The sequence below is a fragment of the Alosa alosa genome, chromosome 2 (genome assembly GCF_017589495.1).
Source record: "Alosa alosa isolate M-15738 ecotype Scorff River chromosome 2, AALO_Geno_1.1, whole genome shotgun sequence".
NCBI lineage: Eukaryota > Metazoa > Chordata > Actinopteri > Clupeiformes > Clupeidae > Alosa > Alosa alosa.
The window spans coordinates 21,060,942-21,123,528 of record NC_063190.1 but is presented as its reverse complement, the minus strand read 5'-3'; the positions used below and the strand labels follow the sequence as shown (position 1 = coordinate 21,123,528).

At 40.4% G+C, this 62,587-nt stretch overlaps 5 protein-coding genes across 12 annotated transcripts; 4 read left to right on the top strand and 1 right to left on the bottom strand.

Annotated features, from left to right (window-relative positions):
* Positions 1 to 3,421: 3,421 nt before the first annotated feature.
* sox19a (SRY-box transcription factor 19a) lies at positions 3,422 to 6,112 on the top strand. The gene is made up of 2 exons (XM_048238190.1): positions 3,422 to 4,348; positions 4,935 to 6,112. Exons 1-2 carry the CDS (start codon positions 3,702 to 3,704, stop codon positions 5,179 to 5,181), a joined length of 894 nt encoding a protein of 297 aa, XP_048094147.1. The 5' UTR covers positions 3,422 to 3,701; the 3' UTR covers positions 5,182 to 6,112.
* A 2,621-nt stretch (positions 6,113 to 8,733) lies between these two features.
* LOC125291427 (mannose-P-dolichol utilization defect 1 protein-like) lies at positions 8,734 to 16,896 on the bottom strand. Of its 4 annotated transcripts, XR_007192983.1 has the most exons (10): positions 16,766 to 16,896; positions 16,350 to 16,507; positions 15,872 to 15,937; positions 15,638 to 15,770; positions 15,413 to 15,498; positions 14,543 to 14,661; positions 14,039 to 14,149; positions 13,337 to 13,468; positions 9,114 to 9,178; positions 8,734 to 8,887 (listed from the first exon to the last, which is right to left on the bottom strand). XR_007192983.1 is itself a non-coding variant. In XM_048238180.1 (9 exons), exons 2-8 carry the CDS (start codon positions 16,453 to 16,455, stop codon positions 13,346 to 13,348), a joined length of 744 nt encoding a protein of 247 aa, XP_048094137.1. In that variant the 5' UTR covers positions 16,456 to 16,507; positions 16,766 to 16,896; the 3' UTR covers positions 8,734 to 9,178; positions 13,337 to 13,345. The 4 variants fall into 4 exon arrangements, 3 of the variants coding, with proteins under 3 accessions (XP_048094137.1, XP_048094135.1, XP_048094136.1); XM_048238180.1 differs by having other exon boundaries at positions 8,734 to 9,178; XM_048238178.1 differs by lacking the exons at positions 8,734 to 8,887; positions 9,114 to 9,178 and having other exon boundaries at positions 12,739 to 13,468.
* Positions 16,897 to 37,473: 20,577 nt separating this feature from the next.
* On the top strand, positions 37,474 to 44,804 carry tm4sf21a (transmembrane 4 L six family member 21a). The gene is made up of 5 exons (XM_048266237.1): positions 37,474 to 37,904; positions 39,139 to 39,204; positions 39,887 to 40,020; positions 40,769 to 40,955; positions 44,514 to 44,804. The coding sequence occupies exons 1-5, from the start codon at positions 37,728 to 37,730 to the stop codon at positions 44,520 to 44,522; spliced, it is 573 nt and encodes a 190-aa protein (XP_048122194.1). The 5' UTR covers positions 37,474 to 37,727; the 3' UTR covers positions 44,523 to 44,804.
* Positions 44,805 to 45,564: 760 nt separating this feature from the next.
* On the top strand, positions 45,565 to 51,194 carry si:dkey-183i3.6 (LAT2 domain-containing protein). 4 transcript variants are annotated; one of them, XM_048237483.1, is made up of 12 exons: positions 45,565 to 45,638; positions 46,823 to 46,928; positions 47,055 to 47,106; positions 47,296 to 47,339; positions 47,825 to 47,867; positions 48,009 to 48,040; positions 48,215 to 48,244; positions 48,611 to 48,635; positions 48,876 to 48,919; positions 50,098 to 50,151; positions 50,705 to 50,758; positions 50,879 to 51,194. In XM_048237483.1, the coding sequence occupies exons 2-12, from the start codon at positions 46,826 to 46,828 to the stop codon at positions 50,920 to 50,922; spliced, it is 525 nt and encodes a 174-aa protein (XP_048093440.1). In that variant the 5' UTR covers positions 45,565 to 45,638; positions 46,823 to 46,825; the 3' UTR covers positions 50,923 to 51,194. The 4 variants fall into 4 exon arrangements, with proteins under 4 accessions (XP_048093440.1, XP_048093439.1, XP_048093438.1 ...); XM_048237482.1 differs by lacking the exon at positions 45,565 to 45,638 and adding an exon at positions 46,105 to 46,141; XM_048237481.1 differs by lacking the exon at positions 45,565 to 45,638 and having other exon boundaries at positions 46,659 to 46,928.
* Positions 51,195 to 52,510: 1,316 nt separating this feature from the next.
* On the top strand, positions 52,511 to 61,163 carry zgc:171740 (uncharacterized protein LOC795694 homolog). Of its 2 annotated transcripts, none has more exons than XM_048238167.1 (6): positions 52,511 to 52,672; positions 54,461 to 54,639; positions 55,673 to 56,245; positions 56,543 to 56,753; positions 57,565 to 57,594; positions 58,242 to 61,163. In XM_048238167.1, the coding sequence occupies exons 2-6, from the start codon at positions 54,469 to 54,471 to the stop codon at positions 58,421 to 58,423; spliced, it is 1,167 nt and encodes a 388-aa protein (XP_048094124.1). In that variant the 5' UTR covers positions 52,511 to 52,672; positions 54,461 to 54,468; the 3' UTR covers positions 58,424 to 61,163. The 2 variants fall into 2 exon arrangements, with proteins under 2 accessions (XP_048094124.1, XP_048094123.1); XM_048238166.1 differs by having other exon boundaries at positions 58,239 to 61,163.
* The last annotated feature ends 1,424 nt before the right edge of the window (positions 61,164 to 62,587 follow it).

The following is a 62,587-nucleotide window of genomic DNA, read 5'->3' as shown; positions in this document are numbered from 1 at the left end:
TATTTGCACACAAAATAATGATTAGTGTCATGTGGATACAAAAAAATGAGTTTAGAAGACCGTCAATGTCACCAGTTTTGCATTTTGCTCCATATCTAGGGCCTTATATAAAACGAATGACCATGCAGTGCAAACTCTTAACAGTCCAATCATACTGAGAACATGTCTGTCTTCTACCCTACAAAGTTTAGGCAGGCTGGGAATAATAATTTTCAAGATATGAATGCTCAAACATGGCCTCCAAAATAAGGCCTTTCTGAGGGTGTAAAAATGATACAAAATCAAGGGTGAAAAAATGTATGAAAGCATTGGAATTTATCAAAAATATCTTACAGGTCTTATCTTATAGGTAGGCAACCATTTTCCTGGATTTGGTCTGATTTGACACGGAATGACCCAATTGAAAAAATAAAAAACAAGCATGTGCACAGTTAAGTACACACTGAAAAACATGCTTTAAGGTAAACTATAACCCTCACCAATGGTTCAAAACTAGTGCCAAAAAAGCGGTGACGACACCCTGAAACAAAACAACATTGAACATCGTTTAACTGCCACAAACAAGGCAGCGATGTATTGTAAGTCTTTGTGTACCAAAGTAAGTTTGACAGAACTTTTGAGTTGAACTTTTTGTGTAAAAGATAGGCTTCAGTAAAGATGACATAATTGTTACTTTAAGTGCTACAGTTTAGACCTGAATGCAAGTAGGGAAGTGTCTATCTTCTATCTTCTTGCCATCTTGCAGAGAATTTTGTTATCCTCTTTGTATAACCAACACAGGTGAAGTTTTATATGTGTGGTCACATTTTGGGACTGGGACTCATTTCCAGTAAGCATCCTGCCTGTCATTCCCTGTTCTCTCTCCATCCTTTGGCTTCGCTACAGAAATCAACCGTTCTAATCTGGCTGGAACCGATTCTCCTTTCACATTTGTGGCGTGTTCTCAATGCCCGGTTTTTCTCGCACCATGTAGGTGGCCCCAAACTTTGCTCGCTTCCTCATCCGAGCCGCTCCAACCCCCCCCCCCCCCTAGTTCCATAGCCCCTGCCCCCAGCTCTTCTGCAGCAGTTCAGTTTTTGCGGGGCAGGGTGATTGTGCTACTGGGGGGGGGGATCGTAAAGGGCCTGCCTGCAACGCTGCGGCCAGTGATGGATGGCTGGGAGAGCCCAGGACCCATTTACATGAGAAGAGCGGCCAGAGTGGGACTGAATAGAGGGGCTTTCAATCTACTTGTCATTGAAAAGCTTAAGAACTTTCTCCTCCAACCAACAACCCCCCACCTCTCTCTCTGTTTCTCTCTCGCTTGCTCGCTCATTCTCCCTGTGTTTTTCGCTGTCCCCCAACTCTCCTCCATCTCTTCCCCTCCCTCTGTTCCTCGTGCTTTATATTCCTCCAACCTCCTCACTTCATTTTCCTTTTCTTTTATTCCCCACCATCCAATCTGTCATTCTCAATCCGCTTGTCTCTTATGGGTATGATGTTTGGCTCTTTCATACTCACTCCTCTTTCTCCTTTTCCCCCAGCGGCCCCACTTAAATTTTGATTTGATTGTCGACACAACGCCAGGAGACATCAATGTGTTTCCTCTCTTTATTCCTTTGCTTTTGCTCATAATGAGACTGATCCCATACATGAGAATGACCCATGCACAATAGCAATGGCACACTCCATATTCAGGTCCTATACGAACTAAGGTTAATTGCATAATAAGTGAGGAACAATGAGTCACAAGGTGGAATGAGCCAATATTGACACAGTACAGTCGAATTGTAATGTTATTCTTACAATTAATGCATGACCTTTAGATGGATCTTGTAGACTTGAGCTGAAGGCTTCATCCACTCTTTTGTAATACGGCCTTTGTGATATAGACATATCATTTTATTTCCATCCATTTGTCTTGCACATTGTAGTATCAAAATATTTCTAGATTTGGGCATATTTAAACTTCAATCATGTAAGTGGAAAAGGGGGGGGGGGGTATGACATCCCCACGATCCTCTATTTCATTTAGCCTTGTTTGATTTAATAATTTTGAGTGATATTTCATTTGTGTGGCTGAATTCAGAAGGATGTCTTTAGCCTACTCAAAACACCATCCTGGAAAATGTCACCCCTAACAACTTTCTTAAAGACCAACTGCCGACCCTTATTTTGGGTGCTATTTAGTTCAAACCAAGCCTAATCCTCAGAGACTATAGCCCCAGTGTTAGTGAAGGACTTATTTAATGTTTCACTATGTCATGCTATTTAAAGACTCTAAATATGCCTTAGTCTTTCACCCTGACAGCCTCACTTCTAATGAGCCGAGGTGTACTTAAGACTCATTCAGACAGTATAGTTTAATATGGGCGTGCTGCGAAAAGTATTGTGTAAAAGAGACGCTTTAAAATATGCAGATGCTGGCCCGGCTCACCGGGAGGGCCAGGCTCACGGATGGGCGGCCGTTGTCTCTGCTGTGCATGCAGACACCTTTACCACAATGAACGTGTGAAGTGACGACCATAGATACTAATGGGTCTCACTCGACTGGGCGCTAAGGAGAAGCGGTTCACACCTGCGCTCATTACAGTAGCAGGACACAGGGGGAGGGAAAGCATGCCACTCTCACAACGTGCTGAGTATTTGCAGCTTATGTGTTTTTCTTCTTTAACCTGCCGTCACCCCTACTCTGTCAAGTCATGGACAAAAGTGGACAATATTGCAGTGTGGTGGACCAGATTGTTCCAATAGCACAAATAAAAGCTAATAAGCATAACAAACAACATACTTCCATAACTGTGATTTGACCTCTGTTCTTTACAAGCAACACACACTCACACACACAAAAAAATCTGAGGTATCAACATGACTTGTTTGTCATGGTGGCTTGGTGGCATGGTTATCATTAGAGAAAGATGTATCTACCATAAAATAAAAAGTTATTCTTGACTAACATTAAAACCTATTATTTTTATGTACTTTGATTTGTTTAGCCAATGTTTAAGTACACATGTGTTTTTATATCACATTCCTGTGCATACTACAATTCAGTTTGCAACTTGTTGATTAATTTTGAACTTTATTGGTTAGAATGTCTCTTGTTCCAAAGGACATCTTTGTGTAAGATCTTTGTGTTGGACCTAAGGATATTTTTATTTTGCGAAACTTCGTAGGCCTCGGTTTTGCTGTAAAATCTGTGTTTTGGTATTAAATATGTTTAGGTAATATGAAGAGTTAACAATTTTATAGTGTCAGGTTTGTTAATTGTATTTTTGACCTAAAAACTTGCTTATTTACAAGGGACGGAAACTTTCTAACCCCCACCCCTCTACCCCCCTACACTGGTCCCTCCGATTCGCTGAAGGGCTTTCTAATTCACCGCACCCCTTCTTTAGTCATGCAAATGACCTTGCTGGCAAGGAGGCAGTTAGGAGCGGACGGGACTGTGATGACACACTAGAATCTGAGCACCTTTTGAGCAAGAAGTTGGCAGCGACAGTCTGAGAGCTCCTGAGGCATTGCGTTAATTTAGAGCAAACAGGATCTGAGGATTAACTTCAACTCATCCCTAGACACAGGATGTGTGGTAGATGATAAAAAGTTTCTTCTGGGTAGTCAGTGCACAGGTCTAGAGGTACATAGGTCTGCCGTGCTTGTAGTTTAAACACTTTTTAATACATTTTTTTGGAGTGACATTGCCTTCTCTTTGAGGTGTAGCCATGTACAGCATGATGGAGCATGACCTGAAGTCTTCTGTGCAGTCCCACCAGACTGGCCCAGGGATGCCACCTGTGAACGGGCCCATGCATGGGGTCAGCAACGGGGGGAACAAACAAGGAGTGGCCAACCAGGCCAATGTGGACCCCATGGACAAGATCAAGCGGCCCATGAATGCTTTCATGGTCTGGTCCCGGGGCCAGCGGCGTAAAATGGCCCAGGAGAACCCTAAGATGCACAACTCGGAGATCAGCAAGCGCCTGGGCGCCGAGTGGAAGCTGCTGACCGACGCCGAGAAGCGGCCGTTCATCGACGAGGCCAAGCGGCTGCGTGCACTCCACATGAAGGAGTACCCCGACTACAAGTACAAACCCCGCCGCAAGACCAAGGCTGTGCTCAAAAAGGACAACCCGGCCGCCAAGTACCCGCTGTCGGCCGGCAACCTGTTAGCTGCAGCAGCTGTCCAGGGACCCGGGGGAAGTCCAAGGATGGACAGCTATGGCTGGGGTCACACAGGAGGGTATGCGGGCATGCAGAGTGACGCACTTGGGTATGGCCAGCAGCCGTATCGCTATGACCTCTCAGCCCTGCAGTATCCGTCAGCAATGACCACTGCTCAGACGTACATGAACGGTGCCAACTCCTACAGGTAATTTTCCATCAAACCTTCTTGCCTTACCCTCTCCAGGAGATCATTTTAAAATTTAAGATTTAAAAATTTGTTAGGATCAAATATGATTTAAAAGATTAGGCACTATTATTTGACAGAATCATTCCCCATAATTCCATAATAGACATCTAAAGGAATAATATTGACATTGTAACTATGCTGCTGTTCCTGTTCTTTGTGTTAATGATACAACAGTTGTCCTGGTTGTGAGTGTTTACATTACAAGTAAATTGAGTTTACTTTGATGCAACAATTATCTCTGATGATATAAGGCTGTTGATCAACTTCATTACCAAGTTGATTTCCCCTGAACAGTCAAGTGGGAAAATTACATCATAGCTTGCAGTATATATTTCAGTGTACGGTTATGGTTAGATAACACACTTGGCAAAATTTAACACGTAAGCATAGTAAGATGTATTTAAATTCATTGCATCCAGACATGCATATGGTCTCACCACAAAGCCCCAACTAATCCAACTTTCTTAATTGTAAGATTCCTGAGCTAGTGTATGAACTTGTGTGAGCATGTGAATAACTGTTCTCCCTCCCTTTTCTCCCTCAGCTCCATGTCCTATGGCAGCAGTCCCCAGCAGCCCAGCCCAGTGATGTCTATGGTGAAGCCTGAACCCATGTCACATTCCCCAACTGGCGCCCCAAACCACCAGCGGGGGCCCCTTCAGGGGGACTTGAGGGACATGATCAGCATGTATATCCCAAACGGGGACACCAGCGACACGGCCGTCCAGAGGGGCTACCCCAACCTCCAGCAACACTACGTGGGGGGAACGCCACCCCTCACTCACATCTGACCAGCGCAGCGCAGGTATCCTCTCCCGATAACGAGAGGCCTCCAGCACAGACCGGTCATGTGACTGTGTGACTTGTCATGTGGTTTCGGACGAGGTGCATCGCTCTCCCGCTTGTGGTCTGGGGAAACCGGCGGTTGGTTTCTGGCCTCAGGCTGCTTTGGGGTGCACGCCTTTGTTGTCACTATAAGACAAAAGAGACGTGTTTGCTGCAAGGCTATGATGCTTTGTTTGGCCAAATGCTGTGGATTTTATATCCAAGTGTGTATGATAGTTTTATGTCATTGTGACAGTGTTACCGTTAGTCCTGACAGGTGACTTGTCCTGATAACGTTATATTGGATGGCAAAGCTAAGAAAGTTGACATTCTTAGTTGCCGAAAAGAATCTGTGTTCACTCACCATCACATTCCCAAATAGTTTTTTTTTAATCAATGTTTTGAGTAATGTGAATTGTGACAGAGGAGAGTTCCTTATCTTTTTCTATCTAAGATAAAGAGATAGTCAGGAACTCCCTGCCCTCCTCAATAGTGAGGAACTTTGAAAGAGGAACTTTGTTCATCAGAGGGCATTATTGTTGATATGTAGACTGTTATTATAGGTGGCAATTCAACGAGATTGAGAATGTTGAATCCTATCAGTGTCTTCCCATGTTAGGGTCTACAAACTGCTGTACATAAAAACTTAAATCCAGTGTAATATGAGATTTGCAATTTGCAAGATGTTGGCAATATAGTGCAAGCTTTTCAATTATGTAAATATTTTTTTCATAGCGTGTTCAAATGTGTTGGTGAAAACCCCGTGTGAATGAGATTGTACTGTGTATAATTTTGTTTTACTCACCCTTATACTAAGGGTACCTATTGCATTGTGTAACTTGAAAGTGTTAAATGGGGAAAACAACAAAGTAATAAAGAATTTTATTATTTTTGTAATACTTGTGCACAAAGTTTTTTTTTAAATTATTTTTTAAAGAAGACAACTCTTTCAAATAAATGATAACACTGTAACTTCCTACCACAAAGGATGTTAATTAAATGTGGTAGTGTGGAGATAAAGCTAACAGAGCCTAAAAGACAGAATAACTCTGTTAAAAGTAGATAAACAATCTGGAAACAACCTCTATGCCTAATGGATCATCATGATAGGCTATGTTTACATTTTCAATAACGTGAACAGAATTAGTGGGTCTATTTGCGCTCAGCTGGTCTCTCCCTCTCCTGTCTGTCAATCTTTACGAATAGTCGTATTCAATATTGACTGTAATTGGTCTTTAAATAAGAATAGTCCGTTTCCCTCACTCTACTTTTCCGCTGCTTTAGCGAGGGAGACGTAGGCTGAAGATTTGCGATTGTGGCTTGGACATGCGACCCCTTCTCCTCACCTCGCGAGAAAGCCCGATTAAAAGCTGATAGAAAGTTAGGAAGATCAAAACACAGAAGTCGTATACTTCTCTGTTTTGTCTACCCAGTTTTTTTCCCTTGAAGAGAGAGCGAGTGCCTGTCCAGATAGTAATTGGCCGTTTCGAAGACGCATTGTCCTGCGCTTTTGAGCACGCAGGTGCACATAGTAAAACCGCGTAGTTCTCAGCGCCTCTTATGGTCGCCTTTGTTCTCCTTTCTTTCGGAGTCCCGCTGGGCAGAAAATTAGCGTTGCATAGAGTGCTTCGTCTCCCCACTCTCTTCGGCTTAACCCTTTCTCTGCCCCCCGCTATTCTCATGGAAATTGTCCAGTGAGGACCGGCTAATCGAGGGGCAAGAGGAGGGGAGGGGATGGGAAGAAAGTAAGAAGCTTTGAAAGGGGGGAGGGAGTTATAAACACAAGCATTCATATAAGGTAGGCTATATGACCATAAATATAGCCTACAGAGCTAATCCGTTAATTATAGCCCTACTGCAGGAAACTACTGTCTTAATAAAGATGTGGGTTAGCCCATAATTAAAGTTATAGAGTTGATATGTGGTTATTTGATCATCAAGGCACATTATTGGCATACAGTCATTTTCTCTAGTAATGAGAGAAAATAGACTTGATAAAAAATAACTCACTACAATCAGGTTAACATGGCTTTTAAGCCTAATTGTGAAATAGTCATGCAAAGCCTTTTATTGCAGATTAAAAGTCACATAGCTGTTTGTTATAGGCTATTATTTCAAATTATGTTGTTTAAGCATTAACCATGAGTGACTATCTAATGTGTGACTACCTAACATTATCCAGGTTTTTTTCTTCAGCCCCCACCCCCCCTTCTGCAGGGGGGTGTCTATGTGGGGAGGAGGGGGTCAGATTTTTTCGCTGAAAGTATCAACTCTCTTAGCAACAAGCCTAGGCCTCCACAGGTTGTTACCTTGGAAACAAACCCCCAGCTAACTCAAAACTGAGATTTTGCACTGCTGAAGGTCTTTTTTTAAGATTATCAAAATCAGGATAAACTCCACATTTCAGATGTAACAAAATTATTCCAATCATTATAATCTGAGATGTAGCCTAATTATTTAATGGACACCAACCATTCATAATTTTAAAGAGCATTGACTAAATATAAAAAAATGACCAAAAAAAAAAAAAAAAAACAACATTTATAGCCTACCTGGGACCTTGTTCATATTTAGTGTAGGCCTATAAACCCAGAAGAATATTCTATTAAATACCTAACCATGGGTTCTATTGAGTATTGTCTCAATTTATGTCAATACTGTCTGTTGTCGTAGACCTTCTTTCCATCATTTGCTGAAGCAAGAAGTTCAAATATGATAGCAGTACCATGCATAGACAGTCCCATTCTCAGCTCTGTGTATGCACAAGTGTCTGTATGTGCATGTGTGTGAATGTGCCTGTGTGTGTTTGTGTGTGTGGGAGGGGGGGGGGGCGGGGGTGTTGTCTACAGCAGCAAACTGAGTGATGTATGGGAAGGAGTGGGCGGCCTGTGCTTCTAGAAAGGGTGCCACGCTCCAGTGCAATGTCACAACTGGGGGCTCCATACCTCAGCACAGCTGTCCAGCAGACCAGGACAAAAGAGCTGGGCTGTGCAGCCCATCAGGGCTGACAGACAGGCTTCCATTTACATTGTGTGTGTGTGTGTGTGTGAGAGAGAGAGAGAGATATGTGGAACTTTAGAAAAGAAACATTTAGTTCAAGTAGTTTTGTAGGGTAAAAGAAGGTAGAAAGGGCAAACACGTGAAGTGTTTTAGAACAAGAACACCGCATATGAATGCAGATATGACATCATCTTTTAAAAAACCTTTTGGTATTTGTGCCTTTAACATATTGGATTTTATCAAATGCCATACTTGGTGTTATTTTAGTCTTTTTTGGAATAGGGATGTCAGCATTTTGGGGTATTTGAGTGTTGTTAAATATTTAAGACTGCAGATACATTTCAACTGTAATGTTTTGAGTAAACATTTTTAAAATTAGAATCAGCTTTATTGGCCAGGTTTGCGTAAACAAACAAGTAATTTGACTCTGATTAATCTTTGCTCTCAAAGTACAACACTCACTTAACATATAAGAATAAATAAAAAATAAAAAAAATAAATTAAAAGAATGAAAACAGAACAGTAAGAATAGAATGAAGGGCAGTAGAATAGAATATGGCTATGTAAAATAATAAATACAGTATATTTGCAAATAAATAGACACTAAGGTGGTATAGGGTAATTCAATTGTCCATAAGAGTACGGCTGGGGATGACCGCCTCCTTGTAGTCCCTGTCAAGGTTGCAAAGTCATGGACAACTCAGCAGGCACAAGCAAGATGCAATATACATTGAAAAGAGGGTGGGAATAGTGCAATATCAGTATAGACTGATTAAGTATAAATATAGTATTAAGTATATTAATTTTGTCAGTGCTTTGCCATTAGATGTCTCTTGACGTCTACCTAGCAGGTTCAGTCACATCACACTTGCTCACAAACAATCACTAGCAAACTCACCACACAATTTGTCCCCAATCCCTGAACAGGTTCATCAACTCCACACCTACTCTGCTCCCAAAACCCTGTGGTCTCGTAGGGAATAAAAAAAAAAAGCTACATTAACATCATTAAAAATATAAAATTGTACTTAATGTACTTAAAGCCAAATAATTCAGTGAAGGAAAATTACACAGGGACAAAAAATCATTCCTACCCATGTGCCTACTTAACTTATTAGCTCTGTGAGGAACTGTATGAGTGACCATGTGCATGTGTATAGGACAGTATCCTCACAGCAGGTCGGTGGCAGGACTTAGGACCAGGCTGGGATTATGTTATTGATTGCCAGCAGATGTTGCCCTAAGATCAGAGGGCCCCTGACTGCTCCCGTGAAGCCCTGCTGTCTGTCTCTTCTCTGCCTCAGCAGCAGCGCAGCAGCGGAGGAGAGAGCAAGTCATGTGCACAGGCACACATAGACGGATGAGAACCTCTTTAACATTTACATGCTTCAGTGTTTACTTAAGTAATGGACTAGTTTTATTGACCTATCTCTGACTCAATGTTCCATCTGTTCCAAACCATTCATACACCCTTTGCAAAAACTTTGTCATGAAACCGTACATGGCAAAGTCTTTGCAAGTGTGTATGAACGGTTTGGAATCATGTGAAAATGTATTACAGTTTTTCTCAGTCGCTTTGGTGCTTTTCTCAGATCAGAATTAAAATTCTCATAACTATTAGTTCAACCTCCACAACATTTAGTCATCATAGTCGCTATTTCTCCTTCCTCTGAACAAATTGCAAATGCTTTTGAACATGTATCAGTTGCTTTGTCATGTCAGTCAAAATGAACTATACTTATGGATGCTGAATAGTCGTTCCCAATAAAACGAATAGTCTTCATTTCATTGTTTCAGCCATTACATACAAAAATTGGTGAACTAGTTATCAAATTCTGTCACAATGCTGTAGAATTGCATAGAGCATACAGTAAAACTGTGAAACGTACATACTGTATTCAGTGTTGTACTCACTTCCTCCCCTAACTACAGCAATTTGTAACTTTACTGTAGTTTTCAAATGGCTGTACAAGTACTGTCTTGAGCATTTCCAGGTAGTGTCACCGAGTTCTGACCTTTTTTGCATGGGAAAACACTGAGAGCATAAACTGTCGTAATGAAAACATTACAAAGCCATTTGACTATCTTGTTCATAAACGATGGTGTCAAGACTTGCACTAAGAAATGCACTAACTGCTGTGCAAATGTTAATAGTGATGTGAGAAAAGCTGTAAAGTAAAATAGTTGAGGACAGATGGGTCGCTGTGTAAGGGTGCATGATGAGACGTGAGAGAGTGGAAAGAGTGAGGCAGACATCAGATAAGGCTGGGCAAGGTAGATAAGGACACACACACACACACACACACATGCACGCATTGCGGTTCAAGCATTTCAGCTAATCTACCCAGCTGCGGATATACAGCTCGACATCAAGGTGAGACCTCCCAGGAGGAGGTTGTAGCAACGCAGAGGTAAAGACTATAAACATCCTCTTGTTTTTTCCATTCAGTACATAACGTCAGAGCTATCAGGTCAAAGGATAGTGGGCAGTACTAGACTACTTGCCATATTACGAACCTAGTGTTCTTAACTAATCAAGCAACAATTAACCATGAGGTCATTATGATAGATAGATAGATAGATAGATACTTTATTGATCCCCAAGGGGAAATTCAACTATTAACAGGAAGTTAAGAAAACAACCATTAATGCATATTTGATCAATTTCATTTATTTATATTTTTCTGTAGAACAGCCTAAGGTGACAACATTGTGTTCAATTTTGTGAACTGGATGTCACACAAATGTTCAGGAATGATAAAATAGAACTAGATGTACCGCAAAGTGGTAAAAAATATGACTGCTGCTCAGTCTTGCACACTCTCTCCGCAAAAATAAATCACGCTTGTATCCTAGCACTTATCACCCGTCTTGAACTGACACTCAACTGTTTAAAAACAGCACTCACTGATGCACTTATTCTTACTGTACTCTACCGTTTTTGAATTGTCTTAAAATTGTGAGAGAATTGCTTTAAACCTTAAACTGTTACCATGTTGTAAGTCGCTTTGGTTAAAAATGTGTCAGCCAAATGTAATGTAATGTAATGCTTGTAAATGTTTCTGTATTTACTGTACTTGAAGTAGGATATGGATTCACTTAAATTAAGACAAAATGGGACAGAAACCCCAGTGTGCATTGTTCACTGAATTGCTGGTACATAAGAGAAAATGCCACATGGAAGCAAAGCACCACTGTCAAAGGCAAACCTGTCGAGTACTTTGAAAGGTGACATCAGGAGTTGAAGACTTCACAAATGTAATACCAAACACCAGCATGTTCCAAACAAGTAGGCCTACAGGCACATTGCGAGTCTTAACATGTAGCTCACCGTATCCGTTGGCTTGATCGTTAAAAAAATATATGGGTCGCGACTTCATGAACATGGGAAATTGTGGGTCCCAAAGCCAGACCAGTTAAGAACCACTGTCCTACTTTTACCCTACTAGTACCCTACTTTTGCTACTTTTCTGTATGTAAATGAGAGTGTGCATGTGTGTGTTTGCTTTTATGTGTGCTTCTCTGTGTTTTCGCTTGTGAGTGTGTGTGGGGGGGTAATGGGATGTGTGTGTGTGTGTGTGTGTGTGTGTGTTTTGCTTGCCTGCATGTGTGTGTGTGTATGTTCGCTTGTGAATGTGTGTGTGGGGGTAATGGTGTGTGTGTGTCTGCTTGCCTGCATGTGTGTGTGCCTGCTTGCGTGTGATATGGATGGGCTGACATGGCCCCAGGAGGCCAACATACAAAAACAAATTGGTCACCCTAGGCCCTACCGGTTCTTAAGATATTCACAGAAAACTGTGTCTAGCCATCTACAGGCCAGTTGGTGTACAGACACTAAATGTTATGTTATTGTTATATATTTAGTGACTGTAGATATTCACAGAAAACTGTGTCCACCCTACCCTCCTTTCGGGAGGGGGGGGGTTCAGTCCGACGGGGGGCGACAGATCAAAATGAAAAACAATGGTTCCGTGTCAGCCTTGTGGGGCTACATGCACCAAGTTTTGTGCACACCGGTCTTTCAGTGTCCTGGGAATCGTTGAAACAAAATTACTGAAAAAAACTCTGACTGAACCTTCGCTGCGCAGCGGTCATAATAAAGCCCACTTATAAGACAATAAATGTAGAGAAGAGTAGCTCTGATCTCATGTATGACTAACTGACAGACTGTGCTCCAAAAAATTGAGACGTACGATACTCTTATGACAAAAAAAAAAACATTTCTGTGCTAATGATTTCTCAACATGTTGAGAACATCACATAATGAAGCACTGCTGCTCTCTAGGGGTTGTTTAGTAGAAGAGCATGTAGTGGTATGTCCTCTCTGCTTATACAAAGTCCTTTTAGGCAATTCCCTCCACTCAGCGGCCATATTGCAACACTTTTTGGGTACTCATCGGGCATCCTATTCGGCAGAAATGCGCGTACGCAAGGCTTCACGACACCAACCGTGCTTCAGCGGCGAGTTCACAACACATGATTGACACATGATGACTGCACAACACAGCACATAATTAGCTCAATGTAGTCACATCACACCACATGATTGGCTCAATGTATACACATGTTGACGTTTTGGCGAGGAAGGGGTGGGATATGTGTAGACACCGGCCATATTGGCGTTATCTTGAATTATCTGTTACATCATTATCAAAATAATGTTTTATTTTTAACTAACAAACTAAACCAGTAACTTTATTTTGTTCAGAGCAACACTTTCACATTCACACTAAGAAAATAGACACATATGGCTCCATCAGCCGTGAAAGCTCAAAGGTTATAACAGCTACATTGTGGTTTTCTGTTTTTTTTTTTCAAACAAAGACTAGGTCTTCCCTGAGATGCTATACATTTCACATTATTCCTATTTCCTTCTTATTAATGTGAAATACAGTTATACCAGTAACTGATTCTACTGTAAAAAAAAAAAAAGAAAAACACTGGACTGCTTGTGTTGAGATTTTCACATGCAGGGTGGGGTTCAATAAAAGGCTTGGATTGTACCAAGTACTGCCTTAATAACACTGCTACTAGGGTAATATCCTTTGGAATGCAATAAGAGCAGTGTTTGGGTTGGACTGAGGTAAGAGGGTTGGGTGATTTCAGCCATTATGGAGTTACCCGTAACATCTACTCAGCTTTCTCTTTTCCAGGGCGGGAGGCATTCCGGTACTGAAACATCTGGGCCACCAAGACTCCGCTGCATAAACATGCCAGAACATGGGTCAGAGTGGACAGCGAGGTTCCGGTTTCCTACAGAGAGACAGAGATAGAGAGAGGGAGAGTCAGGTGTGTGTATGTGTGAAACTGAGTGTGTGTGTGTGTGTGTGTGACTAAGTGTGTGTGTGTGTGTGTGACTAAGTGTGTGTGTGTGTGTTCATGTGCACTTGTGAGTGAGTGTGTGTGTGTGCCTGTGTGTGTGCTTGTGAGTGAATGAGTGTGAGCATTCACTTTGTCGAAGCCACAGAGCTATCGGCTTTCATCAAAACATGCTTTGTTTGAGAGTACTTGGTTAACCATTTAGGATGACTGCACTGTTTGTCAGCGACTGTCTACTGCTACACAGATAAAACTGTCAGTGCAGTTGACTTATCTCTCATGGGTTAACTGGAATGCAAGAGCACACATCCAATCTTTTGTGTTTTTTACATATTGCACAAGAGTCTGAATGACCTCCTACTGATTATCAGGAGGAATGAATCACACATCGGCTGCACTAGAAATGATTAGTCCAGACAGAGGAGTGTGTGTCTTGGGATATAGGCTGCCTCCCATGCACCAGAGGTCACCCGAGTCCAGGACCAGGACCAGAGACATACACACCTGCAGAGAGACGAAGATGCGCGCCAGCGAGCCGAAGAACACCAGGCAGTGGGACACAGCAGAGAGTTGGCCTGTGTGTTTGCTCAGGTAATTACAGCCTATCTGGACGAGCTGCACACATGACCACACATACAGAGTTCAGATGCAAAACCCTCTAAATCCGTCTGACTACTTTTCTTTTAAATGAGCATTTAAATTCAGGCTCCTATAGGTTTTTACCTATAAATCGATATTTCAGACCAGGAAGAGAGTGGTATTTAGTGGGTTTAGAAGTTAAATTATTTGATTAGCGTATACTATGTGTGGAGAGCATCCCCTCACCATCTTTATCTCATTTTTGACATAGGTGGCATTTAGAGGCTTTTGCATCTGAACCCTTCACATACAGAGTAATGAAAAGTCACCCCCTTAGCCAAACATTTAACTCACACACGGACACAAACTACAGCATTCCTTCCAAGGGTTAGGGTTACATCTGACGAGGTTCTTTTTGTGAGGACGTACCCTGCTAGCAATGACGGCCAGCACAACCGACTCCTGCATCAAAGCTATGGCTTTTCTGGGAACCAATGGGGATGTCAGGAGATACATAAAGGTGCTATAAACCACAAGGAACAGTAACCCTGTAAGTAGAGAGCAAAGCATGAATACAATCTTCATATTTTCAGTGTTGTGTTATTTACTTTATTCAACTGGTATAAGAAGATAAATAGAGAGCATGATAGAGAGAGAGAAAGAGAAGGAGAGAGAGGAGAAGTAGAGAGAATGAGAGAGGAGAGAATCATCATCCTGTTTTCATGCAGCCAATAAACGCTTTCGAATCAGTTTATTGGGAATAAACCGAAAATGCGTGTGTCTTGTAAACACCTTATTCTGATTGAAATAAACTGAAAAAGGCCATATTCGGTTTACTAATAAACTGTTCGCCCACCCTAGCATATGCCTGTTTTAAACAGAATATTGGGTCATGAAAACACCTTGCTATGTAAAAAGGAATATCCTCAAAATGTGACATTCTACTTGCTTGTAAACAGGTGAAATGGAATATTGACATAAACGGAATTTGGGCGATAAACCATTTATTCCCGGCATGAAAACGTGATGATTGAGAGAGAGAAGGAGACAGAGAGAGGGAGAGAGAGAGGAGAGAGAGAGAGAGAGAGAGAGAGAGAGAGAGAGAGAGAGAGAGAGTCTGTGTGTGTGTGTGTGTGTGTGTGTGGATATGTGAGATGAACATCCACACCAGATGCTTGCCACCAAACCACATTCATGCTAAAAAAGTGTTTCTGTTTTTTCTCACTCAAAGAGACCCCATCAATGTGTCCCAATTAAAAAACCCACACTCACACAAAGAGAATGGAAAACAAGGCATACCTCTCACAATTTGTCCATTATAATGCAGAATGAGGAAATTGAGGAACATGACCTGGATCAGTATAAACAGGCTCCCTCCCCAGGCTCTGTGTAAACAGAAAATATAAATCTACAGAGAATATAAATCTTTAAATATAAACCTCCTCCTCCACAAACCACAGCATTGCGTAACATTTTTGGAGCAGGATTTCAACACACTGTCTCATAAAATGTCTTTGTTTTTACCCAATAGGGAAGCCTTGGGCTATACAGTACACCACATCGCCAGAGACGGAATAAAGGCTGAGCACAGCGGAGGCCAGACTCAGTCCCTCTGCACTTCCTGCCCTCAGAACCTTCCAGATCTGAGGCAGCAGAGCTATGTAGAGGAGAGACATGTTACATGATGGAAGAGGACAGTGAGAGAGAGAGAGAGAGAGAGAGAGAGAGAGAGAGAAAGGATGGGGGAACAGAGCTTACCAAGAACAGTGCCTACCATGATCCAAAGACCCATGACTTTGCTCAGGGTGATCCTCAAACATGGCCCTAAACAGATACAAAACAAGGCTTCATTCCAACACACATACCTATGATAAGTGTATCTTAATATTATGCTGTATTCAAACCTGATTAAGGAAGGTTCTTATGAACCTTGGATGCACATTTTATTAGGTTCACTGAAGCTGAAAACGTATATCTGTTGAGTGAAGAATATACCCCAACTATCTTAATTTTCAAATCTCCCCAGACATTAAAACGTAAACTATGATGCACAGCTGCATAATACACAGTCCTCAGCAAAGGACTTCAGACAGTATGTCCCATATCTCCTCATCTATTCAAATGCTGTCAGATGGAGGACAACTGCACATTGTGCACCCCTCGGAATAATTTACTGCTTTATTGCCTGATGTCGCTGCGCTGTGAAAACACCACTACGATATTGTGCAGACCTCACCATGAGCAAAGTTGAAGTGAAGAAAAAATTCGTCGTAACACTTCTCTGGCATGAAGAATGTCAGAAGGAATTCTTTCAAAAATGGCATTTGCTCTGTCTCCGCCATGACTTCTGTAGAAAAGAAGTTCGTTTCTGTGGTAAATTCCTTTAAGCTATTCCTGCGAAGGCAAGCCCATGCAAATCCTTAAGCAATGCGGGTTGTTTTGACCATCTGGACGATTCGGTTAGTGCTTTTTGCATACACATTCATGCAACTAGAAGCCACAACCAGATTTTAGAAAGCTTAAAAATATCATGAAATGAATGATGGCATTAAAACAAAAGGCTATGCATGGTAAAAGAACCCCGCTTTTGCCATGATATCTTTATGGCATTGAGTCTAACAAGTATTTACATACTTTCATGCGGAGACCTACCGTGGTCTTGTAATCGTTCATAGTCCACGTTGGCCTACTCAGGAAGGGGGTGGTGCTCTTTGTACGCTAGACAACCCCACATTCCTTTTGGGAGATCATGCCAGATGCGCATTTGATTCTCTAAAGTGGGCGGAAAACATGGCGTAAAATCCGGGGACGGCCAATTGCATAAAATCTAAATTCATAGACCTGCAAAAGTGGGGCTACACATAAAGGTCACAAAAAACAGTAACTCATATTAACGATCAACAGTAACTCATAGTAATGATCAAATTTCCAATTGTACATGCAGGCCTTCTCATTTGGTCAAATAAAATGAAATTTACAGAAGCAACATGGCTTATCCAACAGCCGAACCAGGCCTACACCCTCCGTTGTTTATGGGGGAAAGAAGCCTGTGTGAAGACCCCATACAGTATTCAGTATTGCCACCATTACAATTTAAGGTGTAGTTAGGGTTGCCAACTTTTTCAACCCCAAATGAGGAACACTCAACCCCAAATGAGGGACACTTTGAGCCCCCAACAAAAAAAAATCCCATCTGTTTTATTCAGATGATAACAATGACAAAGTAATATTGTTTGCCGATTTAATAAATATATATTAAAAATAATATACTACCGATTTGATGCGGTTTAACCTATTTATAAATGGTGCACTGTCACTTTAAGAACATTGTCTAATGTCTACACATTGATAAGATTTTGCCAGCTCCATTCAAATACCCCATACATGAATTTCTATGTCACGAAAACATGCATGCGCAACTAAGAGGCAGAAAGCACCATAGAACAGCATAGAGCAGTGCTCTCCATGAAAAAAATAAAATGAGTTTTTGTGCTGAAAACTGCACCAATTCGAAATCACGATGGTTAAAGAATGTTCAATATGTTCAATATCCCTAACGGAATGATGTTTTCGCCAAAATTGTCAAAATACGATGTTATATTAATAATGCAAAGGAACGGCAAACTCTGAAATATAGCCTGAAATGAGATGTTATCATTGAGACAGGGGTATATAAAAATTCCGATTGTAGCTTACAGCAGTCGACTATTTAGGTTAAGTTTATAACTGTTGTGGACGGCCACCAAGCGTCTTCTGCCCCATGGCTGCGCGCGCATCTATTTTGTTGGTAAACGGGAAACCCGTGTATTGCTAGTCCACAAACTCTAGCATTATTTGTGCCACATTTATAGCACAATATTAACAATGATGAGCATACTATTAAGTTGGTATAAACAACCTTCGTTCCTTTGGAAATAGAAGCATGTATGACATGATGCTATCTAGATATTTTCTGTTTGCTATCTGCTATCTGAGTGGAATGTGTTTCAATTGGCATATCATGTGCTTCACGTAAATGCTTAGCATTCGCGCCTCTCTCCGAGAGTGAGGTATCTAGACTCCTGACATGTAGCCGTCCTACCACATGCTCGTTGGACCCTATACCTACGAGCCTACTTCAGTCCATCAGCCCGACCATCGCACCAGCTATCACACATTTGATCAATGCCTTGCTAACCTCTGGCACATTTCCAACAGCGTTCAAAACGGCCCGGGTAACACCGTTACTTAAGAAAACTTCTCTCAACCCTGCTCAAGTCGAGAACTACCGCCCTGTCTCACTCCTGCCTTTCCTATACAAATTAAGGCATTGAACGAGCAGTCTCCAAACAGGTCTCTGACTTCCTTTCACAGAACAACCTTCTGGATCCAAATCAGTCTAGGTTCAAAAGCGCTCACTCTACCGAAACGGCTCTGCTGTCTGTAACAGAAGCCTTAAAGGAAGCCAGGGCGACCGCTCGGTCATCAGTACTCATTCTGCTTGACTTATTGGCTGCCTTTGACACGGTTAATCACCGCATCCTTCTCTCTATACTCTCTAACATGGGAATCTCCAGGTTTGAATCCTACCTCACAGGACGCTCGTTTAACGTATCATGGCTTGGACAGCTATCTGCACCTCACCATCTCACCACAGGGGTCCCCCAGGGCTCAGTGCTGGGCTCCCTTCTCTTTGCTACCTACACCACCTCCTTGGAACAGATTATCCGTTCTCATGGCTTCTCATACCACTGCTATGCAGACGACACACAGCTCTATCTGTCCTTTCCACCTGATGACCCCTTGGTTTCAGCACGGATCTCGGATTGCCTCTCAGACATAGCTACATGGATGAAGGCACACCACCTCCAGCTGAACCTCTCAAAAACTGAACTGCTGGTCCTCCCAGCTAAACCTACCATACACCACGACATCAACATTAAATTTGACTCCCTGTCTGTTTCACCTACCAGGACTGCAAGAAATCTAGTAGTTACAGTACAGTACTAGTACAACCAACTAACATTCTCAGACTTGACTACTGCAACGCCCTCCTGACAGGTCTCCCAGCCTGCACAGTGAAACCCCTTCAGATGATCCAGAACGTGGCGGCGCGCCTGGTCTACAACCAACCCGAAAGGGCACATGTCAGGGCCTACCCCGCTGCTCATCCAGCTACACTGGCTACCTATGGCGGCCCGCATCAAATTCAAGGCTCTAACCCTTGCCTACAAAGGAGTCTACGGTTCTGCTCCCACCTACTTGAATGTCCTCATACAGACATACGCTACCTCCAGACCGTTGCGCTCCTCAGACAAACGACGTCTAGCTCTACCACCGGTACACTCAGGCCAATCCAAACTTTTCTCATCTGTTGTTCCTCGTTGGTAGAACACACTGCCAGGAACTCCTACAAGGAAGCAGAGACATACCTACTACCTACTACATACTTACTTTGGGGGCATTGGCCTACTGGTTAGTGCTTCAGACTTGTAACCGGAGGGTTGCCAGTTCGAACCCGGGATTAGTGTGTGTGCTTCAACTCACTGTGTGTTGAGTGTGTTTCACTAATTCACGGCTTGGGATAAATGCAGAGACCAAATTTCCCTCACGGGATCAAAAGAGTATATATACGTATACTTACTTATACATCCCTCTCCATTTTCAATAAACTCCTGAAGACCCAGCTCTTTAGAGAACATCTCCTCTCATAGCACCACTTACAACAAGTCTTGCTGATCCTAGCACTTACCACCTGTCTTGAACTGACACTCAACTGTTTAAAAACAGCACTCACTGATGCACTTATTCTTACTGTAGCCTACTCTACCGTTTTTAAATTGTCCTAAAATTGTTGAGAGAATTGCTTTAAAACTTAAATTGTTTACCATGTTGTTAGTCGCTTTGGTTAAAAATGCGTCAGCCAAATGTAATGTAATGTAATGCTTACTGAACTTTCCCTCTGTCGCACGCACGCTATTTCTTTATCCAGCACCGACTTTGCAAATAACGATGTCCACAGACAAGGTAGAATATTTTGCATGACTTATAAAAGTACGATGTATTGCGACATCAGATGCAAGGCAAATTTGTAGTTTCTTATGTCTCATTCCATCGAACTACAGATCCGCTACCCGATCTGGCAAACTTACATAGTGCGGTTATAGCCGAAAGAGGGCCGCGAAGCGAATGCAGAATTGCCGTTCACCCTGTTACGAGTTGATGAACCACGGAAACGATTTTGGGAACATTATTTTAAGGTACAAAAAAACTCTTTGAAGACTTCAAGGCTCACCAATTCCTTTATAGTCCAAATCACTGTGCGTGCAGCCTGTCAAAGTGCCCTCTCACATTTTATAATTGGTCAGTAGTGGGAACCGGATAACTGCGCAATCTCCTCTAGCGTTGTTTTTGTTGTCCTCGTGATTTCCTTTTAAAAGTTTCTCATATTAAAAAGGATAAATCAATTATCAACAATGACAAGCCAGCTGGAACCTGCTGCGCACTCAGACGCGTTCCCAATTAAAACGAGTAGGATAGATATACTTTATTAAAGAGGAAATTCAAGGATAACGTTCATGTTAGATCTGCTGCATAATGGAGACTGAGAGAGGCCCCAAAGTATCATCCTTATGTAAGATGCTGTTGGTGCATTGATTGAAATTTCGGGACTGGAGCTGTCCCTGGCGGGACAAATCAAAATCACCCAAAATACGGGATGTCCCGGACAATTCGGGACGGTTGGCAACCCTAGGTGTAGTCTGTGATTATGGCGATCTTTTCTTGCTCCTGTTATGAGTCAGTGTACCTACCCCCCCATTCCACCTCCCCCCAAACATTCTAAATCCTTTGCATGCATCATATTGATATGTAGCATAGTAATATTATACACCATTTGAGAGCTTGGACTCTTGGGAATCCATACATGACAACCTTTTTCATGTATATATGTATACTGCTTTACATTGTCAAATTCATTTTTACTATGTCTCAATAATAACTGTCCCAATAATAAGCGTCCCTCCCCCTCGGTGCTTCATATAGTCCATCGTATACACACCCATTGAGCCAACAAAAAATGCAAAAATAGAGACTTCTGTGTAATTATTCCATATTATTCCATAAAAACAATATTGTAACCCCTGTAACTCTGTGCCAGACCTTCACACAATTATTCTGATTGTTTCCTAAGAAACTATAGGGACTCAGCTTTCTAAAGAGGTAGACCAGTGTCAGCATTTGATGATAGGCCAGTGTGTGTCTTGGGTAAGTGGGAACAGTGCAAGTTGATTAGCTGCAGGGATGGATTACTGCACGGGCCTACCGGGCCCAGGCCCAGGGGCCCAAGGGGTCAGGGGGCCCTGAAGCCCAAGCCTTTGCATGGAATCATTGCCTCAATATCAACAAATCAGGATGTAGGCTATGAATCTGATTTAATTTAGTATTGACCATCCCCAAAATGCACCAGAATACAGGAAATCACATCAAAATTAAAATGTTCTGGGGAGGAAAACCCCCTCCCACATATCAAATAAGTGGGGGCCCTTAAAATGAAGGGGCCGAATTCATAATCCGTTTATGGAATGGAGATAGCTATTTTGCTTAGTACAGAACCAGGACTGTGTATAATGTGTAGTTATTGTCAAGAGCAGTCACTGATGGGGCAACTGGAGTGGTTCTCAATCAGGGAAGAAAAAAAAGTAAAAAAAACATATTTTAATTCTACACTATGTGATGTATTTGCTTGCTGTGCATTGTTGTTTGTTAATGATGAAGAATTCCTGTTATAATGGAGATAGCTTCTTAGAAAAAGTGAAGTTATTCAAATTCAAAATTCCAATATAAATCTAAACTAAAAGCAATAAAGTGGGGATAAAAAGTAAATGTATTATTCTGTCTGAGGGCAGAGTGCAGGGAGCATGCAGTTGGAGGGTGGGGTGGAGGGTCCCAAACACCACCCTGATATTCTGGGGTACTGCGGCTCAAAAAAGTTAAGTGCCACTTGACTAGAGGACGATAATGCTAAATTTGACACAACATTTTGTTGGGCACTATAATGGACTGTACATCTAACTGCTGGCATGACCAGCTTTGGACAAGTTCCAACACTGTGGAAGACATCATGTCTCACCCCTGTCCCTAAGAAGCCACACCCTAGTGAGCTTAATGACTACAGACCTGTCGCTCTTACATCACATGTGATGAAGACAATGGAGTGATTGGTCTTAGGCATGCTCAGACCCCAGGTACGCCATGCACTAGACCCGTTACAGTTTGCTTACCAGGAGTGGGTGTGGACGATGCCATCACTTATCTTCTACACAGGACACATTCCCACCTGGACAAGGGGAAAAGTGCTGTGAGAATCATGTTCTTTGATTTCTCAAGTGCTTTTAACACCATCCAGCCCCTCAGATTGGGAGACAAGCTCTTGCAGATGGGTGTGGACGCTCACCTGGTAACCTGGATTACAGATTACCTGACCCGGCGACCACAGTTCGTCAGTCTGAAGAACTGTCTCTCTGACACTGTGATCTGCAGCACCGGAGCGCCACAGGGAACTGTGCTCTCTCCAGTCCTGTTCACCCTGTACACATCTGACTTCTGCTACAACACCGAGTCATGCCACATGCAGACGTTTTCTGATGATACTGCAATTGTGGGGTGTATCAGGAGCGGGCAGGCAGGAGGAGGAGTACAGGAGCCTGGTGGAGGACTTTGTGCAATGGTGCAAACTCAATCATCTTCAACTTAACACTTCAAAGACCAAGGAGATGGTGGTGGATTTCCGCAGGTCTAAGCCCACTCTGCTACCAGTTCACATTGATGGGGTCAATGTGGAGGTGGTTAGCACCTACAAGTATCTGGGTCTCCAACCTGGACAATAAACTGGACTGGTCAGCCAAGACTGATGCACTCTACAAGAAAGGGCAGAGCAGGCTGTACTTCCTGAGGAGGCTGCGGTCCTTCAATGTGTGCAGTAAGCTCCTCAGGATGTTCTACCAGTCTGTTGTTGCCAGTGTCCTCTTCTATGCAGTAGTATGCTGGGGTGGAAGCACAAGGAAGAAGGATGTGGGGCTTAATTGACAGGCTGGTAAGGAAAGCTGGCTCTGTAGTGGGAGCTGAACTGGAGTGTATCACTTCACTATCTGACAAAAGGACCCTGAACAAACTGATCAACATCTTGGACAATGAGTGTCACCCACTCCACAGCACTATTGTTAAACAGAAGAGCCTGATCAGCTGGAGACTTCGCTCACTGCCTTGCACAACTGACAGACTGAGAAAGTCATTTGTCCCCAGGGCCATTGAACTGTTCAATGCCTCACTTAAGGGAAGAGGAGAGATAGACTTCTCTGCATAGTCTGTCTGCCTCTTCATCCCCTCCATGTTTGGTACTGTCTGTCCACTAGCCACTTGTACCACTGTCTTTATGCCTCACTGTTTGCGTGCTATATTAGCACATTAGCACATATGCATAACCCCCCCCATGCCACAGCCGAACTGTGGCCACACTTATACATTTTCTTAAATAGTTAAATATATAGATATATAGACTTTACTTTAATTTATTTCTGCATTGTTGCACTGTTGACTTACTCATTTGCACTATCACCATGACCACTATCACCATTGCACTACCACCATGACACTCATTCACACAGAGCACCTTAGAGCACCTTACCATACCTTACTATGCACAGAGAATCACAGGCTCAGTCCCTGCCTCAGTCATTGCAAGTGCCTCTGATTTATTAATCACCACTATGTGGATACTGTTTTTAGAATTTATTTAGATTAAGTGTTAGTATAATTTGTAATTTTGTTATTTGTATTTTAGTATATTTTTATATATTGTATTAAGTGTTAGTATAATTTGTATTTTAGTATATTTAGCATATTCTTTATCTTCTACTGTCCTTACTGCTTAGTTGTGTTTTTATATTATATACTTTAATTACTCTTCTGCTGTTAAAGAATGTTTTTGTCTTGTATGTATGCTGCTGAGACCTTGAATTTCCCCTGGGGATCAATAAAGTATCTATCTATCTATCTATCTATCTATCTATCTATCTATCTTTTCATGTCCTCAAGTGACAATAAGCATAAGATTGTCATGGCCCTACCTTGGCTTTGAGATAAATTACAATAGATCGTTTCAATGAATGAGTCAATTAGGAAACACCCTGTTCTACAACCCTATGTTCCAGCCATATAATGGATTGGGCTTTGGTTAAAAATGAACTAGCTAGGCCTACAACTGTCACTCTGTGATAACGCCGACACCATAATGCCATGAATGTTCACAGCATTCTAGTCTATGGGGAAAACTGTTGTAGATTTTTCTTTACAACAGACGTTGCTTTTTTGCAACAAAATCTACAAAATCATATATTCTTACAGCAAAAAAAGAGATCTCAGTGAAGATGGCTATTCTATGTGTGTGTTCATCTTTCCTATTGGTTTCTGAAAGTTCACATCTTACACACTTGAAAAAACCCTCTTATGGCTAAAATGAATTTAGGCAATTTGCGTTGTTTTGAGAATAGGCAGCAGAGAACCATCCACATATGCAGGGAAACAGAATCTCGGTTATGAATGTGTCGGTGTATCCACCCGGATTTTCTGTTATGATTTACCATTGACATAGGGAACTTCATGTCCTACAGTTGTTTGTATTCATCCCATGTACAGTTCCTACTTCCTAATGAGTCACCTGGCAATAAAGCTGCCTTATCAAAGTCATAGTCACACACACATTCATACTATCAGCGGTGACATTTCATGGTAGGCCATGCTTGTTTATTTCCTTCGGTAGTAAAAGCTTACAGTAATATTTAACATTCTCATGCTTATACTCATGTTCACTTCTTAAATTATTAGTCGAACACCACACCCTTTCCATTACCTCAAGACAGAGGTGTGCTGCATATTTATACAAGGTGCAGACATGGGGTATTTGGGCAAATATTTAGCCTGTGCACTACAGATCAGTCAGGGTGGGGGTGGGTGGGTGCCTAATCAATGGTGGAAATTAATGTAGAAAAAAAACAAATGTCTTATACATAATAACAGGACACTTCTTAGTTATCAATTTATCTTTTACTTGTCAATTTGTCATCTTAACAAAATTGGGCACCAATTGAGGTGTGATTCATTTGAATGTTGTTCTGTTCATGTTTTCTCTAAATCACCAGACATGAATGGAATCCACTTGGAGAGCAAAAAAAATAAATTTTTACATATTTTTCTTCACATTTTCCATGTGCTGTACCTTTCCATATATTTTAAAGAATGATTCCCTCTTCCTTAAAATGCTGTCACATGATCAAATTTGTTTACGGTTTCCTAGAAAAAAAGGGGTGGCTCATCTTACCCCTACGCTCAACTTACCCCGTTCTCCCATAGGCCCTCCCACAATCCTTAAGACTTTCAGAAAAAATTATAAGAGAGACCAGCAATGGCCAAGTTGAGAAATCATCATCAGCTGGAATGTAAAGTGTAAGCCCTCCCACAATTCGTAAGACTTCCAGAGAAAGCCTATCTGCATCTGTTCCCAACAATAAGGACAATAAGAAATAATTATTGTTATGGCTATTTGGGGTATTGGGTATTTTTTTAAGAGAGGTTACTCAGTTACTCAGAGCAATAATCTCCCACACACCACTGTCCACTTCACTCTTAGCTTTACAGTGTAGGTCAGTGCCTGAAAAAGCCTTCACAGTGCCAAGAAGTGGAATATAAAGTAATATTGAAAGGAAGGAATACGTCAGCACTCCAAATGGACTTCTTAAAATGTTACTATTTAAATGCAACACAGACGTTTTGGGTCAGATGCCCTTTTTCAGAGTGCATTTCACCTCTAACAGACACAGGTGTATTTAATCACAAATAACATCTAATCATATATCTTGCTGTTTCAGTATCGAGATATAGAAATGATGGCATCTTCAGTTTCTACAGGTAATGCTGGATCACCTAGAATTGTCTTCTATAAAACTTCAAGGCCAGGATGGAGAGTTGTAGAGGTTGGCACTAGCCGGCATCATAAATCTAACCTGATGCATACCAAGCCTTTGTTTATCCACTGGAATGTGAGGAGGGAAATAGTTTATAGAGAATACACATGACATGCTTACGCTGGAATGGGTTCTGAGGGCTTTGGGTAGATAAAGGGAGGAGGTGTTGTGAGGCTCTATGAAACTATTGCTGCTTAAGTATGAGGTTTTTATTCATACTTATTATGACCCCACAAGAGCTAAGCGGCGTCATATAGGTTTAGTCAGATTTTTTTTTTTTTTTTTTTTCTTTTTCGCATGCCCAAATTTCCGTCAATGATTCCCGGGACACTGAAAGACCGGGGTACACGAAATTTGGTGGGCATGTAACCCCACATGGATAGCATGGAACCATCGATCTGTAGCCCCCCCGCTGGACTGGACCCCCCGAAAGGAGGGTAGGGCAGACACAGTTTTCTGTGAATATCTCGAAAACCGTAGGGTTTAGGAGGACCATTTTTTTTTGTATGTTGATCTCAAGGGGGCATGTCAACCCATTCCATAACCACTCATTTCATGTATAGCGCCACCTAGTTAAACACAAAAAAGTAAAAATGAGGTGTTGTAATTGAAGGTATCTGTGACCTAACATAGTCAAAACTGCACGAAATTGGAAGTGTAGGATCATTATGACACCCTCTGTATGCACGCCAAGTTTTGTGGAATTTCGTTCATGGGGGGCCACACAATAAATTAATTTATGTTACTATACACCAACTGGCCTGTAGGTGGCCGGAGACAGTTTTCTGTGAATATCTCGAGAACCGTAGGGCCTAGGAGGTCCACCTTTTATGTATGTTGGTCTTAAGGGGCATGTCAACCCATCCCATTACCACTTATTTCATGTATAGTGCCACCTAGTTAAAAAATTAAAAAAGCAAAAAAAATTAGGTGTTTTCATCACAATATCTCTGGCTGACAAGGTCAAAACTGCACGAAATTAAAAGTGTAGGATCATTATGACACCTTCCGAATGCATGCCAAGTTTTGTGTACTTTCGTTCATGGGGGGCCTTACAATAAAATAATTTATGTGTACATTTAGTGACGCACACCAACAAGGATTCCCGGACACTGAAAGACCGGGGTACACAAAACTTGATGGGCATGTACCCCCCACATGGATAGCATGGAACCGCCATTCTTCGCTTTTGATCTGTAGCCCCCCCCTGGACTGGACCCCCGAAAAGGAGGGTAGGGCAGACACAGTTCTCTGTGAATATCTTGAGAACTGTAGGGCCTAGGATGACCAATTTTTCCCGTATGTTTGCCTCCAGGGGTCATGTTAACCCATTCCATGTGCACACATGTGCATAAACAGATACACACGCACACACATACATTTACAGTAATCATAATTTATGACACATACTCACACAGTAGACATATGTACGCATGCATGCACATGCACAAACACACATACGCAGGCAAACACACAAGCACGCATTACACACACACACACACACACACCCACACACATAAACATAAATTTGTACACGCACACATGCACACAATTCAAGAATTTTTCCCCCGCCATCTACTCCCCTGAATTTTTGGTCATTTGATACTGGGACACCGAACCACCGGGTACATGAAATTTGGTGGGTATGTAGCCCCACTAGACTTTTACGGAAAAATTTCATTTCGCCCCCTCGGGACCACCCCTCGTAAAAAATGAAAATGCAATATTATTCTGCTTTAATCGCCCTATCTTCAGTTAAGATGTTCAGAACTGCACCAAATTTTATGTGTATGATTGACCTGGCATTCTCTGGGGTATGCCAAGTTTCGTAGAATTTCATCCATGGGGGTCTAAAAAATTAGGTTATGTGTACATTTAGTGACTGTACACTCATTGGCCTGTAAAAATGGCGGTGCACACATATACACATGCACACACACAGGCACCCACATACTATCGGTATTAGAACGGCCGATACATAATTACAAATTCAGTAGGATTAAAAAGAAAGCCAAAATAAATATTCATCATCATCATCATCATGGCTGCATTTTCAGTTTTGGCTTAGAAGTAGTCGCTTTGTCCACTAGATGGCGATATCGTTGCAGTGAGACGTAATTTTGTTGGAAGTTAAAAGTGGGTTGGAAAAAACAATGGACGCTTCCTACAAGGACTGTAATTTACCGCAGCTTAACATCTAATAAGGATAGGACTATGTTCACATGAAGTGTAATTCCCATTTCTTCTTGAAGCCCGAAATAAATCTGAGGATGTTTATCGACATGCTTGGTTTTACTGCAGGTACGTTAATCTTGTAATATCAATAAGGACCTAGGTAATGTTACCGTTAGCGTTGGTTGAGTGATAGAGGCATTTGATTGATTGCATTTGTAGAAAACTATAAATGCGGTTATACCAAGCAAATGTATAGCAGCACTGTTTGTATCTTTCGACTGTCATTTATTGCACGTGCTACAAAATCATTCTGTGCAATGGAAGATTTACCAACGTTACACTACACTGGTCTGATACAGTTTTGCCTATACATGCGTGAGACTGAGACGCCTGTTTATTTTGTTTTAAGTGCGTGCAGGGTGTGAGAGGGGAATCGATGTGCTTTGATTACAGCTTGGTAGTTGTAGTCTGTGAAATTAAAAAGCACGTGTGTGTGAAGTATCCAAACAATGACACCTTCATTTCATTATGGCTGCTTTAGCAAAACACCTTAAGCTACTGTGTAGTGGGTCCCATTTAGAAGTGGCTACTTCATTCGCGCTTTCCTTGACTCATGGAGCTGCATGAATGTTATTACAACTTTTCGCCACGATATGACAGTTTAAGTCCGCTTGATACTGTAAGGCGTAAGCCATTGGTTTCCAAAGGAGATTTTATTTGTGTCGCCAGCATAGCCTATTGACAATTTATGTTGTAAATAGGCCTACCTTATAATCCTACCTGTAGCTTAGGGAAGCTAACAGCTTTCTATTAGGATCTAGTTTGTTAGTTACCGCTTTGTCATAACTCCCTGGTGCATTTTGCATTTAGAATAGCCAGAGCGTGTATATCTCAATCAATCGAAAATTAAACAATATCGGGTGCCTATGGACTAGGCTGGGTGACTGAACCCAGCCTGATCTGCCCGCTATTTATTTTTTTGATTTCTTAAAAGATTGAGCTTGGTCTGATGAAAGCCAGACTAGCCATGGACCTCAGTTAAACAATGCAAGGGAACATGAATCAGCCTATATTTGCAATTTTAATAACGGACAAAAGCTCTTCAACTTTGGCCCGCTAAAATGTGTATGAACAGTCTAGCTTACGCGATTTCATCAAGGCCCATTTGGACATGTCAGTTATTTGCACCACTGGTTAGATGTAAAACAGCATTTCGTTTCAGACTAGGCTACTGTTACTTAATTTGTGCATTAACAATAACGTTTCAGACTACTGTTACTTAATTTGTGCATTAACAATAACGTTTCAGACTACTGTTACTTAATTTGTGCATTGACAATAAAGTATTACATGAACTAAAGATGACTAAAATCTTATGTAGAAGAAGAAACATTCACAAAAAATCCATCCATCCAAAAATGACCTTTGTTTTTGATAGCTGTTGAAAACGGCATGGAACTGACAGAGATGTTTTTGTTTATAAATACATAAAAAATAAATAAATAAATAAATAAATAAATAAATAACATTATGCTGATACCTTTCGCTATGCGGTACATCTAGTTGTTGTATATTCCTGTCACTACGGAGCATATCACAGAAAATACAGGCCAATTGGCCTACAGTAAGTTGTATTGCATAACCTCCTTTGGCATCAGTTTTAAAGGAGTAGCCTAGTCGGCGATCGTAAGCGATTCCAAGCCCATACATTTTTTTTGTCACATTCCGCAATCATCTCCTCACAATCCACTAGCTCCCCATTCTGTGAGTAAAAAACCTGGCAGCCCAGGCTCAGAAAACTGGAAACAAAGTGGCGGCAGCCTGTGCTCCAACAAAACAAAACAAAACCCTGTGTGTAGTTTCTCTGGGAATACTGAAGGGTGGGGTGAGCTTCCTCTCTGGTGTGTTTTGTTTGGTCCTTGGTTGATGTACGTTGTTTTGGACAAAAGCGTCTGCAAATAAATTTGAATATAAACATAAACATAAACAAATGTGACTTCTTGCGCAATCGCTGATTTCACCTTTAAGGTTAGTTATTATTCCACAGTGGAATATGGGCATAGAGGTTTCGTCAAAGTTTTTTCCCCCTTTTTCCGTTTTTGGGTAAACATTATGTGGGGTAGCCTATGGGTGCAGCTGTGTACATGTATGCTTATTGCCCTACCAGGCCAATCAGCCCCCCACCCCACCTTGTGATGAGAAGATGCAAAGTTCACGAAACTTTGTAAAGTTCTATCCATTATGGGTGCTGCAATTGGTGCATTTCAACATAATGAGTAATCTTGCTGTGATGCCCATCTAATTTGGGTTATACCAAGATGTACTTTGCCTGCCTTTTGGACACATCACCAATGGGGGCAGCTCTGCAGACACAGGTTCATTGTTTATTGTTTATTTCACCAGTTGCTATGAAAAAAAGAGTTGTCATGGGGAGTTGTAAAACAGACCATAAACATCTGTCGTCCAACATGCCATTTTCATGTTCGTGATCTGTGAAGCAGTGTCTGAAAATCTCCACCTCTCTTACCACATGTTGTGCTTTAATTAAATCATTCTTTAAATCTTTTTCTTTGGTGTCATAGTTTGGAAACTTTAAAGAACAGAAACTCTTTGAAGTAAGTTGTTGACTGTTTTAGCAGGCTGATTAGTGTGTTACATCTTTGCCCAGCGTCCTTGTACAGCAAATAGTTACAATGTATAATGGGTGCAGAACAAAACAAAGCTCAGAAGTGCAGAAAAAAGCAGCTTCAAAAAACAGCTTTTCCCCAGCAGACGTCACTCAGATGAACAAGTCTTAACAATATCGTCCATGATAGTGTTCATTTACTTATTTACACTGGTAGCTTTAGTAGTTTAGTAATGGTTGGAACCTTGAGGATTTTGCTATATGCTTTATATTCTCTGTGTAAAATGTGTTTCATTCCACAGAACTCGGGCCCTTATCATATAACATACATCATATGACGTTTAAAATGCGAATCAAATTTGTGAGTCAATATAAAGTAACCTGAACCTGAAACTGCTTCTTAAAGTAACCTGAACCTGTTTCCAGAGTGGGAGTTTGTGTTTTTGACTGCATTTGAAAGATCAACGAGCACGGGGACTCCATGAGCCATTTATACTGTACTCCATACGCGTAGGACAGTTTAGTTTGAGTCCGTTAACGAGAAGGATTTCATTTATATTATATTAGATCAGTAAATAAGGAGTTAACTTACACAAAACTCTCAGGCCCTTACCATATGACATATATATATACATCATATGACTTGCACAATGCATAAGTGTTGAAGGCAGGCATGATATTATTTTAGCAATTACGGAGTCAAGGAATGTAAAAAACAACAGCTAGCCACATTTTTCTAACTTCACATGTAATTCCTTTCCCTCCCATGAGATTGTGTAGTATTTACTTTGGTGTGGTACTTGACTTCATATGAAGTACACATGTGCAATACTGGGCTGTGGGTTGTGTGGACAAAATGCATAGTTGAAAAAAATGGTTTACAAACCTTTTAGAATATAGAATTTAAAGCAGTATACATCCGAAATGTAACACATAAGAACACCTGGTGCAGGCCCTTGTTTTTTTTTTTATGTATATAGCTTTTCCTATCCCATGTAAACAGCAAACTCCAACACCAGTGAAAGTAGATTTGATGCACACCAACAAACAAATAACCAGAAAAGCATAACCTCTTTGGTGGTGCTAAAAGTCAGGCTACATTCCTGTAGTTTCTTTTTTGAATGGGGGCCAGAAGTGAATACTGAAATGTGCATCTGCTAGATCTGACGGTTGTTCAAACTTTTGCCAACTTAAAAAAAGCTTAACTCGTGTCACGCTGTTCGCCAACAGCAACATCCATCTTCTTTGTTTTCAAGTAGCAGGGAGATCACGCCGAACTGTCGCAACTCTGCCCGCCTAATCGCCTATCGACTCTATACACGATGTGATTGGCCTGATCGAAGTTTAATTTTTCCAACTCGCAAGCCAACAGAGAGTTGCTACTATGCATCTGCAGCACTGATAAGGCCAACACAGCTACCATGTAAACTCATCATTACAAAACTACAAAAAAACGTCATACACACACAGATGACTAAGGCACCGAGTCACTACCAATGGAATATTCCAGAGACGACCCCATGATGTTAAGGAAAATGTGTCTGAATAATAATGAAAATAAAAAACAGAACTGTTAGCCAATGCCAGCATAAGGACATGAAATATGACCTCAGCTGGCCAGTGACAGAAACAGACAACATTTGGCAGGAAATCATCTGGTCCCTATAGTATATCACTTGTCAATGTGACGAGCAGGTGCAGTTAGAGAGACAATGGTGAAGGAAATAAACAAAAGGCAAGAGAGACAGCTAAGCTGCATGTTCTAGTGACTGATCCAATATGCTTCCTTTGTCGCAAAATATTGAATTACTAAATTGGCTGTAATTCAGTCCTGACAAAAGTTTGTTTGTATTTCAGCTCGACAGACAATATTCCAGGCAGTCGTCACATTGCGTCAGGAGCACCCTGCCCATCCATGCTCCTCAGGCAATGTGATGATTGGCTGAATTGAATATTGTATTGCTTGGTTGGAGCCATTTGTTTCCCATTTACAGAGTTGTTTCTCATTTGGATAATAAATGGACAGCTAGAAAGTTCAAAGTTGATCATTTGACTGCGGGTTCCTAAGAAACATCATGTGTGGGCATATGCAGCAGGCCCAACTTCAGCCATCTCTCCCATCCCCTCCCCTCATATCATATATTTATACTTCAACATGCACGTATATAGTGGTCATTAGATCCTTGAGGTGAGATGTTGAATCCTGCTTCGGCACTAAACCTGCAGCATTTCCGGCGGTGTCATTAGGTCAGCTGCAGGGTTATCAGCTGGAGGCTGCCGTTCATGGATATTTCACCCCCCGTACCAGTACATCTCTCAGCAGGGGGGCAGTGGCACGTAGAGGATGTCTCCCACCACCCCCTGCACCTGCCATTACTGGGGTGTTGACCCCCAACTGCTGTCCTTCCTTCAGAACCACAGCCAGAACCTTGCTTTCTCTGCTTCTTCTCCCAGCTCCTTCATGACTTTCCACAGATTTGAGCTTGAGTCATTCCAGCACCATGGAGCAGTTGGGCTATTGCTTGCCCACAAAGCCCTGGCATCCGTGCCCCACAGGGTTAAGGGGCAGCCGTGGCCTGGGGCTTCGGTCTTGAAACTGAAGGGTTGCCGGTTTGATTTCTGACCAGTAGGAAAAATGTGGGCGGGGGAACCCCTTACTGCACTGTGTGTGTTCTGTGTGTTTCACAAATTCACGGATAGGATAAATGCAGAGACCAAATTCCTTGTATACACAAGTATACTTGGCCTTTAAACCTGATTTACCTGATTCCAATATTTTATATAAACCTGATTTACCTGATTTGAATTTCACAATGACCATGGAGGATAGCCTGGTTAACACCATACCACTTCTCAAATCTCAATTGCTAACAGGTTCATCTGGGTTCTCCCAGGCTACATGGAGGATGTTCTGATGAAGAATCTGTTGTCACCATCATTATCAAAGGCAATTTAGCCAAGTTCAAATTGGACTATTGAAAAAATAAACTTGAAGATGGTTATCACATTATTGCATTCAAAGAATCAAATGTGGTTAAAAGTAATGAGTACTCATGCTCATATTTCAAAAATAGTGGGTCAAAAGTACAGTATTTGCCTTTCAAATGTAGTGGAGTAAAGGTCACAACTTTCCAAAAAGATTAATAGTCAAGTAAAGTACAGATACTCAAAAAAATTATACTTAAGTACAGTAATCAAGTAAATGTACTTAGTTAGTTACTGTCCACCCCTGCTGTTTGGTGAGCCTTCATGTTGTATTTATGTTTTATGAATGTGTTCTCTCTTCTGGCTGTAAAACAATGGCTCATTGCCCCAAATTGGACCTTGAACCTTCCTCCCAGGGGACCACACCTTGGACCATACAATGATGTCTGGCAGTGCCGGTTCAGACCTCCATGGGGCCCTAAGCAAAATCCTGCTAAGGGGCCCTCCGACCTGAACTCTGAGCGCCAAAATGTAACCATTTTTTTGCAGTATCATCTGACATCTCAGTGCTCCCAATACAATCATCCCACCCCATTTTGGATGTCTATGGACGTTACCAAATATAGTGTTTTTCCCTATAAAGGGTCTGGACTGTTTGCTTTTGATGCTTGCTGCACATATCCCCTTGCAAAAAAATAACTGCAGTTTTTTCAAAGTAGCCTACAGTTCAGTTATACTACAGTAGGCCACAGTGCAGTATAGTATTTTCATGTCCAAAATACTGCATTTCTGTAGTAAAGTACAGTACTATGCAGTACAATGCAGTTTTCTGCGTCTAAAATATTGCATTTCCTGCATAAGAGCTGCAAATATTTTCTTCAAAACAGTGTTTTTCATACTCAGAAATCTGCAGTTTGACACGAAATAATGCAGTTATTTTTTTTGTAAGGGTCTGGTTGTGCTATAGCCTACTGACTGACTGTTCTGCACCTGTGTGTCTGTAGTAGGCTACTTGGGAAAGACATAGGCTGTGAACTGGCTCCCCTGATTCTCTTATATTATTTCAATATTTTTTCGTAGACTATTTTAAACAATCATTTTAATACTTCATATAGGCCTAATTTACGATGTGCATCTATTGTCCATGCAGCACAGCGAATCAAAGTTAATACAGGCTACTTTCCAATTTAGTTATTTTAAAAATGTATGGGAAGTGAAATCACCTATTAGTTTAGACGGGTCCTCGCAAGTTTCTGCTGAAAAACTGCTAGTTTCATTCCAAGCTGCACGTGAACACATTTAAAGATGCTGTTATTTTTTTCAAAAATGTAGCCAGTCGCCCGCATAAAAAAAACGTAATATGCGATTATATTTCACAACTTTGTTTGCAAAGTACTGTGACTAGGAAAGGCTGGCAAGCAAGCCGCAGACAGATTCACTTACCTGTTAGGTAGGCCTACATGTAGGCTAGGCCAGCAACACGCACTGGAGAGATGCATGTTGACGTCAAACCATGGAACGAACGCAAGTTTACCCGACTGCTGTTCCTGCTGTTCATTCTTGTGACGTTTCTTCCGTTTTTCATGCCCTGAATGGTAATTCGGTTTCATGTTCATCTTCTCAATGTATGAGGCACTGTCGCTATAACTGTATACTTGTCACTATAGCTTAACTCAAGGGGAGACGGGGGAGGGGGCCTTCATTAACTTGCGGGGCCCTACGCAACTTGCGTAATGTGCAAGAACCGGCCCTGATGTCTGGTCGGTGAGTGGTTGTTATGATCTCTCTTGGAAGACCAGCTTCTTCCTGAGGTCCATCAACATTTTCTCCGGATGACAGAATGACATTCTGCTCTTCTCAGATGCTTGGAGTGTACTGCCATGTGTAACGGATCCTGTCAGTACAGGCTATACCATCTCTGGAGACCGATTTGCTACCACATTACAGTACATACAGTACAGTGTGGCGGAACATTGGTAATAAAAGACAGCTTCACAAACAACACATCACCAGTGTGCTATCCGTTTATTTACCTAATGTAAATGTTCAAACTGGAAATTATTTAGAGAACAATGTAGTTTTAGATGCTTAGGTGCTTTAAGCTGGATATTCAAAACACTGCTCTAGAATGAGTAGTGTGTGATAGAGTTAACAGTGTTAAAGCCCATATACATCTTCAGCTGTACATTGTTGGTGTCAGTGAACTATGCCAACATGGCTGGCCTAATCACAAAGCCATTTATCTATTGCAGCTCTCTTTGGCTGACTGCCAGTTCGTCTTCTGCTGAACTGATGACCACTCCATCTGTATCGTCCTCAGGAGAACAGCACAGTCCACAGATTACACATTTACAGCACTTCCCATAGACAAGTCAGAGTAAAGGAATGTCTACTGTAAGTCATGAAGGACAGAGTGTAGTTTACCATATGTTTACCATCACTGCCTTGTCACTAACCACAATAGTAACCATGACATTAAGCCTGCTAGGAGCAAAGGAGAAACATATCGCCGGCAGGTCTTCATTAAACACATGGGTGATGTCACATCAGGGAGGTCAGATATTATGTATCAGTTTATAGTAAATATGAGTCAGGGCTTTCATATATTACTTAATTCTGCAGGTGCACCAGCATATTCCACCCACAGCATACCAACACTGTGAATCCGAAAACTCCCAAACCAATGTTTCCTCGTTTGTGGTAAGAGATGTTCGAGTTATTTGGAAGAAGTGTCTGAGGACTCACCACTTGTGATGTCAGCTGTCTTAATTGTCAGTTTTTTCCATGACGAGTGACCGCCTGTTGACCCTCACTTTGTAATCTCTTGTTGGTACTATATGTCAACTGTATTGCAATATGTATGTGTAGCTCTGTTCATTTTGTTGTCATGCTCACCTTAACTTCATTCACTTTATAACTGTCCATATGCTTAAGACTATAATAATATGAAGCAGCATTCTTAAAACAAATGTGTTGTCCCCATCTGGACTTAGAGATGTGTTAAAAAAACAATGCAAGTTGTGTTGTTTTCAACGCAAGTTGTATTATTTTCAACACATATTGTGTAACAAATAAAAAAAAAAGGAAACTATACAAAACTGTGTATCCGTATCTGGACACAGAGGTGTATTAAAAAACAATGCAAGTGAAGGTGAAGGTGACTGTTCGGGTTAGGGTTAATCTGCTTTTGATTGTCAGTTGATAACAATACTTTAATTTGCACAACAGAGAGAAAAAAGTAAGATGTGCTTGACGTTGTCTTTTTCTTGGCTCTACTGTTCTGAGCCAAGATATTTGCAAACTTTTTTCAGTGTGCCTTCAAAGAAGGTATTATCATGACATTTATTAAATAAAACATGAAACAATTCCAAATAAACAAACTAAATAGGCCTAAAAACCCCCCATGTTTTTTCAAGAGATGGGTGGAGAAAAAGCTGAGTCTTCCAAACTCTTCGCCCCAACCCTGCTGTTCTGCTCAAACACAAAACACCCTCTGTGTCTCTTTCTGCTTCTCCCTTCTCCCCCTCTCTCTCCCTTTCTTTCTCAGTCTCCCTCTCTCACCCCGATCATGTGAACACACACACCGAATCACTCAGTCTTGCTCACTCCCGCCCCTCCCTGCTCCACATATCTAATCTTGAGCACATGTGTGGAGTCAGAGGCAGACAGCAGTGGAAGAGAGAGGTCAAGCCAAGCTGAACATACACTATCCCATACTCCGTCTTTTTGCTATCAGACAGAACTGACCTGGGCAACAGCAAGAAGGAAACACGATCAAAATCCCCCTTGGAGCACCAAAAGTTCTGGATTTGGGTCAAAGGCCATCTGGCGGTCGCGTGGAAGTGTTTGTACACCCTTGTTGGTCACTCCACAAAGAGCCAAAGCCGACATGTGTACGGGGAAGTGTGCCCGCTTCATCGGAGTGTCGCTGTACCCTTTGGCGCTCACCTCGATCATCTGCAACATTCTCCTTTTCTTCCCGGGCTGGGACGTCAAGTATGCCAAAGATGGATACCTCACAGAGGAGGTCAAGTACATGGGAGGCCTCATCGGTGGTGGTATCATGGTGAGTCCAAAGACCTCACCCACACACCTATAAATGCAAATCTCCTTTCTTCTCATGCAGACTGTCAGAATGCAGATTGTGCATTCAGCAGGGTGTATGATTAACATAGTACATTCACACAGATGTTCTGTACTTCTCGTTTGTTTAGTGTGGTCAGTATTCAAATGTCAGACTTAGCGGTAACATTTTTAGGTGTATCCACCTAGTTACACAGTTACACTTGTGGTTTATTTACTTTACTTCTTCAATAATTTATGTCTGATTGAAAGTCATACCTACTCGAAGAAACAGTCTTTTAGGATGGTTTCAAAGACAGTCTACATTTTGCAAATATGTACAGCATAACAGTAGCTGTATCTTTCAAAGGGAATTCTATGGAATTCCTCTCCTGTCTCACTTCAATACCTCCTGTAGTTTAGACTCAGACTCTTCCAAGAAATGTTCATTAATTCTTAGGGGAGGGTCAGGAGAGGAGTTACAGAGCATTCCACACTGTCTCTAAACATGCAGCTTGCAACAGACCAAGTTTTTGGTCTCTAAAGAAGCTGTTAAAATCCCACTAGAAAATCTGTGAGTGAAAACCTGCCCAAAAATGTGAATGAAAACAAAAGCCTATGACCAGGGGCGCAGGAGATATTTTGAAAGTCAGGGGGGCCGAATTGTGAACAAAACCCCATAGTGAGATCAGATTTCCAGATATCGGAACGCCACTTTCGACCATCATATTTTAAACAGGCCAGAATATTAAGATAATACCATTGATTGTTTCTAAATATTTTTTTGATAAAAATGGTAGAAACTGTGAGATGAGCACAACGTCAGATCTGCCCTCAGACCAGCTTCTTGCTATGTGCAATTCTACTTTTATTTATTTTTAGATTTATTTTTTATATTATATTTAATAGATTATATTTTTTAGATTTATTTCACACTACTTGACTATTGTGTTTGAACAATTGTTTTGAGTGTGAAAGAATTGTAATTGATAAGAGTGCAACAACAAGCAAAAAACACACAGTTAACAAGGCACTCTTCTTTCAGAGAAAATGTATAAAAATAATTTATTTTGATGGCTATTTCATTATTGAAAATCAAAATAGAAAATTATTTTTCCTTCAATACCAAAAAGCACATTCGGTTACCTGACTTTGGACTCTTTCTTTGTGAAGACACAGTTAATAAATTCTGTTAATTATTAACCAATTATTACTTATTGTGTCTTTCTGTCTCACAGGTTTTAATACCAGCAATACACATTCATCTGACAGGAAAGGGAGGTTGTTGTGCTAACCGTTGTGGGGTAAGTAGAAATGATCCGTCCTGTGGATGTGATCAGTAATCACACTATAACCACTACACCAAACTAGACTACACCGCTGGATGTGATAAAGAATGTTATTACCTTTAAAATCGTGCACAATCTAAAGTGCACACGCTTAGAATAATTGCTGTCTCTTGGTATGCAGGTAGAAGCTTATTTCGTTAGACAAAATGGAAGATATCTGTCCTGGAGGGGACAGAGAATGTGTTTCACATGATTCAAATGGGCTATCTGATGGGAGAGAATTAGCAGGGAATTAGATAAAGACTGTGGACCGTCTAAACTCAGCAGAGCTCAACATGTTTTCCCCACAACAGATACATAATGCCTTCATCATTGTTATGATTTTTTTTTCATTAATCAAACAATCTGTAACGTGGAATCCGCTTGTAGGTTACGTTAAAACAATTTCATTGAATCAGATGAAGGGTGTGCTGTACAATACATTTCTAAAACAAAAAAGGAAGAAACTGTTTGCAGTAAACAGATTGTAGAGTTTCTCCCTTTTTTATTTTATGATCACTCTGTGACCAACACCTTGCTGAGAGGTATTCACGATGTGCATTCGCTCTTTCTGACACACATAAAATAAACTATAGCCATGACTCAGAACATAATGTGGACCTGCCCCTTATTGTTTGACCTGTGGTTGCCTTCGCAGATGTTCCTGTCAATTGCATTTGCTGCTGTTGGGGTTGCTGGTGCCCTCTACAGTTTCGTTGTGGCCATGCTCGGTTTAGTCAATGGGCCATATTGTAGAGTAGGATTAATCTGGATGACTCCTTTTAAAGACAAGTAAGAACAATCTCCCTCAGTCTTAACATATGTTCAGTTATGATAATCTACACCCCCAGCCAGATTTGAATTACTTTAGAATTGCTCTTGAGCAAGATATTGTGTTGAACTTTCTTGATGTACATGATTACTTCAAATAGTCTGTCATAGTGGCGCAGTATAGTTTTTTGTCTAAATATATTTGTACTGGGGTACGAACAAAGTATTTTAGGCATGTGAATATGTAAAGACATTCGAGATATAAACTGTCTTAACATTTCAATGTAATTTCTGCATCTCATGTTGGGTATTTTCTGGGTTATAGAAATGTAATCAAATCTATAATCAACAAAATGACTGCATAATGAAACATGTTACCATTGAATCACTCAGTTTCATTGCACTCAAAGGAAGCCCTCTTTTCAGTAAACCACATATCTTACATTCTCTGACTAACCCTCTTTTCTACTGTATACTGCCAGCTGCACTTTAGGTTTGATGGGCACTTCATGTCCTGATTGGCTGTTGCCTAGTTCTTTTACCTTACGAGATATTCTATGACAAATGTGATGTGAATGTAGGAAAACATGGGCAGCCCCATTCATTTTTAACCTGGTGGATGCAACAGTGTGTACGTAGGTCTATGTTCCCCAGTATTTCATTGTGTGCATGCTGTGCAGGTGTTGCTTTCTTTCAGATGGTTTCACTTAAAGGTTTTCCAAAGCACCCATTAAACTACATATCCCCATGTCTTCTCTATCGATTTCAGGGAAAACAGCTACCTTAATAATCAGGACTCTTGGTTCCTGTGCTCTGCACCTGACAACGTGATCAGGTTCAATATAGCTCTGTTTAGCACTCTGGTGGCAGTGAGCGGTGTGCAGACGATAATGTGCTCCATCCAGATGATCAATGGCCTCTTCGGTTGCCTGTGTGGCACCTGCAAATCCAAAGGGGTAAGTGGATTTCATGTTTCAAACGGTCAAAATGTTGCATTGACTGCATCTACATATTGTAAAAAAGGCTATAAAACTAAAACAGCCACATCTCGCATACCATAGACTGATGGTGGAAGTAAACACTAACCCTTGTGTGGTGTTCGGGTCAAATTGACTATAAACTATAAAAGAATAGTGTTTTTCAGCCAAACACTTGAGCTTATTTTCAGTGAAAAACATGTTAATTAAAAAATACTAAAAAAAAACTTGGTAGACATTAGAGCCCGACCGATAAATCGGTGTGCCGATATTAGCTATTTGCTGATCTATCGGTATAGGCACTTATAACGGCTGATAATTATTTTTAAATTAAGAAAAGGAAAGCCAAATACTGATCCTTCATCTAAATTTCCAGTATTGTCATTTCATTGCTGCACTGCAAACATGCACCAATAGGAATAGCGCCTATTTTCCACGCCAGTGTTTCCAGCCAAAAGAGAAAGTAAAGAGATGTTTTAATAGTCAAACTGTCTCCGCATCAGATACTTTCTGATATGCATGCTCACATGAATCGCGCCACAGTAGTTATGGAACAGACATGCAACGCACAGGCCGCGGTGGAGATCCGAATCAGCCATAAGTCACATGAGAGTATGGACATTATCTTACATGCAATTTTCCTTTCCAATCACACAAAGTATCAGGCAGTTTATTGCTGTTAACGGTGAGTAAAAAGCTATGTTAACGTTTTTACGTTAAACACCCCCCTCTCCCCAATAGTAATAGGACGATATTATATATTGTCAAATATGAAAATCGGTATCTGTCTTTAAAATCCCATATCGGACGGGCTCTAGTACACATACTAACGTCCCACTACACATTTACATCCTCCTTCACAAGATGTTTGGCCTGAATATGCAATGAGACACACAGATGTACAGAAAAACACAAAAATACACACACACACACACACATGCATACACACAAACAAAAACTAAAACACACACACAAACAAAAATTGAAACAGACATACACACAACAAAAACACACGCAGGGGACAGACACATATGCTGGCACACACATACTCTCTCTCACTCACTTACATACATGCTACAATTTTTTAATCCAAGCCCGAGAAGTTCCTGCTTTCCTGCAGTCTTTACCCTCTGTAGTGTGGGATCCTGCTGCACAATGTTATTCCTAAGCATTCTAAACACCCTCAAGTCTTCACCAATAAATAACTCTACCTGACAGTGTATAGGTAAATTCCCTGTGTATAGGCCCTTCAATTACTGTCCTTCACCAGTATCATGAGCAAGAGCCTGAAGATTGAGGATTTATGTGGGGTTCCTTCAGTGACTGGCTATGGGGTTCGATGCTGTAAAATAATGTGTTCTATATATACTTGTTATGCCTATTGTTTTTACAGCATGATTCCCTAATACTGTGACCACAGAATAAATATAAACACATAATAAATGACTGGGAACGTATTACTATAAGTTACTGGCCAATCGTTGCCAGTAGTTTATTGTACATTTCACAGGAACTTTTTTTGCAGTTTTCGTAAATAGTGATATTTTTTCTTCATGTAGTTTATCTACCTTTAACTATGAAATATAATGTATGCCCATCGCTTGAAATATCTATGAGTTTGAGGACTTTATAGCCCAAAACTCCTTCAGCTCATCAGAAATCTCCATTCATTTACGGGCGAGTGTTGCCCCTACCAATATGGCAGCTGCGTTGACATATTCCTTCTAATAGAACTCAACAGACAATGTGGCATCTATGTATATATATATCTATGGAACCACCATAGTAACTCCTTTATTTTCTGATAGTGGCCACCATGGATATCCTAGCAACAACCTAGCAATGACCTCAAGTACCCTAGCAATAACCTAGCAACCATTTCACAGTTAAAACCTAGCAACCAACATGATTAACCTAGCAATCAGCATAGCAACTGCTATAACTACCCTAGCAACAGCCTAGCAACCACCTCAAGTACCCTAGCAACAGCCTAGCAACCACTTCCACAGTTACAACCTAGCAACCAATGAGATTAACCTAACAACCAGCATAGCAACCACCACAGCTAACCTAGCAAAACCACCATAGCAACACACATGATTACCTTAGCAACCACCATAGCAACACACATGATTACCTTAGCAACCACCATAGCAACTACTTTATTTTGCATAGCAACCGCCACTATAACTTAGCAACCACCATAGCAACTACTTTATTTTGCATAGCAACCGCCACTATAACTTAGCAACCACCATAGCAACTACTTTATTTTGCATAGCAACCGCCACTATAACTTAGCAACCACCATAGCAACTACTTTATTTTGCATAGCAACCGCCACTATAACTTAGCAACCACCATAGCAACTACTTTATTTTGCATAGCAACCGCCACTATAACTTAGCAACCACCATAGCAACTACTTTATTTTGCATAGCAACCGCCACTATAACTTAGCAACCACCATAGCAACTACTTTATTTTGCATAGCAACCGCCACTATAACTTAGCAACCACCATAGCAACTACTTTATTTTGCATAGCAACCACCAAGTAACCTAGCAACAACCTTATTAGCAACCAACATGATTACCCTAGCAACCAGCATAGCAACCACAATAAGTACCCTAGCAACAGCCTAGCAACCATGTCAAATACCCTAGCAACAGGCTAGCAACCACTTCCACAGTTACAACCTAGCAACCAATATAGCATCCAATTAGATTAACCTAGCAACCAGCATAGCAACCACCTCAAGTACCCTAGCAACAACCTATCAACCACTTCCATGATGACAACCTAGCAACCAACATAGCAACCAACATGATTGCCCTAGCAACCAGCCTAGCAACCGCTTTATTTTGCATAGCAACCGCCACTATAACTTAGCAACCACCATAGCAACACACATGATTACCTTAGCAACCACCATAGCAACTACTTTATTTTGCATAGCCACCACCATAAGTACCCTAGCAACACCCTAGGAACCATATGATTTACTCTGGCAACCACAGCTACAATGTCAACCACCAGCATAGCAATCAGCATAGCAACCACTTTATTTGGCATAGCAATCATCATATTTACCTTGGCAACACCATTGTAACTATCTCTGCATTATCTGTTTTTACTCTGTATGATATTTTACATCATATATTTTGCATTTTCATGCACTGGTAATTCCTTGGAATTGGATTTCTAGTTTTCCTAAATATGCATGATTCATGCCACCCAAGTCTTTATCGGAGTGGATTTGTATACAAATTATAGTTTTATCACAAAAACAAATGGCATTTACATTGTTAAAATGTATCTAGTAAATCAATTAACAGTGTTCAAATCATATGTTATCTGAATTTGTTGGGATTGGGTTAAAGACAATATAAATTGAATCATTTGAAAAAAAAATATATTGATTCTAAATGGCAAAATAATGTCCCTGATTAATTTGACCTGAACAGTCTGAAAGGGTGCAAAATCTGAACATAATACGGGTTAATTTGATGTTACTCTTTTCCATTGTCCTTACAGCCTTATTGACTTGCGCCCTCTGGTGGCAGACAACATAAGTGTCAACGTCTCACATGCTTCAAACTGCAATGGGGCCACCTGGAAGACAATGTGTGGTAATCTACTGTAAAGGCTTTTATATTACACAGTTATTAATTGGGGGAGAGGGCTATCTATGTGAATACTATGTGATTATTTGTGCCATGTACAGTTTCTATATATTAAAACATGTTAAATCGGTAATATGCACTGCTGCCGATCATTGTGCTAGTATGCTAGTAAGTTTATAATCAATAAATATTATTTTCAACACTTTTTGACACTGTGGTTATTTCTTTATGAACACTTCACCCTGTTGTATCAATTTGCCATTAATACAGTATGTGTCTGTGTAACCTCTCATACATACATGCCAAGTACATCAATATATTTCATAATGAGAATATAAAATTCCTGTGAGATGTTTGTCACTGTTACAGCTTTTATGAGTCTAATCTTTCTAAGACTGGGCAACTAGCCAACACATACACTGATTGAAAACCTGAACTTCAATTTCAAAATGGCGCATTGTGCAGTCCCTGTGAAAAATAGATAAGATACTGCATTCTATAGATAAAATTGAATTAAGGAAATAGACATGCCATGGCCAACAGCATAGCCTATGCCACTGATTATGCCCACTAGACAAAAGGATGTGCATCCTCATAGAGTCTCTTTTGGCAGTCAGCAGACATTTGTTAATCATGTGACCGAGAAATCACACGCTTTGACACCATACAACACATCATTGTGTGGTGCCAAAGTCTTTCAGGTCTTCATTTTCTGCTCTCTTCCTGAGTCCCAGGTCAGGGTTTCACATCACAGGGTTTCAAAACTGATTATTACAGCTATTACAAGGGCACAAGAGATGATCAGCACACCAAGTATTTAAGATGGTGACTCCATAATATTTGTTAAGTCTGAGGATGAGCCATAGGGGCTCGAAACGTCACTGCAAAATACAAAAACAACTTTAATAGGAGCTCCTTGATGTGTGGATCATCGCTGATCTCTGGTATCCTATATCCTTTTAGATCCTGCACCCATCCAAATGGGATGTGCATGGCCTCACACTGCTCTGCTGTTACAAGCAGGGTAAAATAAGAGGTGGGTAAACTATGAATTCTGTGATCACGGTAAGGTGGACATGAACATGTTTGATGATGGTGGAGGTTATTGTCCGATGTTTATAACAATACCAGTGGTATTAAATGGTTCCTAGAGTGTCAGCTCAATGTCTTTTAATCAGACAGAAAACTCAATGTCTACAAGTAAGCAGAAAGTTCCAATGTCAGTGCTGATGCACAACAAAGACACTATTTAGGCTTCAAAGTTAAACATAGCTTTAAGTTATTATGCTCTGGGCTGTTGGCTATAGAAACATCCTCTATGTCACTTCCTGCAACCTTGCAAGATGTAGAGCTTAGGTGGTCTACTTTCTGTTGTCCAGCACAGTGATGCACGGATGTGGTTTAGTAGTCAGTTTGAAACAGGAAAAAGTCATGCTTGCGTTTCTCTTCTATGTACTGTGAGTCAGTCACTCATTTAGTCAGTCAGTGGAAGAGACTTCTTGCTAAATGGAGTAAACTAAAAGTGCCCACTTTTATAAGGTAATTTGAAATATCTGATTTTTTTTCACATTGTCATTGCTGTTGCAGTAAACGGAGAAACATGTAATAATGCTCTTCATTGTTTGAGGCTCTTTCTGCAAAGGCAGTACTTAAGGAAGATAGCTTTTAGAAGTAATATTTGTGTAATTAAATACTTGTCTGTAGAGTCCTGGATAAAAAATATAAAAATGTTTTGAATCTGGATTTATCTAACTTTTTGGCCTTCTGTGTCTGAAATAATAGTCATATGAAATAATAGAGCGTTAAGACTTCAGAATGATAGAAGGAATATTTTTTCTTCAAGATTATGTATAGCCAACTGGACTAAATTTCAGTATGCGTTCTGTATATCTCATGTGCTATATAGCATGAGAAAATGGACAAAAACCCTGACTAACCATGTTATAATTTTATAATGTATAATGTCATAAAATGTTAATGACACATAGAAGATGCATTTAGATATGCTGTATCTTTATAACAATACAATATGTGCCGAGGACTTGCCACCTGTCTCAATGAAATCATAAACAGATTTAGGTCTTGTTCTGTGTGGTGGCCTGACCACAATAAATTCAGCATTCAACTACATTTAATAGGTCAATAGGATCAGCATTGGTTCAGCTGTGGATGGTCTTAATCCAACTATGGATGCATGGTAATGATTTTGTGCCCTTCCAGAACATGCTTCCCACTCCAGGCCAGCAAGGGTTGGCCCTGGCTGTGGTGTCCCTCGCATCTCTGGGGGTGGTATATGTGATTTGTTTTTGGTGCCGAAGGAAAAGGAGTGAGTTTCTAAAATGCTACAGTTATTTAAATGCCTCTACTATCATTCCATTATCTTCCATGATCTTACAAGCTTCATTCGAGACATTTCGCTAAAGTCGGAGGTACATGTTTATGTATTTTACAGAGATAAAACAAGAAGAGAATCAACTATATGATCCGAGAGAACCACCAGTGATGTGAGTTCCGCAAAAAGATCTAGCAATGGTCTGTTATTGGCTGTCCATATCTCATACCATAAAGACCTCTTGGCTGTAATGTAAATCTGCCTTCAGACCAGAATATTGAATGAAGATACCTGTATTGTCTTGTGTATATATTTTTAATATTATGTAGTGTCTACAAATCTAAATTCTTCTCTTCCATAGTCAACGCGAGGGAAGCAGGTTTGCTGTAACTCGGTCCAAAACAGGTGAGATTGTGGCCAATATTCGCATAAGAGAGGACCTTGAGCAGCAAACCTCATTATTAGTGGAAGGCCTCTCATTACCTCTCACGCCATATTAGGTGATGATTGCTGATTACCTTGTGGGGTGCCACACCATGCGAAAAGGAAAGGACGATATCTGAAGACAAGTGCCAAATGCACATTAATGACCAGAAGCTTGGGGTCACTTAGGAATTTTCATGCTTTTGGAAGAAAACTCGAGCAATTATTGATGAAAGCAATAATTGGATGCAATTATTATTTCCAATGGAAGGATGCAATTATTATTTCCGTTGAATCAATCAGTTCAGTTTCAAACCAATGTCTCCTATTCGTTATATTTCTGACTATTTTGGTGAAAAACAAGGACATGTACCTCAGACTTTTGGACAGTAAACAGCAGGTGGCTACTGAAATGGTCTTGATTGAGTGCTATCTATACAGGACTTTCATAATTCCTTCTTTTTCAGTTACGAAACACAATCAGATTTCCAGGAGGCCTCAACCAGAGGAGTATGTTACCAGAATATCTCTCTATTAATCATGTTTAACTTCAGGTTACACTCATTTATATGGTTTTGGTTTTCAAAAGAATTAAAAAAAAAAAAAAAATTAAATAAAAAGATTGTTTATTTCAATTTATTTATCTATCAGGCCCATAGACGTTGCCGTCACTACACCAGAAGGTATGCTTCAGCCTTTGGCTTTGTTTGTATTGGCGGGAGAGTGGGAAATTATACTAAAATTTTCATTAAAGCATCAGCCTACGGAAAATATTTTGTTATTAGGGAATATATTGGGAATTAATCATTGATGACTGTATGTATTTGTAAATAAAATACTAAAATGTTTTCCAACAGGGCAAGCTAGCTACCAAAATATTGAAGAATGTGAGTTTTGCTTTTCATTTTCTTTTTTTTAATTTCAGTGTATTTTCTTTCAGTGTTCTGATCTAGATTTTTGTTTTGCATTCCCTTGGAATAACTTTTGCATTCCCTCACAATATATTTTCAAAAGGATACGAAACGGAAGGAAACGGAAAAGTATTTCAAGGGAATGTAAAAATATTGTTAGGAAACTAACTTAAAAATGTTTTCACCTCAAAAAGAATTCTCACCATGTTCCTCTGGGTGCTCTGTATGACATCATTTAAACATTTTCAATATGACAAATGATATATCTTACATTTCACACCCAACTGTACAGCTAACAGTTACCTAATCACAACATTATTGTGTCCCCTCATCAACTTTTAGTTGGTACTTGTGAGCCCACCTATGTGTAAGTAAAACCTCTTACAACATACATTGCCATTTTATGAATAATGTTACCAGTGTTTGCCTGGTGATGCCATTAGACTAACCTTATTTCAACTCCCCTATATGGAATATATATCATATTACAGTAAACATATAGATAGACATACATCTTCCTATTTACCATTTCCTATTTACCGGTTTCACTTCTATGCTCAAATTATTATAGAAGTTGTTATGACGAGCTAAAATATTTCTTCCACAGAGATCCCATTCCAACTAATTTATACGGAAATGACCCTGAGGAAGGTAAGTGTTAAAGATATACATCTTACAAGTCATTTCACACCAAAAGAAACAAAGACTCTTAATTCACCTATATGAGTTCCACACTTATTTTATGCACTTTCATACAACCATGTGGAATCATGGATTCTTTCAGTTAAAGCAACACAATGTGGTTCTTCTACCTTTAAATAATGACTCCAAACACATTTTGATGCTACCGTAGTCTAAAATTGCCGATGCATGCCCGGAATGTCTGGTTTTGCACTAATGTTGTTTGTATAACGTAACGAATATAACGCTTGTGGTTTTTGACAAATTGGGTACTCCCTTTGTGCTAAATGGGTTCCAGTATGTCACAAAATTCACGGAAAAGGGGTATAGGCTACATTACGTGAAATTCACAAAGTTTGTATTTTACTGTTGAAAAACAAAGACTGGCTTGTCTTCTATTTGACATGCCTGTGATCCTCTAGATTAATATGGCATTACTCAAAATATAAAATATCTGTGCTAATGGGTCTTTTTGAATAATGAAGACTCTTAATCAAGTGATCAGAAAAGCCAGTGTAAAATGGATGTTGTAGACTGATGTGCATTTCTGTCAGTGATTATGATTCTTCGATGTTATTTACAATTCATTCTGGTATTGCACACGTGTAAGCTTGTGATTCTAACTGACCAATTGCACATGGATTTAGTAACTAGGTTCATGATGGGGAACGAAGGGGAACAGAGACTTGTTGTGTCCATATTCACAACACGACAGTGTGCTGTCAGAGTCGGCATCGACATCTGCTTTGTTTAGACATTTTAACATGCTCTTCAGATGTGACCTTCATAGGTCTTTTTGACACTTCTCAAAGTCTCACCATACCAAATTAGAATATATGTGGTACGTAAAACACCACACACTTATGTTCCATACCTCTTACATATGGGAATGCATGAACGTGGCAACCCACCAATACTCGACCTGTGTTATGATTATTGTGCCAATAAAAATATTGCAGGCCTGGAAATATGCACACATATACACCCACCCACTTAAACGCCCACTGCAGAAGAATGGAAAAAACAAAACTAGTCTTTCTAACTCTAACCAGTGGAAGTGGTGGGCTCAGAGCTCACAAACATGTTTTGGAAAAATTATTTATGGTGCAATAACTTTCCTGTTTAACAAAAGTGTATTTCTCTACCAGATCAGTGCTCATACGAAAATGTCTTTCCTACATCTTCGATCAAACATCAATCTGGTAGGTGACCTTACATTTCTTACAATTGCGTCATCATTTTCTATAGAAAATATTTAGCTCTTTTATTCATCTCTAAGGCTTCACGATGCAATATGAATAAAGATGCAATTATGTCCACACACACACACACACACACACACACAAATACACAGGTTTTCTACTAAAAAAAGCTTTTTCTTCTGTGACTCTTGAATAAACTTGATTCAAGTTTAATCCATTTTTAGATTGCACACATACTACATTTCTATTAACCACTAAAGCATAGTATAATGTTTTTGGGGTGGTTGAAAAGATTATGTCATCCAAAGAATAGTGTAATAAAATTTTTGAGGCCAATTCAGGTCTTTTTTCCCCAAACATATATATTGAATCATTATTTTTATTTTATTTTATCCCTTAGAATCTCTATGTTTTTACAATACAGACAGTGTAATTTTGTCTGATACATTCACATGTCTTTGTTACTATTGTGTACAGTTCCTGTTACTTGTTTTGTAGCCTAACAAATTGTATTTAAAAACGTTCAAGATAAGGGTATTTAAAATTCTTACAGATGGATCAGATTATGAAAATGCCGATTTCCTGGTGCACAATGAGATAACTGAGGGTTAGTTCTTACATCTGTTGTTTCCTCAAACATGTTTCCTCAACATGGTTTCCATAATTATAATAATGTATTACTTTTGGAACAAGATGATATGCTATTCTGACATAAACTGTTTTTCAGATGAACTAGATGAACCAGATTATGTCAACCAAGGAGAGACCTGACCTTGCACTTCACTAAATGTAAATTATTTCTACACTGTGAAACATTTGACCTTTCAAAGTGGAGGCAACACCAGTGGTGGTTCTAGTCAAAACTTTTATGTCAAAGTACTGACACACATCTCACCAACAGAAGAGAACCATGTTACTTTCAACTCCTCTGACTCTCTTTAATAAAATGTATATTATTATTGTTTCATTTTAAGTCAGTTGTTATTGTGTCATTTTAACATGTTTAACTGTAACCATATGTTTTAATTAAAGAATTGTTCGCACATTCTTTGTTGCCATTTCAATGGAAACAGCCTTTTCAACACTTTCTGCATTTAAAAAAAAAACTCATCAGTCATCATTGCATGAGCCTCCTGTCGCAAACATAACTGAGACAATTGTCGCTGTATAGGGCTCTATAATCGTGTGTGTGGCTCTGCTCATTCCACATTTAACTTTTGATTAACCTGTGTTGCTGTTATGTTGCTGATTGGATTAAATAGATAGATAGATAGATAGATAGATAGATAGATAGGCCTACTATATTATTTATACCAAGGGGAAATTGAAGATACGGCCACAGTAACAAAGTATAATGACCGAAGAATTGGTTGGCATTTGTTGGCAGAGAATCCATCATGAGTGTGTGTGTGTGTGTGTGTTGGGGGCATTCTGGGATCCCAGGTATCACTGTTGAGCCTTCTGGAGTTGTTGTGGGCCTAATTCAATGAAACACTGATGAAGGACATCCTTGCTTGATATCCCCAGTAAAATGTTCTCGAAGGCTGTTCTGTCGGTGATGTTTTTATCCCACAAAGATTGATTTGTTAGAGATTTTGTTTTTGAAGGTAAATCTTCTATCTATAATACTAGGAATTCCTTATCAAAAATGTTGATATCATGAAAGCTAAAATCATCACAACAAAGATAGAGGCAGAGACGGCCTATCAAATTTACACAATCCAGGTATAATATTCCCTTAGATTTTGCATCATTGACTTGGACAAAATATGGCACTCACAACCAATTTTACCAATAGGGTGCACATTATGTCTGACGAGCCAGACCCACATTACATTTTCTGCCGCTAGGGTGCGTCTAGATTTCTAGGCCACAAATTGTGGGTTTTTGCGTGTCAACTAGGCTACACATCACTGCAATGTTGCTGATGTAAATGCCTTTTCAGTGTAGACCTGAAGAAACACACGGACATTTGAACATTAAATGAATGCTTAAACTCATAAATTAATATTAAACTCCTCACCCCAAATCAAGAGAGAAGGATTCCTTCCTCATGAGGATAAAAGCGAAGGAATGTAATGTCGCTCCCTCTGTCACTGGATATATTGAACCAGATTAATGATCAATTGGCTACTCTTTCACTTATTTAGCCTCCTGGCAGTAAAAACGTAAACAGAAATCGGATGACTACAGATACTGAATGCGTAACCAACACTTTTAATAGGCCTCATATTCCACCAGTTTATTCCACTGATACCCAAATCCTCACATCATCTTCCCGCCAGACTAGACTCAAAGAGCCGCTTGCCTGTGCACTGCATCATTTCCTTTTCAAACCATTACGTCACATCTCCCCACTTTCAGCAAGGGATGCTGCTTGCGGAATGTGGTCGGACAATGAGCCCACTAAGGATAAATGAGCGTTAGGCTTCACTTGAAAGATCGTTTATTGCTATTTTACACTGAAAAGTCCTACAAAGGAGATGGCAATTTCAAGAAAGATTTGCTCCGGGTCATCTAGGTAAGGTCGTTTCGCATTTCGAAAAGAAATATTCTACACGGACAGTAGCATGCAGTATTAGGCTACAACCTTTTCTGCGAGTGACTATGGTGTCTTCGGTTCTGGTGGCCACAGACTTGTAGCAGAACTGCATCTACAAGCTTGTGCACAAGACAACCGCGTTAATAAAACATGTCGGCGTAAACGCTTGCATTTGTCACTTAACGTGTAGTCTACTTACTGATGGGCAATTGTATTGATGTCGCTATGCCACTCAGTTGCCTAGACAGAATGCAGTTGCCTGCAATTAGCACAATGGTAATTCATATTGTTATATGGAATATCTGTATGGAGTGTGGAATATCTTATGTATGTAATAGCTTATTTGATGTTGGTGTGTGAGCGCGCGCGCGTGTGTGTGTGTGCGCGCGCGCACGTGTGTGTGTGTGTGTGTGTGTGTGTGGTGGGAGTGGTGCGGATGTGTGCGTGTGCATGTTTGTTTCAAGCAGTTAAAAAACTGCACTCCTTTGCAGTGCCATCATAACCTTTCTTGGGATAAACATGACAATAAATGGCATTCAGTCTCATCCACATTTTGGTGTCCTTTAGTACCCCACAACTTTAACAATGCCTGAATGCAGTAAAGTTTATTTCACATTTAGAAAATACTTTAATATTGGAATACGTTTGGAAATATATATATATATATATATATATATATATATACAGTATCACTACATTCAACTCATATTTATGTTAAGAACTATAGCAGAGGTTTGCCAGGACTCAGAAAAAGTGGCACGGCACAATGAATATCTATCCAACGAGGAAACCACCAAATTAAGATGTTCATATATATATTTATTTGATGCAACAGAAGGCTATAGTGTCTTTAAGGCAACATGGAAAGGTAGCACTATCCATGGTAATCAGCCAAGTCAGTAACATGACCACACCTTAACAGAACTTGATCTCCTTTGTACTTTCATATATACATTCCTGTATGCGGATTTGTTGAGAGCAACATCCAATGAAGTTGCTAATGACAGCTGTTAACTGGTTTATTTAAAGAAGACTGTCATTAGACTGCTCATAATTTTGCAGCCAAAAGAAAAGTGACCAAGAGAGTGTTCTATTCGTTCCAGTTTGCCAATTGTCCCGTGTCTCTGTCTAGTAGGGGTGTAACAGTACACAAAAAACACGATTTGGTAGGTACCTCGGGTCACGGTTCGGTTATTTTTTTGCAACAGTAAGTCTGTAAGTACTGCTAACCTATCATCCACTAACAATATTGCTGATTCTCGGCACATTTTAGCAGGAATAGTATTTTCAAAAGGTGTCCGATGTTTTTTTGACGTTAATTAACTAAACTGATGTCTGCCACTTAATATGTTTTTATAAAACTTGAATTTTAAACATGACCCGCATGCAAAAAAGCCTGCTGTTGATTACTGTTTAAGACTGCATTCAATACGTACAGTACACATTTATATTGAACGTCCTGTACCTAAATGGTTCGGTATGAATATGCATACCTTTACACTCCTAACTGTCTAGTGATAAACATCATATGTACAAATATACAAAATAATAAAAGAAGCATGGTCTGGGAAGATGGTAAATGTTTTGGTTGAAAATGTGAAATGAATCCCACCATGCAATATTTAATTATATTACTACATACTCAGAAGTTAATTCAGACAGTGAAAATGTATCAGTTGCTTCATTTACAACATGTTCATGATCAGTCACTGGATTTAATGATGTGTGTGTGTGTTGCGATGTTGTGTGCTGTTGTTTCCTATACAGGCAGGAGCATGAGGCCTTTCTGTTGTAGCTGGCTCTGTACTGGAATCACCGCCACAGTGGAAGAAAACGGCAGCTCATGGCGCCAGGCCTTTACAAACTCGGGCTTCAGCCCAACCCCAGAGTTTCCCGAACACTTGTGCAAGGCCTGCGGGGGCCATTTTGACACCATCGCAAGACAGGTAAGGTTGATGCTACCTTCTTGTATATCTACGTATTAGAATGTGATTTTTTATAAAATGGGGCTGTAGTTTGGAGAAGTGTGGTGAAGTTCTACATTAAAATTTTCAACCAAACGCCCTTAGCTGTTTAGAGTCATGTACTGATTCATTGTTGTCTAATAAAACATACTGTGTCACTTAAACACAGCGTTATATGCTTTGGTCTCACAATGGGGTAAATGTCACACTATCTGTCAGATGTCACAACAGATGTCTTTTCGGTTTGACCCAGTTCATCAGACTTATACTACAACGTGTGTCAGGCAGGAAGCCGTGGTTTCTCTTGTGAACTCTGCAGGGGTACATGCCCTCTTGAGGGAAGGCTGGGGGTTTTCTTTGGGCAGGTTGCATTTTCTCTAAAAAAAAAAAAAAAAAAGGCTACTGTATGAGCCACCGATAAAGTGAAATGCACAGCAAAAATGAAACTAATACATTGTTTCATGTTTCATGTCCAGTAAATGTTCTTATTGGTCTATGACTTGAGGAGATGTGCACGAAGTGAAAAAGAAAGAACTGCTGACTGTTCTGCTTTGCATTGCATTGATCTCAGATACAATCTCATTCTTTTTCATGAAATGTATGGTACTCTAATGGAATTAAAGGAAAACATATGAGAAAGATAACGAGTAAAGGACCTAGACTAGTACTGGCAAAAAACGGCAAGTAAATTAGTGAAATGTGCGCACAAGAAACAAAGAGCGAAACCTGACTAGCCAGCAACAATAACATGAATGTGTTGATTTCAATTTGTTACATGTAAACAGGGGCAAAGTGTGTTGGGGGAAAGGTAGGACACTTCCAAGGGCCCCGCACTGACCGGCGGCCCTCATTTAGCATAATGACCAACATTATTATTATCAGGACCGAGGGGCAATATTATATTCTTTCATAAGGCCCAACATTTCTCACAGTGTCCCTGCATATAGGCAGTCTCTCAGTCACTGAAACTCTGTCTCTGCTCTGCCGTCTTGTCCCGTCCCTTCCTGTCCTGCAGCACGTATGCGCCGACTGCAAGAAGAACTTCTGTGGCCGCTGCTCGGTGCAGCTGGAGCCTCGGCGGCGCATGATGTGCCTGACGTGCCGGCGCTTTCAGGGCACGCTGTTTGAGCGTGCGCAGCTCATGCGGCTAAAGGTGCGCGAGCTGCGCGACTACCTCCACCTGCACGAGGTGCCCACCCAGATGTGCCGCGAGAAGGAGGAGCTGGTGGAGCTGGTGCTGAGCCAGCAGACGCCGCCACCCAGCAGCAGCAGCAGCAGCAGCAGTGACATGGCCGCCGCCGCGCAGCTGCCGCCCGCGCTGCGCCAGCACGCAGCAGAGGGGCCGCCAACGCTGCACGATCAGCTGGTGGAGCTGGAATCGGAGCAGCTCACAGAGGAGGAGGAGGATGAGGAAGATGAGGGGGAGGAAGAGGAGGAGGAAGAGGATGAAGAAGAAGAGGAGGAGGGGGAGGAAGAGGAAGAGGGTGGGGAGGAAGAGGACGAAGCAGTGGAAGTGGGGCAGGAGGAGGAAGAAGGCGACGAAGAGGAGGCTGAGGGGGAGGAAGAAGAAGAGGAAGATGACGAAGAGGTAAATTCAATGGATTTGTAATACGCAGACTCTAGAAGGGAATTCTGTTAGCCATTTCTTTTGAAATGTTTTATTTATACCATGTACCTGCTTTGCATTTTTTCGAGGCAATGTTACCTGCCGCACCTTTAAAGTTTCATCAGCTTGACAGAAGTAATTAACATAAATTAGCATGAATTATTATTAATTATTACAAACTTTCCATTATTGATAACATTAATTTATGAATCCTCACAGTCATCGGTATGAGGTTGGAAGTGTTCAGAGTGGTGTGCTTGACCCCAGGGTGTCCTTCAGTCCTCAGAGGGCGAGGAAGCGCTGGCTCCAGGGCACCGGACCTCCCTGTCCGACCTCAGCTGCGTAGAGGACATTGACGGCCTAAGCGTGAAGCAGCTGAAGGAGATTCTGTCCCATAACCTGGTCAACTACCAAGACTGCTGCGAGAAGTGGGAGCTCAGCGAACGGGTCACTCGTCTCTATAACGACCAGAAAGACCTGCAGAATCTGGGTGAGTTCATAACATTTTACTAAGCATCATAACATAAGCATATGTCTCAAGCCGCTTTACACAGCCCATCTTAAACTTGATCCGTGATACCCTTAGAGAAAGCACCAAGACAAGTTAACTGTGGTCTTGGCGCAAAGCTGAACCGTTTTGGATGATAAAATACAGTATATTCACGCGTGCACCTGCTTGAATTCAATTAGTGATTTTTGCATACTGTGAAACTGCGGGTGAGTAACCTGTGAAAAAGAGGTAGCAGAGGTGACTCTCTTAGTGCTTGTTGAGTTCCTGAGGCACCACTCCTGGCTCTTGTTGAGCACTTCGTCTGTTTAAAACCCCTCTTTAATACCACTTCACTGGTGTAGAACATTTTGTTGTCGGAAAATAGAATTAGCACAAATGAGAGTGTTCAGCATTTGACCTGCCATTTGTCTATACTGGGCTTGTGAACAGTAAACAAAATAATTGCATGGCATAAGCTTTCTCACTAGTGCTACTAATTGAATTCATTAACTTCTTTTGCTGCGATAGCTGTTTGATCTCTCAAATTATACAGTATTAAACCACAATGTGTTAATATGTTCAGTCTCCACAGTATACATTTAAGTAATATTGTCTAAATTTAAATTTGAATTTAAATATAACCTGAGCATTCATAGGTTCTGTTTTGTCTATTTTAATTGTTAGTTGGATTAATTGGATGATTATCTCAGTCAATTCAGTGTTCTGTTGAACACTAGAGTCAGTTCAGTGTTGAATCATCTTGTTCTTTTTCATGTATTTTACTGAATTCCATCTGTATTTCTTTCTTCAGTTACAAATGCTAAACTGGAAGCTGAAGCGGGTATGTAGTATTGGCATTTACATAATCAGTGATCAAAATGACCATCCTACCATATTCACAGATGCTTTTCATTGTGAACATCCTAAATTGTCATCTAAGAAGTAAGTCCTCTAAGAAATTACATCAAATTCTGAGTTATCTAAGAAATTACAAATCAAATCATTTCCAAAATGACAAATACTTGCTAAACGGATAGAGAAACAGTATGAATGATTGGAACTGCTATGTCACAGTGTAGGAAACTAAAGTCCTCTCTTTAGGTCTACCTTAATCTATAGCTGCTTTCAGTCCTCCGCAGTATATGCAGAGCTTTGTCAAACAGGGGTCCGACCCTTCAGGTGATTCAAATAGGTGATGCTAACATTATGCAGTCATATGTGTGAAAGACACCGACGCACATTAACAGAATCTCCGTGTGGTTGAACAGGTTGAACACGCACATGATCAGACACAAGCTCATTTACATAATGTCCGTTGGAAATACTAGGAGGGGAGTAGTGTAACAGAGTTCAGAGTTCGGTTATGCTGTTCAGATATTTGACCCAATCGCTTGACAGCCGCAGAACATGCAGACTTACATGTAGGTCTGAAAGCAGCTATTATTACAATTCTTGTATTATAACTGTGACCACCTCCTGTCTCAGCAGAGCCAGCCAGTTCTAAAGGAGATGAGGAGAATCTGTGCCGGATCTGCATGGACTCGCCCATCGACTGCGTCTTGCTGGAGTGCGGCCACATGGTGACCTGCAGCAAGTGTGGCAAGCGCATGAGCGAGTGCCCCATCTGCAGGCAGTACGTGGTGCGGGCCGTGCACGTCTTCAGGTCGTAACGTGGCATGCAGGGCGGGACGGGAGGAAGTTCAGCAGCCCACTGGAGGCTACTGTAGGTCTTTAGCATGCATCGTTTCTGTTTCTCATTTACACACACTTACCCAACACATACACAGAATTCAATAACAAGCAATCTCTTTACCTCTCTCTCTTTCTCTTCTCATCTGTCTCTCTTTCTCTTACTATTTCTCTCTGAGTCACTCTTTTTCTGTCTTTCTCCCTCTGTTATGTTTTGACTTTCTATCTTAAATGCTGCAACATTCACAGACTTTCTGGCATTCCAGAGACAGGACAGTACCTTTGTGAGGTTTCTGACACACTCATGCTCACTAACGTGTTGAAATCACATAAACATGTCTTATTTTGGAAACATGTAGTGAGATATCATGGTGCACTTAAGACGTTCCCTCAGTGGAATTTAGATACAGGGTCCAGGACGAGCTTCTCAGACTTTCTAGTTGAACCACTTTCTCAAAAAGGGTCTCCTAAGGTGGGGTTTGTTTAATGTGTCACTGAGGCCAGCAGAAGTGAAGTTTACCCAGAATCCTATGTGGTAGCCAGTCTGTTCAGATACCGGGACTGTGTAAAAATGGTCAAAGTGCATCTGCAATACAGATGGGGTATATGGAGACAATGAAGCAGATGCCTATCATTCTGCAAGCAGGGTTTATCTGCAGGCTACTGTGCACTTCTGAAGCAGATCTAAGTAGCATTAGATATATCTCTCCCTGTCTGTATTTCAGTCTGTCAGAAGAGGACAATCTCTCTGTAATGTGATGTGTGGCGAAGAGAAGACGGCTTAGCAAAGCAGTTATAGTTATGTCACTTACCCTCATAGAGTGCAATCATTTGTCTGAGATGGAACTTTATCTCAGAAGCAGAGCTGGACCGCTTTGTACCAGTGTGCTGGACATTGGGTAATTTTGGAACATGCAGTTTTAGGCCCTAGTAATCCAAAACAGATTTTCCACTTCATGGTGCCTCTGCCATATTCTTTCATGACCAAAAGCAAGCACTTAATAGAAGAATTCAGAGATGTTAAGAACATATTAAGTACCTTATCTGCCCATTGAGGATTTAATTACAAATGGCACATTGTAGATGGTCTTTTGTGATAGTATGAACACAATAAATCACATTTTTTTTGTCTAGTGTGTTTTATAGATGATGAATGTATGATCCAATGTTTACCCGAATGGAGATGCACTTACTGGAATGCACCGAGGCAAAAAACATGGCTCCTGTCCAAGTCTGCTTGAGGTGAATGTAACTTATAGGTCAAGGTCATATACGTAGTTTTTACAGTTACAGTACATCGCAAAAGAGAAACAGGCTAGTTTGTTTGTTTGTTTTGTTTTGTATGCTGTTCAGCACACATGAATGCAGAAATCTTTATTATGACAAAATGTTTTTATTTTGAGGAATGAAACTTACTATTGGATTTTGTCTTTGTGGTTCATTCCTCACATTCTTCATTCTTGTTTGGCATCATGATCGTTTGGATTAAAGTAAAGACACCCAGCGAGTGTCTGAGAAGACCTTGTTTACAGGAAGTGCTTTCCCCAAAAATGCATCAGTTTTATTTATGCTCGGAGGACAATGCTTACCAGAGAGCATCGAAGCTTTAAGCTTGAGCTTGGTCACTTTTTTTCAAACTGGATCAAGTGTTTTGTTGGTTTGTTTGTTTATTTATTTGTTTTCAAATATTTCTTGTGGAAAACTTGTATGGATTTATCAAAGCAGTTGTCCGGGTTAGTGTTCAGTGTGGCAACCAAATCTAATCTCTTCCATTCAAGGTTACGAAGTAGTATTGCAAATGAAATCAGAAGTCGATCACACAATCTACATTCAAGGCAGAGACATTAAACGGCACAGAACGATTGAAAGCCTCATAAGTAAAATAGCTGCTGCAAATACCTGTAATGCGATTTGCCTAAAATTACTGGGATGTAATTTTGTTGTTTGTGTGCCAAATTATGTAGTTCCTCTGCCGTCTGTGCTATATGATCTCAAAAAAAAGTGAAAGCCAAGTATAAATTTTAGGTAAAATTTTGTGGATTGTCTGGAGTAACCTCAAAATATAAATACTATTCTAACCTCAAAGTACTTAAAGCTAATCCAATGTCTGTGGAGTGCAGTGACAAAAAAAACAAGAGTAAAATCTAATCAATATTAGACAAGGCAGTATGTTGTAGGATGTGTGTCCATGCTGTTAATATAAGTATATGGGGCCAAGCAGAAATGAGGATGCATGCAAGCAAATGGGAGAGTTATCATTATTCTAGATCCCTATAAAACACTTGGAATGGCTCCTTTTGGTATATCTTGTGTTTATGTTGTCTCAATTTTTATGACAGTTAAATGGTATTTAATTATAATATAATATTAATAATATAATAATAATATACCATTGTTATTAACAATGTTTAATACCCCAAATACCATTTAAACTGGGATGTGTTAGCATTCATTGCATTCATTGATTGTCAGTTGATTTGCATGTTGCAGCACTGCTTTCTTGTGGCTATAGAATTGATGGATAGTATAAGATTGAGCCTGAGCCATGGGCTTTATGCTGAGTTGATTCTGAAGTCTACAATGCAAGCTCATAGGATTTATAATTCTGACAAATTCTATATTTTTGACAAACATGATCATTATATACCGTTGTTATCTTGTCGTTTTGAATAATTTGTTTGACAGTTTTGTATGAATAAAAGTGCTGAAATGAACCACAGATTTTACTGGCGTTTTGGTTTTGACTCTGATTTTTTAAATTGTAGCTAATATATGAATTTGTGATTATCTATTGGCCACCAGTTTGGATCTATATTACCAGATGCATCATTGTTGCATCAAGATACAACATGACCTCCCTCATCGCAGAGGAGCAATGATTACATTTATTTTTCTATTTCAATAATTTTTGTGAAAGACAAAATATCTGCTGATACTATTGATGCAGTTTGAAAATTGACTGTTGTTTTTTTACTCTGCTAATTTACTAATTGATTTTCTGCCTACAGAAATCATTGAAATTCTTTTTTGAGAATATGTTGTTAATCCTTTCACCATTAGAGGACAGTGTGAGCACATAGTTGTGCTTAACAGGGCAGACGAAATGTAAACTAATGATTTGTTTTTGTAGCATGATATTTTTGATGAATGTGACATGAAAAGTTAGCTAAAATTGGCAAAATTGGTTTGGCAAAATCAGCAACCACTTTCCTCTCATTTGTCATGCACTTGGCTGGCTGTGTGTATGTTTGTTGGACTCATATTTGGCTGTACGGATATGGAAAATTAATTTGTTTATTTTTCATATTTTTTTTAATCATTTTTCATAATTTCATAATACTGACTTCATCTGGCCATTGCTAATTGAAGTATGGCACCATTTACCAAAACATTTGAATCATGAATCTAGGCATAGATATCAACCGGCTGGTTATGGCGATACACTGTGGTAAAACTTCCCCTCTCCCTCAGGGGACTCCATATTGGCACAGAGCGACTGCCTCTTTATTGCTTATTTACTCCATGTTTTATTTCATCTTTATTTGCCCATTTGTTTAATATGTCTGTTCTTCATTTTCTCTTTAGCTGTGTTATGACAAAGCACTTAAGCTGAGTGGGACAGTAAATGTTTTGTACATATTGTAACGCCAACAATTTTCTGGAAATAATTATTTCCACATAAATCATAATCTCATACAAGCATACACAGCCCAAACCAAATCTGTTTTTATCTGGAAATAATAATAATAATAATAATAAAAAAACATTTGCTCTATTCTCATATGGCAAAATCAATTGCAGCAGTGAATGTCACGTCATGATGTCATGACACGTGTACATGTGGATCCCTGATTTGTCAGCGATCTCGCAATGTGACACAAACTCTATAAAAATATAAATATAGCCCCTGAGGTTGAGACGTCTACTCATCTTCACATCTGACTCAGGCTCAATATTCTGGATGTGACCCTGCTGATCAGCAGAGGTCAGAAGATACACACACCTCACCTTTAGTCCAGTACTGAACAAGCTAATGCTGCCCTTTGGTGTTACCTCAGTTTTAACCTGCTGCAGAATGGTAACCTGGGTTGGTGGGCAGTGTGATTTCAGTTACAGTGGACCTTGATGCAGAGGGCCGGAAAGGT

Excerpts from the sequence above, each read along its gene's own strand:
- sox19a (XM_048238190.1), top strand. The coding sequence starts at position 3,702 with ATGTACAGCATGATGGAGCATGACCTGAAGTCTTCTGTGCAGTCCCAC. Across the intron at positions 4,349-4,934 it reads AACGGTGCCAACTCCTACAG|CTCCATGTCCTATGGCAGCA; the intron begins GTAATTTTCCAT and ends TTTCTCCCTCAG.
- LOC125291427 (XM_048238180.1), bottom strand. The coding sequence starts at position 16,455 with ATGGCGGAGACAGAGCAAATGCCATTTTTGAAAGAATTCCTTCTGACA. Across the intron at positions 15,771-15,871 it reads CATGGTAGGCACTGTTCTTG|CTCTGCTGCCTCAGATCTGG; the intron begins GTAAGCTCTGTT and ends TCCTCTACATAG. Across the intron at positions 14,662-15,412 it reads TAATGGACAAATTGTGAGAG|GGTTACTGTTCCTTGTGGTT; the intron begins GTATGCCTTGTT and ends CTCTACTTACAG.
- tm4sf21a (XM_048266237.1), top strand. The coding sequence starts at position 37,728 with ATGTGTACGGGGAAGTGTGCCCGCTTCATCGGAGTGTCGCTGTACCCT. Across the intron at positions 37,905-39,138 it reads TCATCGGTGGTGGTATCATG|GTTTTAATACCAGCAATACA; the intron begins GTGAGTCCAAAG and ends TCTGTCTCACAG. Across the intron at positions 40,021-40,768 it reads ATGACTCCTTTTAAAGACAA|GGAAAACAGCTACCTTAATA; the intron begins GTAAGAACAATC and ends TATCGATTTCAG.
- si:dkey-183i3.6 (XM_048237480.1), top strand. The coding sequence starts at position 47,521 with ATGACCAGAAGCTTGGGGTCACTTAGGAATTTTCATGCTTTTGGAAGA. Across the intron at positions 47,868-48,008 it reads AGGAGGCCTCAACCAGAGGA|GCCCATAGACGTTGCCGTCA; the intron begins GTATGTTACCAG and ends TTTATCTATCAG. Across the intron at positions 48,041-48,214 it reads TGCCGTCACTACACCAGAAG|GGCAAGCTAGCTACCAAAAT; the intron begins GTATGCTTCAGC and ends GTTTTCCAACAG.
- zgc:171740 (XM_048238166.1), top strand. The coding sequence starts at position 54,469 with ATGAGGCCTTTCTGTTGTAGCTGGCTCTGTACTGGAATCACCGCCACA. Across the intron at positions 54,640-55,672 it reads TTGACACCATCGCAAGACAG|CACGTATGCGCCGACTGCAA; the intron begins GTAAGGTTGATG and ends CCTGTCCTGCAG. Across the intron at positions 57,595-58,238 it reads TAAACTGGAAGCTGAAGCGG|CAGAGCCAGCCAGTTCTAAA; the intron begins GTATGTAGTATT and ends CTCCTGTCTCAG.